Source organism: Corapipo altera, unplaced genomic scaffold (genome assembly GCF_003945725.1).
Source record: "Corapipo altera isolate COAL_440 unplaced genomic scaffold, ASM394572v1 23b, whole genome shotgun sequence".
Taxonomy (NCBI): domain Eukaryota; kingdom Metazoa; phylum Chordata; class Aves; order Passeriformes; family Pipridae; genus Corapipo; species Corapipo altera.
The window spans coordinates 15,559,479-15,626,266 of NW_020884885.1; the positions used below are offsets into that span (position 1 = coordinate 15,559,479).

Sequence of the window (66,788 nt, forward strand, 5' to 3'; positions counted from 1 at the left end):
TATTTCTGAACCCACTTACTGTAAGATTAGCATCGTGTTGCTTTTTGAAGAAATACAGCTGAGGACTTGTGACATGACAGCCTGATTTTCAGTTAACATAGTCATTATGGAGTCAGTACAGGCAGAGAACACATGCCTTATGTGGGAAGCTGATGTTCCTTGTGCTTATCCCAGGCCTGGCAGCTTTCGGATCAGTTTTCAGAGCTGGTGAGGCGCATGCAGATACCCAGATCCAGAGTGCAGTCTTGCCAAAGCATTTCTTTCTTTTCCTCAGGCCCATCATGGATGAGAGACCTTCTGGAGAGATCAACCACCGGCATCCAGCTGTCTGCTCATCCACAAAAGCCTCAGAGAGGTTTGGGCCAACACATGCTTCTTGGCCCCTGACTGCCAGAGCTGTGCTGGAGCCACTGCCAGACAGTACCACTGCCACAACATCTCAGAACAGAAGTCCTCAGTCCTAGAAAATACTCAGTTTTCAGCATGTGTTGGAGCCATATACACAGAACAGTCATGAAGGATCAATGCTATCTTTCAGCTTCTTCTGCAAGCTAAACACAGAGCTGTGCAAGTAGAGCAATTCAAACAAATGACATGATTTGCCTCAATTCAGGGTACAGATGGTCCAGAAATACTTTAAAGAACAACCGCTGATCAACCAAGGAGCTAATGAACCTCTTATTACAGAAAAACATGGTTATTTTTGCAACTTTTGTGCTCTAAAACAGAACAAATTCTATCGTTTTTCCTCTCCACCACACCATGCCCTGCTCTGGGAGTCAAGCAGGGACACTGAACAAAGCAGAGCATGGAGCCTGCTGTTTGGGAGTGGGCCGGAGGCAGTGATGAGGCAGCAGCCATGTCATCTGCCTTTTGCAGTCATAAATGTTTAACATGTGAGGGCCAAAACCAAGGTCTTGAGAAGAAGTGTTGACTGGAGCAGGTTCTAAGGGAGGGGTGCACTTCCTGAAGAAGAGCCCAGGAGGGCTGGATGGTTTCAGAGCTTATGCCCCCACAGGATCTCACCCCATTCACAGGCATCAGAGGTCCTTATTAGGTGCATTGCTATGGGAGCAAATGCTGAACAAGTGACTTATCCCAGTACTAACATGTTTGTTTGCTCCATAGCTACCTGGAAGGACTTCTCTTACTTTAGACATTGCATTCCAAAATTTCTTTAGCAGAATTGATCTCTGGCACTAGGTGTCAGAGCATCCCCTGCATGTGCCTTTAGCCTCCATCCCACCTCTAGCTTTTTTAGACCAAATAGACTTTCCAATTTAGCAAAACTGAATGATTTTAAGTGATGATGCAGCAAAGACAAGGCAGGGAAGTAAGGGAATAATCTCTTGTTTTTTCGATAGGGTATTTGCTTTATATTTGGGTGAGATTTAAAACATTTGTTTTAGTGGGACAGTGGACTGAGTTGCTGTTCCAAATGACTGTGCCTTACAACTTTATTGATGTTGCAGTCTGAAACCAAGCATCATCACATTTTTTTCCAGTTTAAATTACTATGGTTAGATTATATTTTTAAATCAGTTTATAAAACAGTAATTACATAATGAGTTGATGAATTGGTTTGTCTCCTTTCTGCTGGCCATCTTAACATAGAGAAACAGAGTAATAGACAAAGCCCTAAAACTTCCTTTTGTCATGGTGCTCCTTGTACCACTTTCTCCTACAGAATAGTCTGGAGTTTGAAGCTAGTTTGCCCAGTTTTGATGAGGCCTAGAGGAAATCATCCATCAAAAATCATTAAAAATTATGTGATGTGATTCTGTGCAATATTGTGGATGCAAGCAGGATTTCCTGTCAAATGTCACCCAGCAACAGTGCCTGTGTCCTTATATGGGCCTCCTAATTTTGACTTTTTGCCAGTGTCACGGACCATACCATCACAAAAAGAAAAATCTGACCTTGTAAACGAAAGAAGACAGTAACAGCGTAGTTTTCAGAAATTGTCTATGCCCTCCCTGCCTTTTTGAAGTCTGCGGGCCTCGCTGTCAGTTAGCACTGGTGACAGTCAGGCCCTTCTCTATATCCAGGGCTGTATTAGTGGGCAATGCGTAGGACTGTCTTCTCCAAGTATTCAGAGCCTCCTCAAAGGGGTGAAGTGGAAAAGAAAGGGTCACTGGGGTTTGTGCATGTAAACTGTGGCATATGGATAGGTCTGAACATGTGCATCTGCAAATGCAAAACTCTGGGTACAGATCTGGAGTCTCTCAAAAGCACCTATGAACTTCTCTCACCACAAACTCAGCTTGGCTCTTTGTGTGCATGGAGCAAGAAGCTTCTCTGAGGTGGCAGAGAGGACATGGAGAAATGGTCAGAAAAAACAGCTGAACCCTCAGGTATGGGAAATACAAGTTATTGAGGGCTTTATCCGGACCACTTAACTCAGGGTTGCCTGTTTTACCTTCCCTTCAGGTACTCCAGTGGTAACTCTCAGGGGTGCAGGCAGTGTGTGACTTTCAAAAGAGCCACCCCACCCTTTCCTAACCAACTCTGCCCCACTGGTGGCCTAACCGAGGCAATCACATGCTGCATCATGGTGTGGCTTGTGTTCACAGAGACGGGAGGAGATGTCTACTCCACTTGATAATCACTGCATCACCTCCTCAGGTGCATATTGCTAGGGATGGATATGTAAGACAGGCTTAATGCCACGTGCTCTTGTGTCCTGGTGGTGCCACTGTGGGGATTTAGTGTACAGACTTGAAGGCCTGAGGAGTGAAGTAGTTGAGATGAGCGCTGTGGCTTTGGTGGCACTGTGCTATAGCAGAAGTCAGTGATGCCAGGAGCTGGGGGCCCTGGGGCTCTTGCAGGGCAGCATCTTAGTGCCACTCTCCTCATTTGAACCTCTGGTTTAAGTGCAGGAAAGTAAAAGCTCAGATGGACCTTGTGGACACAACACCCTATGCTTATCTGGGAGATGTGGTTGGTCTCGAGCTGCACTGCTGACCACATACCCAGAGCACAGGGCAACAGGCCAGAGAAGGATGCTCTCAGGCTCAGTGAAGCAGCAGTGCTTAGCTTTTGGGCATTGCCTTCCCAAGGTGGATCTCCAGCTGTGTTACCCAGCAGGGCAGAGCCTGGTTTCGGGCATACAGAGAGGATGGTGAAGCATGTTGGCACCAGACTTGCCTCTGACTTGCACACATCTTGTTAATATGGTTTTGGCACAGGGAGTGGAGTAAGACTAGTTAGTTCCCAGCACATGAAAGCTTAGCAGATAGCAGAGCCAAGCAGTGGTGGACAGCTGTGCTGGAGGTGTCAGATTTTTGTGTGCCACCTTCATTGTGTCCCTTCTGGGCAATCTGACCTGATGAGTGGTTATGTGCAAGAGTATGTGCTCTGAAGCTAAATGGGTAATGGGACCCAACACCAGGCTGTCATGCATGGAGCAGCAGGGAGGCTCAAGAGGGCAAGTTTGTGATCACAGCCTGACCTGATGGGGAAGAAGGGCTGGTAGTCTTCTGTCTGCCATTAGTGGCTGTATCTCCAAGTTTCCCAGAGCTACCATGCTGTTGTCTTGCAGTTTCCAGGACAAGCAAAATAAACAGGGCCATTGTTGTCTGCACAGCCAGAACAGATCCACAGAGAAAATTATTACTCTGGTTTAGCCTGTGCTTGTCCATATTCCACCTTTTTCATCTAGAAAATGCAAAAGTCAGCCAGGGGTTTAATAGGCTTTAATACCTGACATTAGGAAATGTCAGGTATGATAGGCTACTCATGAATTCAATTCTCTTGGCCCAAAACGGAAATATATGGAGAGTTTCATTTTGTGGTTTTTTGTTGCTGTTTCCCCTGCATTGGTCCCTTGAATATGGAGAAAGTCCTTTAATGAACAAGCTTATTCCCATCCCTTGCCTTTGCAGACTCCTAATATTTGTCTCAGTAGGATCCTTGCTTCCAATTGGATGTGACAAGTTTCAGATATGCATTACCAGAGTCCATCTCCTTGTTCTTGTAATGGGCCAGGAGCTGCTGATGCCTTTAAGTATCTCGCTGCCTTAATGGCATTTGCTGCTGGCTGCCAAATTGATGTCTAGTGTGTAAGCTGGAGAGAGGGGTGAGAGCTGTTCCCCTCACCTATTAATAAATCAGCACTACAGGGAAGAGTTTTCTACTGGGAGCCAAGTCTCATCACTGCATGCTGCTAAGGGAAGGGAGGCAATGGTTAGCTGGGAACAGTTGCCCTGCAGGGAGCAGGGCTAGGAGCAAAAGGATTTGGCCCAAAGTGACAAAGTGGCATTAGCAGAAGCATGATCTATCCATGAAGCCTCTGAACATCACTGGTGTCCTGTGAGCAGCTCTACAGGAGTGGCTGGTGCTGTCCTGCATGCTGAAAGGCTCCACTCAGATGGAGCTTTAACAAAAAAAAAAAAAATTGGAGAAATAAGTAGGGAGCTGTGTGCCAGCCAGACTGTTATTTCAGTGTTTAAAAATTGTCCCTCTTCCTGAAGCGAAGCATGTCTGGGACAGTATCCCACTCAGACAAATGGGCCCTGACAAGCAAAGGTGGCTCCTGCTCAGACTTGGACTGTGTTCTACACCTCCTAGCTCTGCAGAGCCCCGCCCATGGCAGAGACCTTAGCATTCCATTTGGGGACAGGGTCCCCATGGCAGCTGTGTGCACAGCACACTGCCACAGGGCTCATGGCTGTCGTGCTTGTTACCAAGGCCATTATTCTCATTGAAGGCTTGGGATTGCTTTGCACTTGGAACAAATTCATCTTCATTAAAGGATGAAGAGGAGATAGTTTCTTTGGCTGTCAAGGAGAAGACCTTTGGCCCAGGAGATGTTCAGGAGGGAAAGTCTTGTACATGCCTCCTCTTCAAATACATGCAAATGACAGTTCAGCTCAGGATTATTTCCTACGTGGTTCCTTGGCTTGTTCAGAGCCTGATACGTTTAGGCTCATTGCCATGGGCAGGTCTGCACCCATGGTAGAACGCAGACGCTCCTGGAGTATGATTAGTCAGATGGCTTGTGCTCCAACAGTGCCAGTCTCTCCATTGATAAAACAGGGTTTGTGGTGGCTTAGATGGTACCATCCAAGCCAGGTGAGATGAATCCTGCCCTGCAATAGTTTCTCAGTATGCCAGAGTATCCTGGCCATGTTTTTATTGTGTCCTGCTCCTCTAAAGTTACCCTGGGGGATAGTGGAAATGTCCTGGCTGAGATAAAGGATTGGCCATGGAGAGTGGAGACAGCATGGGAGCCTGTGACTGCTGGGGCAGCGCACCTCAAGTCGGTGCACATGGCTCTTTGAGCAGGCCTGTGAAGCTTTTGGGCCTTCCAGGGAGGCACAGGCAGTGGGGCAGGTAGATCAGGATGGCTGCAGGACAGCAAGGAGGACTTGTCCAGGACTGAATTCAAGGTGTTCTGCAGACCGTGAGTGTAGGCAGAGAGCTGACCTGTTGCAGATGCATCTGGGAGTGCAGGTCTGCTGCCCAATCCCCAGAAGAGGGGGATGTCTGTCATCTCTGTCCTCAAAGAGGAGGAGGCTGGCTGGACTTAGAAAAACCAGTCCAGCTATCTGGGAGGGGACCCAGGTAAAGGAGATCCTCCCGGAGAGGTCTCTTGCTGTCACCAGAAATAAAACAACCTTTCAGTGACAGCCTTGATCCAGCCTTAGGGGCAGTGGAGTAATTTTTCAGCTCTGCACTGGTTTCCTACAGCCCGAGGACAAATCCTGATCTGAGAGATGTAGCACGGTCTTACAAAGGCAACAAGAGCAGGGGTTTGCTCTGACCCATCCCTCAAACAATACATTTACCACTGTCACGTCCTCTCCTCACTGCTATCAGAAACCTCATTGTGGCGGCACATCCCCAGCTGTAGCTCAGCACCATCATGCTAAAATTAAGGGAGTAATTGAGATCATTTTTCAACCGTGCCTGGGGATGACAGCCTTGCAGGATCCTCCTGCATGGCACAGCGTAAACCGAAAAATAAAACGTCGGATTCCTGGGTGGAGAGTTGCAGTATCATTTATAAATATTAAACCTGTGCCTCAGGAAGGGAGTGACTGCACATGCAACCAGGCAAGCTCCGCTTTAGCTAAAGAGCAAGAGGAACACCTTGGAATGGACGCTAGAGGGAAGAAGAGAGTCTCACAAGTGTAATAGAGTCGGAAACCAAACGCAAGCACCTCCAGAGCGCTTGGGAGGAGTTTGTCAGAGACTCAACGTTTTCTTCTTTACCTTATCCAGCACCCAATGTGCTTGCCTCGTGTGATGCCTCCAAATGCGCTATGCTGATAGTGGCTTGCTGTATCACACACCACTTTGGTTTATTTGGAAATTTAGGAAGCCTGCAATGCCCTCAAAGTGTAATGGAGAACATCCCAGACCTGCCTCAGCACTGGAAAGCTGTGGTGCTTTCAGGCATTAGTGGTGTTATAGGGCACGTGATTATGCTATGTGCAATCCCAACACGTTTTAAAGGTATGATCTTTGTTACAGACTACAGCTATGAGCTGCAAACAGGCTCAAAACAACGCATGGCTTGAGCTCCAGCTTCTCTTCCCATGCTGTCCAGGGCCCTCTCATCTCCAGAGCCCAGCAGAGCAGGCAGAACTTCCTTGGTGACTGTGTCCCCAGTGCCGCTGGGCAAGTCCCTGCTGCTAGGTCTTCCAGTCTGAAACCAGTCCTCTCCGAGCCCAGCTGTGTGAAAGCTCTCTGCCACTTCTCTCCACTTTATCCCCACCTTCACCTCTTCTATCCTTTCCCTGCCCTGCTCCTGGTTCTAACCCAACTCAGCCCCCCACCTGGCATCCTGGTACCTCCCTGGCAGGACCTCACTGGAAGAGTTGTGAAAACTAGGCATGGTTTGCATTTATTGTAGCTCTTCTCTCTTCCATGACTTTCCACCTGCAGGGATCTTGACCCTCCTTCTGATGTCAGGACAGCACTGGGAGACCCTGGCAGGTCCCAAGGGCTCCATATCTGCCACCACCCAGCCCACGTCATTTCTGTCCCAGCCCTTTCCCCATGGGGAACCTGGCAAAAATCAACACCCACGTTCTTACTGCTGCTTTGTGGGCAGGATCAGACCCTTCTTCCCCAACAGCTTGCAACAGTCCCTTCTTCATGTCTGGGCCACTGCTCCTGCAGGCTGCTGTCACTAGCATCATCCATACCCAGGGGACATCTAGAGCCATGACAGGGGCCTGAAGGTGAGTATCATAGTACCTGCTCTCTCCTCACCAGCCAAAACACATTGCCCTGGCCATGCTGCCTGTAGGGACACTGCTGAGCACATGCTGTCTCCTTGTGGTTGTGCCAGGGCTGTGCCAGGGCACACGCACTAACCAAGGGTACAGGCACTTGTGGCTGCACCATCTGCCATGGAAAGGAGATGTCATGTTCAAGGAGAGAAAGAAAAGGTGAAACTGCTGTGGGAGGAAGCATTGAAAACTTTTGGGAGATCTGCCCCAGGAGGAAGGCACTTGGCAAGCAGAAGAGGAAGGACAGGCTGCAGTGGTCAGCACAGGGAAGACGGACATGCCAGCAGCAGGAGTCAGGTTGGGAGCACTGTGCGATCCTGTCACAGGAGGAAAACCATGTTCTGGTAGATCAGATGTGGAACTAGTAACAAGGCAGGCGTGATGGACCCCCTCCAAAGCAGCACCCTCCTCAAGAGAGGAGAGGTTAGAGTAGATCGTGTTTCCCAGACCACCTGAATGCTGCACACCAGGAACAGCAGCCAGGATCAGGATGTGAATGTCTTGTCCAGGAGAAGGGGATTTCCTGGATTAGTCATCAAACCTCCCCCTGTTGAGAAGCTCAGTTCCAAAAGCTGCTAGGATCCTCCAAGGAATGTTTCCTGCTGCTTCCCTAGGTGGAGTTTCACAGCCATAGCAAGGAATTAAAAATATTCAGGGGTTTTGTAGGGTCAAAGCAACAAATAAGTTTTTTTAAATGAAGAAGAAAAAAAAGTTCAAAACTTCTACTTTCCCTGATTTCTCCTGTCCCTTTTATTTTATCTAGTGTCAATTTTGATAGAAAAAAGGAGATATTACTTTCCTCTTTCAATTGCTATTGCCCAATCCTGATTTTCTTTTATTACAAACAATCCAGGGGAAGCAGGAATCCAAACACAAACCTTCGGATTAGATTAATGGCATGTAAAAACAAATGAGAGGCCCTTGCTGCTGTGGAAAAAGTGATTACCTTAAGATCAAGTAACTTTGGGAGTGATTTACAGAAGAAGGGACAGAGATGAAAAGGGACTGCTATGTCATGCTGGCATTTGGGAAGGTGGCCAAAAATGCAAGAGGGGGACTCTGTGTATGCACCTGTGTGTGGCTGTGTGTGTGTGTGTGGCTGTTCCCTGCTAAGCTCTGGGGTGGTTCTGGCATCCCTGCCACCTTGCCTCTGAGTCAGGAATGGAGGGCATGGGAGGTCGAACGAGGGCTGCAGGGGGAGTTGGGATGCAGGATTGTCATGGGCAAAGGTGGAAGTTTCAGACAAGGCCTATCATGGAAACCCTCCTGTTGAGTCATGAGCGTCAGAAAGGACCCCTTGCTTTCTAAACTCCTTCTCGGAGAGGAGTCTTAAGTGCAGCTGGATCCAATCCTGGTCCCAGATTTGATCAACAGTTTATGTCTAAAGGACTATATAGATGTAATTGTGCCTTTATACAACTTTGTCCTACAGAATTAAGGATGACAAACCAAATATATTTATATGAATAGAATGATTATTTAAATGATGATGATAATGATGATTAGACTAAAAGACTTTAATCAGAATTGTTTACTATAGAATATAGAGAGTTGTTACTACTAGTATAGTACACTATTTCTTGAAACCATATTGAAGTAACAATATTTAAGCTAGCAAAATAATTATTAAGTAGAGATTGATGTTACTTACCCATACCAACAACCATGGGCATATCTCTTTCATTCAGCCTTGAGGAGTAACCTTGAGGGAAGTCCTCACTCAAGAGAGGAATCTCCATGGACTCCAAGATGGGGTGTGTTAGAAGGCCCTGGCATTAAAAAGTGGGACTGGGCTTTTATAGTATAAAGTGATTTCCTGTCAGTCATATGTTTCTAGGCCAGCTATGTCAGCTCAGTAGCCTCTAGCTCAGCACCATTAGATAAGTTATCAGTACTATAACTTGCTGGTTCTTTTATCAGGAACTTTGTCTGCCACCTCCTCGCTGGTGCCAGTTTCTGTCAGGAAACATTGTTTTTCACGTCCTCAGAATGTTTAACTTTGGGATTGGTGAGTCAGGCTGGTTTCAGCATTCTTTGACACCAAAAGCAGCGTGACCCCCCTTCCCCATCCATCACTGATAACTCCTTGCAAATAGGGCAAAGTCTGAGCAGTTTTACCTCCACCTAGGCAGAGCATCCTGCTCCAAGGAGGGCTTAGCCATCAAAACCCTGATGGCTCTAACTCAGACACTGCAAATCCAGGGCCAAAATGGAGATAAGAAAGAACTACAAATGCAGTTCTCCTCCGTTTGCTGCTCTTGGCAGGTTTTCTGTCTCCCCTTGGTTGCTTGACACAGCACAGTCCCCCAGGGAGGCTCTGGCAGAAATGCTGAGAATCCTTTCATTCTAGATCATAGAATGGTTTGTGTTGGAAGGACCTTAAAGATCACCCAATTCCAAACCCACTGCTATGGGCAGGGATGCCCCAAGTTGTGTCCTATGCCAGGGCACAGCCTCCATCTGCCCTGCTGCAGCCCTTCCCTACCCCTCAGTCACTGCAGATGGAGGAGGAAAGGACCAAGCAGCTCTGCAAATCTCAGCATTGCTGCTTCCCTCTGTTCTGAGGTGTCAGTGCAGTGGGGAACACCTTCAGGCTTAGCTGGGTTGTCGGGTCACCCCCACACATCAGCAGTCAAGCCTGGGTGCATGAGGTGGGGGTCAGCTCTTCTGGCAGGGCCAGCAGTTTAGAAAGCATCAGGCCAGATTCCCATCTGGTGCAAACTGTTGTTGCATCCCTGATCTTCATCCAGGCTGTGCTAGCAGCAGAGCTGGTCCTTCAATCTCCAAGCACAGTGCCTGTCTTGGCAAGGATCCTGGGATGCTGGCAGGGTTTGGTTGGTTTATTTAACGGGTGCTGGGGCTGTTGTCTGCCACATGTGATTTATTCCTGTTCTGGATCACAGAGTTTGAACCGTCTCCTATTTCCAATGCTTCTGTCACAGCTTTGTTTGCAGCGTCATCGCTGTTCAGCAGCTGCCTGTGCTGCATGTCCAAGTGGAGTACCAGAGCTGAAGGGCACTTCCCAGGCTCCCATGGGTCCAGCAGATGCTCAGCACTCATCTACATCAGTGTCCTGCTGGCAACGCCTGACCAAGGCATTGCTCCAAGCTCTTGGCTTCAGTCCAGGAGTGGTGTGCTTTGGTCCTGGCACATTAGCCCAGTGTGTCCAGGGTTCTCCATTTCCTGCTCCAGCAGATATTGGTGTTTTTCACCAGAGCCAGTGGCTTTTTGCAATGGAATCAGGTTGGCTTGGGATGAGAGACCCAGGGACACACTGGTGTTGATCTAGCTAAGCAGGCGGGTGCCGATTCACCTGCTCCGAGGATAATCATTACACTGTCAGGGAGAAGGCAGCAGTAGACAGGAAATAAATACAGCTGAAAAGCAGGAGACAGGTGAATATAAGAGAGTATAAAAGCATCTCTTCAGAATAGGTTTTAACCCCTTAACCCCTTGCCCCTGGTCCTGCATCATCTCCAATTGCAGCCAGTAGCAGCTGCCCAGGGAAAAGCCATCAGAGCATGGGAACAGGACAGTAACATCTCTTTCTTGTCTTGACTCATCTCTGTGGCTATGTACCTGTTGCGCAGGACAAGCAAATATCAAAATGGGCCCCAAAACTCTCCCACTCTCAGGAAAATCTGTAGCTCAGTGGCTGTGAATTTCATCAGTGAATTTAAATATCTGCATATAATACATAGCAGATATACTTAGATTTTTCTTCATTAAGTCTCTCAGGCTTTTTCCGGGTGGGGAGAAGGGTAGCATCTCCTGACACTCCTTGTCCCCACACTGCAGTCCAAAGGTGGGATGAAGCTGATGCAGCTGCCAATAGCTCCACATTTCCAAGGACTTATTGCCATTTTTGGTTTTTTTTCTGATATCGAAAGCCCAGAATAATAACTGCCATAAGAGGCCACTTATTCCAAGTGGCACAGGACTTAAGAGAGACTGATTGCTCCTCATTCACAGACTGATATCCTAATTTCTCTTCTCTTCCTAATGCTGCTGCTCTCCCCTGCTCCATGCCTTGCTGGAAGCAGACTGTCCTCTGCAGGGTCCATCCCTGAGACTTTCCCCTTTGGTTTACTGGGGCTAACTGATGCATCCTGAAGCCGAGGGCAGATGTTTGCTCTGGCTCTGCAGTTCCAGCCTTGTCTTGCAGTGGCCAGTGTGAGCAGCAGCGCTCCATGCCACCCATCCTGTCTCCTTGTATAGCACTGGACATGGGCTGGCAGCATCCATAGGTGAGAAATTTGAGTCTTCTCCCTCCAAACCATGGCACGCAGGCACTTGGTGCTCTAGTGGTGTCACCTGCTGTTCGTGGCCCTGCTGCCTCACTCACACGCGGTAGCGATGGCTCCTGCCAAACTGCAGAGCGAGCAGTCCTATCATGTGTTGGAGAAGGGACCAGAGGGAGCATGCCAGGCTCTATCCCTTTGCAACACCCCAGCCAGGGTCATCCTCTCCCCAGCATATCCATGGCCCTGAGCGGGCAGTGGGCACCCTCTGAGATGGGTGAGCACCTAGTCCTGTGGGTACAAATATTTGCACCCAAATTCCTACCAGAGTTGTGGACAGGAAGAGCTGTCCCCTGATGGCCTTGCCACCTGGTGGGGACCCGCCGCAGTGCTCAGTGTCACTCCTCCTGCAGCTCAGCCCTGCGGCAGCCCGACTTTTCCTTATTTGTTTTTCTCCCTTTGAGAGCTATTCTTTCCCTCCCATATGCTGTAATAATTACAAGTGATAACTTAACAGCTGCTCTGCTATTCCAGGCTCAGCAGAGCCACGCGCCTCCGCTTTCCCTCCCTCCCACGGCTCTGGGTCAGCGTCTTGGCTTCAGCAATCAGGGATTCCTGCAATTTCTGCCACTCAGGAGGATCTGGACTCTTTTCCCCTCCATCGCCATCTGTCTCCCACTCGCCCGTCCCAGCATCATGAAGGGGGATGGGACTCTGACATCCATCTGTTACCATGGAGAAAGCTGAGCCAGCAAAGGGATGCACCCTGCATCCCGGGTGAAGGCCAGTGGAGAGATGGTGGAAGGGGTTTTCTTGTGTATTTGTTTTATTATCATGTGTCACTCATGAGGTCTGCTGTGGGTGGCAACCACCACCCTTGATCACAACAGACCTTAGGTACCTCCTAAGTCCCCTTGCTGGAGGAAGTGGTGGCCTTAGGCCTGGTGTGGCAAATGCCACATCACAGCTGGTGGACCAAGTCCACATCCCTCAGACGAGCACTTTGCCATCCCTCCTCCCATACAACAATGGCAGCGCAAAAGTGGTTATATTAAAAAACACTTCTTGGGTTCAGCTGTTTTGGTGGCAGCCCAGCCCAGCACTGCAAACCCCAGCCAAGTGAGCTAAAAACACAGAGCAGCACCAAGAGGGCCAAACGTGGCTCCACAGCGGTGAGAAACGGTAGCTGTAAAACCAGACTCATGTAATTAAGGTTGTATCTGGTGTTGGCTTGGCCTGACCCCAGAGAGGCCTTTGCTAAAGAGATAAAGGAAGAACCAAGAGGTTGCCTGTGACTTGGAGGTCCTCATCACTGTTCTGTGTTGCATGCTGCTCCAGCTGTGTTGACAATGCACACACAGCCCACATGGCCCTGGCCATGCCATGCCACCTTTGGCGGTCTACCGCTCCACATGCCCTGACAGGCTCCCCGGGCAGTGATAGACCCTCAACAGCAGCCCTGGGGTCCCACTTTAGGTGTGAAAGGGTTTTTTCTCCTTTTACAAGATATTTTTGCATCCAGTTTATCTGACTGCTGAAAGCCCAGCATGAAAATACAGCCAGATGAGCTGTTTCTGCCTGCTCCCCCCAGGAGAAACACTGCATCTCTGAACACTCCAGTCTCTCCCCAGCCATCAAGACTGCAGAGGCAAGAAGTGCTTCTCCAGCACAGATGAAGATTCCTGGAAATGTGTCAAGACAGCCCAATCCTTGGCAATGGCAGCGAGACATGCGAGTCTCTGTGTCAAGCCAGCTCACCCAGCCCACAAAAGGCTGCATTCTGCTTCCCAAACACTGGAAATCTGACACCTGCCTGCTTGCTCCCATGCAGACCCATGCTGGTCACTTCCCATATTCCAAAGGCAGCATTCCCAGCACCTATGGTTGCAGCAGGCTTGAAACTGTGACGAAGCTCTGTGGCAACCTGAAGCAAGTGTCCGCAGTGTGGCCAACACCTGAATTCATTTTTGGCAAGCTGCAGTGCAGGCAGGGTGCCTGTTTTTCCTCCCTTATGTGTGCTGGGCTTTACTGAGATAGTAAAATGCTGGGAATTAAAAAGAGGATTTTACCTGAGGATTTACCAGAGCCACCAGGCTGCAGTGGTCTTGGCTTTTCTCACCCTGCACAAACACCTCATCTCCACATGGAGATGTGTGTCACAGTAGGTGACATCTTCCCCTTCCACCCACCAGCCTGTCCTTATAGGCAGCACATCCTGCAGGATGAGAGAGGCAGGTCTCTCTAAGGGACAGTGGTCGATACTCTTTCCCATGGTCCTCCCAAAGTTGTAAGTGGGAATAAAAATTGGGAGTGTGCAAGGAGGAGGGTCTTCCCAGGAATTTCACTTCCCAGGCTGGGAATCCTTCTGCTGGCACCGTCTCAATGTGATGGTGGACAAGGTCACAGGCCATGGACAGGACTTTTGTGCACACAGATACTGCTCACACAGCCAGGTGACCATGAAAATCACATCCCTTTTGGGATACGGCTTTTGGGTCAGCAGCCGTAATACTCTGTCTTGAATTGCACTCCACCCAGAGGGCCTTTGGAAGAGGTGACACAGTGCTTATCTGAGCCAGTTTGATGCTTGGTAGCTCTGCAGGACAACCAAGCACAGGCTTCAGTGGCAGTGGCACGGGACACACTGGAGGATCACTCATCAGGGGAAGCAACACGTGCCTCGCTTACACCTCCCACAGGGAGTAGGCAGCTCCAGGAAGAGGCGTCTTGAAAAGCCTGTGCCATCTTGTACAGGAGAGCTGGCAGCTCCATCTGGCTCCACTTCAGTGGAACTCTCTGAGGAGCTGCCAAGGGTGGCCAGCGGGGTCTGTGGGTGGTGTGCCAGAAGCAGGATAGGAGGAGGAGAATGAGGAGGAGGAGTGGGTGGGATACAGGTGCCCCACACCACCAAGTTTCTCTTGGAGGGTGCTAACCCTTCATTAAAGCAACTGCTCTGTACTAGGAGAGGGATGGTGGGTTTAGGGGCCAGTTTATGGTGTGTTGCTGGTCCTCAGCTGCAGGGGAGGGGCTGCTGGGACTGCAGCTGGTCCATAACCATGACCTGGGAACATTTTGGGCTTCATGTGCAGGAGCTTCAGCCCACAAGTGCTCCAAGCCATCATGTGCATTTTCTGCATGGCAAAGTCTCTTTGCAGCTCTGCTGATTTTCACAGGTCTCACACTTTGCTTTTACTCTCCCAAAAGGCAGTGAATTTTTTTTCTTGAAGCTAGAAGTGTGATAACAGAGTTCTCATTGAATCAGGGCTGCTGGGGTAATTGTTAGGATAAAAACACATGGGGTTAGCACCGTATCCCTCACCTCTCTTAGCCCAGGCTATTTCACAGCAAAATTACAGTCCTTATCTGCACCTAAATTTTTCAGCAGAGTAGCAGCAGCTATTTGGTTCTTGGTTCCTTCATTTCAATCTCTTTGATCATGTGCCACGATTAATCTGATCTTCATGAGGCGGGATGAGTAGGAGTCAGAAGAAAAATTGTAATCGTCTGTGCCTTTGGCATACAGGAATGGAATAATTTTGTAGTCTCATCTGTGCTGGTAGCTTTAGGAAAAGCCTCTATCCCTTTATCAGCTAGAGACGCTGTGCAAGGCTAAGGGACACTGATATAAATGGCAATATTTGTAACTGGGTACCATCACTGTTGCTTATTCCCCCATTTTTGCAGGCTGCAGCATCTCCACTACTCCAGACATCGTCAATGACAGCAATCCAGCTGGCATCAATGAACTCCAAACACGAAAAAAGTTCATTATAAGCTCCTGCAACCTTGTTGGTGTTTGCTCTCACCTGCCATGTTGCAGCAGATACCAGGCAGGTAATCCCCAGCATTGTTTCACTGCCTGAGTCAAATGAAACATGAGTTTTTGTTGGACTAGGAAGAAGGGAGCAAGGGGAAGGGGCAAGGGGAGGTGACATCATACTGCCTAGCCCTGTCCTAGCTCTCCTGAAACCTTCTTTGCCAGTTCCCACCAGTGCAGCACTGGCTATCCTGACAGCTGGGATGAAGATGTTTTGCCCCGTTTAGCCCACACTGCCCTTGGCCCCACTGCAAAGCATTGCTTTCATTCTGCTTGCACAAACTCTAATCTCCATCACAGCCCTTTTTGTGTATTTGAAACATCTCCTTAGCCCAAATACCCCAAACTGATCTTGACTTTGGAATAAGCTTTATTGCTTAATGAGTGATGATGGGCAACCAGCTGGCTCTCGGCAAGGTACAATTTTGCGGGCCATATCTGCCGTGTGCAGGGTGAACTACTGCACTGGGCACATGCAAAACCTTAATGTGCACCTATGCTTTTCTGAACAAGTGATTTCCTTAGGTCTGGGTCCCTGAGGGGCTGCAGGGTGAGCTCCCTCCCCACACACCCTTAGTAAGTAAGTGATTCCTTTCCTAAGCCACATCAGAGAGCAACAGGCATCAGGGAGGTGGGAATGCTGAAACTGGAGGATCAAGAGCCCAAAAAGGCCATTTTTCTGCTCAAGTGGTGATGCTTCTGTTCACAGCACCATGCCTGAAGAAAAGGCTTGAATGTCTTATCACTGTCCCCAAGTTCCCCTCACAGACCCTGAGGGCTTCTTGGCTGCCCAAGGAAACTCTCAGGTACTTCTGTTCTGGTGTAATTATGACAGACAATAGAAAATCAGCTGAGAGCTCTGTTGACAGTCTAATTTGGAACATAATAGACTAATGGTCCCTTCAACTGAATTAAGGATTTTTTCAATTAGTTACAAATTAACCTAAATTAAGAGTGTTTATTTCAAATGAGAGTGAATACAGAAAGACTTAATGTGGTTCCACTAATCTAAATCTACAGTCTTAATCATTTTGGATTCGTTTTCCAAGAGGGCACATGACATTTTTATTGGTATGAAGACCAATCAGAAATGTGGCAGGTGTTTTGAAAGTCAGATATTTTTGTTTTATAAGGTGTGCAACATTTGATAACACATCTCCTAAAAATCTGTACCGATACCTCCTTCCCAGGCAAAAGTAAGCTATGGCAATGTAAAGGATGGTGCTTCAGTTTTACAGGTGTGTGTATATATATATATATATATACACACACACATATACATCCACATTCGTGTGTGTGTGTGTGTGTGTAAAAAAAATTCCTGGGAAATTTGTTCCACTTTAATTACTCTAACAGCTTTAAATCGACGCAACTTGTGAATGCTAACAAGGCTTGAAGCAGCGGCCAGAAGGTGATGGCAGAAGTATCTGTGATGGTTTATGATTTGGTTTTCCTCCTGTTCCCTCCTCTGTTCCTTGTCTCCAAGTTTCTCAGTACTCTGACTGCTTAGGATTGATGCACCCATAGCAGAGGCAGTGGGAAGAGTTGGGGAACCTCTTCTCATCCCTGTGGCACGCTTGGCTGGGTTTTTTATATAGCTTGGACAGCCGTGGTCCCCTCTGAAGTTCCCCCACTGCCCAGCTGGATCCCTTTAGGAAACAGCTCCCACGAGCCACTTTTCTGTGCAGGGGAAGCTGCCCTGGAGCTCCCTATCCAGTGTGTTGGATCACTACTTCTAAAGGTGTGTAGTAATTGAGTCACCAAACTCTGCATTGGAAAAAAGATCCTTAAAGTACCGTGTTTTGCTCTACTGTCCTTAACACTGTTGGTGTTAAGACTGCGTGGTTTTGGGTGCAGGCCAGGGCAGCCCACAGCCCTCTGCACAGCAGCATGGGGGGGAACAAGCCACTTGTTGTGTTTGAGTTGTAGTACTACCCAGACGATCAAACAGAAACCACTGCTCCATCGGGGCCGTCACCGTCTCAGCACACACCACAAGGGCGATGAGGAGAGAGGTGATGACCTTTGCTTTGGGGAAGAGACGTCAGAGCCTGGACCTTGGTTATCCTTCTGCAATACAAGGAAACCCAAGCGTGGCTGAGTCAGTCTGTGAAAAACCTGCCTGGCATCACCCAAGAAATCAGCTGCAGAGTCAGGAGCTGAAGCCTGCTTTCCTTTGCACAGCTCAGGTGCTTGCAGACACTTGCAGGTGTGTAGGAGTGAGCTCGTCCTGGGAAAAAGAAACCAGTGGACTTCAGATGGGAGAAGAGCCATGGTTTGCCTTTGCTCCCACATCCTGATGTTCACAGATAAGCAGTGTTCAAGCTGGCTTTCAAAACCAGGGCATCTCCTCTGCAAGCAAGGGAAAGAGACAGGGAAGAAAGGAGAACTGCCTTTTTAAAAATGTTTGCTTTAGGTAACCCTCTCACCTCAGGGTCTTGGGACTGAAAGGCATGGAAAAGGGCTTGTTAACCTGATGTTAACCTTCATCTGTCAGCCATTCAGCTCCATGATCCTCACATGCCGCTGCTTAATCCAGGAGGAAAAAAAGTACAAAGCCTGCCCAGAGCCTCTGCCATCTCATTAACATTTGGCTTAGGCAAGATTTCCATCCTGCACTCTGAGTGCAGCAGCTCCAGTTCAAACAGCTCTCCTCTGCTGCAGCCTTCCCAGGATGTCCTGGCAGCACAGGGGTTTACCACAGCTTCTGCAGTGCTGTGCTTTGGGGCTGGGGTCTCTGAGCTGATCATGGGCTGACGAAATGTAAGCCAGGCAGAGGCACAGGCATTTTTTGTCTTCTTGAGAGCTTGAAAAGACCTCTCTGTTAGATTGCAAGGTTCTTCTTTTGGCCAAGATGAGGCAGTTCTCAATAGGCACAAGACAGAGACCCAGCACAGGTTTGGCTGGTGCCTGGCACCTCTTGTGGGGGTTGGTGATCCCACAAGGCCATAAAAGCCAGGCCACAGTTTCTGGCTTGACATCACATCGCACATCCACACCATGTGCATCCAGATGAAAGGAAGGTCAGAGGGAGAGTTGAGGAAGACATAATATGGGAGGGACAAGGAGCACATGAGCATCTTGACCTTCAGCCAGCCATCTGCTACCTCCACACCTGTGCAGCCTTCACTTTATTAAACATGAAAGCTCCGTAGTTCCCTGAGATAGCAAATATGGTTCAGCACACAGGAAGTTGGCAGGGGCACCTGCTGCCCTGGGGTTGGCGTGGGGCTGGCAAAGGTTTCCTCTTGCCATCTGGGAGCTGGCGCTGGCAAGAGTGTATTGCCATCTGACAAGTGAGTCAGAGGCTTTATGCTGTCTAATGTGAGTGGTGTGCTTTTGCTGGTGAAGAAACACAGCATGGCCATGGGCTCAGTGGGGTTGCGTGAGCTTGGAGATGGAGCTTCAACCCTGTGAGAGGTGGATGATCCTCTGTTGGCATGGTGGGATTCTTCAGTGGGAGGACCTCTGTTTTTAAGCATAACAAGTCACACTTTAGAAATAAGTTGGATGAAGCTGTGGCTGGATTTCTTTGATGTAGGCTAGCAGTTGAGGACACATACTACAGGAAGAAATCACTCCCTATAGTGCTTTCCTGTTGATAAGCTGTGATCCTGGGACAAGACTGGGATCCATGTGGCTGTTTAGCCATGAGGAAGTAGAAAATCCTATACTAAGATCAAGGATCTGAGTTGCTGAGCATCCTAGGGTGGCTTCAGGGAGCAGTAGGTGCTCTCAAGGGCTTGTTGATTAGCATTCCCTCAACTCTCACCCCTTGCCGTCGCCTCCAGGAGGGAAGTCTAAATGGGTAGAGTGTGGCCCATATGTCCCCTCACCATTTTCTACTAACACAGGTCAAGAGCACAATCCCCCAGGCTTCCTAAATAGCATGTGTTTATATTTATTAATCCAAATGCCTTTTTTCCCCCACCAACTTGTCCAGTCTTGTGTTGAACCTGCGCAAATGTTCACAACCAACAGCATCCTTGGGCAAGGAGATCCCCAGGTCTGACCCCCATCACATGAGAACCTTCATGCTTTGAAATCAGTGCCAGTTTTTGCACTGGGAGAAGGCAGCAAGACTAATCCCTATCAGCCTTCTCTGGGCTGTGCATGACTTCATGGCCCGCTACCATAACCTCTTCAGCCATGTCTTTTCCAGACTGAGAAGGCCTGGCACGCACGAGTCCTTGCTTGCAGGGAGGCTCCCCCAGACCTTTGATCCTCCTTCATCCCATTCTCCATATTGCCCTATTACATTTTGGGTTTGAGGCTTCAAAGAGGTGCCTTTTGGGGCACAGGTCAGCACAGTGGCTTGGCAAGCATGCCTGCCCCACAGCTCTTGCTCCCTCCAGATGCTGATGTTTCTTGACCACAGGCTGTGCCAGCTCCTGTGATCCTGCTTGCTTAAGTAATTGGCACAGCATACCATGCATAACCAGCTTGGGATTTTGGTTTTGGTTTGGTTTTTTTTTTTGATCCAGGACTCTTTCTCTTCTGGAAGGGTAGAAGTCTCATTTGAGTGTTTCATTGAGCATTGGGCTGTTTCCTGTCTCCTGACTGCAAAGCCATGCTCCCAGTGTTTAATCTCCTTGTTTTTCCTGCAGAGACTCCATGCTGTGTAAGGGACTGTAGGTGAGAGCCCCCTTGAGACCTGAAGGGGACACATTTGAAGCTGTACCAGCTCCTCCTCCTTGCTTTTATCCCAGGTAAAATGTATTTACAAAACAACATGTAAGAGCAAAGAAAGCAAACAAACCTCAGTGTGGTCAATTCTCTTCTGGCTTCTTTCACACGAACAAGAAAGTGAGGGACTCAAACTGGAACTTCAAACTTCTTTGAAGGCATTCAGCCGATTATAAAGGTGAGAACCAGCTGCACAGTGTGGGTCCCAAGATGAACTTTGCTGTAGGTGAGACTATAATGAGAATCTGTCTTGACGAATAATAACTCTTTATATTTTTTATGGTTTTTTTGCTACAATTTCTCCTTCCTGTTGGCCCCACCACAAATCTGCTCTCACTCTAATCTTTTCTTTGGCAGCTAAAACTATTATCTTTATTGTTTCAGGGCTTGGCTTCTTCCTGTTAGATCTCCTAATTGGATTTTCACTCTCCGATCCATTTAGTCTCTTCTGTGCTTTCACTAAAACCCTTTAACCCTTCAGCACCTCTCTCCCTCACTAACCAGTTACCCTTGTGGGTGCTCCTCTCCCCATCCCACTCCAATTTTCCTCCTCTCTCTGATTTGCATGGGTACAGCTTTCCTAAGTCATGGGTGTCACCTCCAGTCTCACTGTCTGTGGAGAATGGAATTCATAAAACATGCTTTCTTCCACCTCCCATCAATCTTACTCCTTTGCCCTGCAAGCTCAGTGGGACAGGGCCTTGCCCATGCAGCGCCTCATGTAATAGTGCCAGGGTCTTCACTGGAGGCTTCAAGCATGCCAGGAGTGACCTGATTGCATTACAGGTACTTTCTGAACAGCTAAAATCTCTCTTTCTTCCATACCAACAATGATCTCTGTCCTCTCCACGAGTAAATCAGTGCTTTGATTTCTCCAGCCAGCAAGTACCCTTGAAGCTGTCCTATGAGCCCAGCAAGATGATGCCGGTGTCTAACATGAAAGGGGCTTGGGTACCCCATAATGAAAGAAGGGGCTGTTGGCTTTTATAGCCTGAACCATGTGGCTAGCTCATCACACAGGAGGAGGATGGAGCTGAGATGATGGCATCTCACCACTGCTCTGTTTTTTCCATCAGGCCACACAGTGATGGATCTCTGTAATTTTCAAGCAGCCAGGATCTTCAATTGTAATGTGCCTTTATTACAACTTGGGGCAGAAGGAAATAAGCTCTATGCCAGGTCAGTCAAGCCTAGTGGTGGCAGAGGTGATGGAATAAGACCTCCGCTTAGCAAGATGCTGAGATGTGAGTACAAAGGGAGAAAAAAGGGGAGAAGAGGTACCAACCCTAATACCTGGCTGCTCCAGGCCTTGATGGACCTGGTCCCTCTCCTTCTTTCATTCTTTTTTCCATCCTTTTTACAACCACAGCCTTTATGTTTCTGTTGCTGGAGTGCGTTGCTATGGTTAAAGCTGTTATTCACAGCAGGGTTTGCATCTTACCTGTGAGACAGATATAATATGGAGACAGAGACGTGAATGAATACTCTTGTTTGCCCTCATTTCAGTTCCTGCTGGGCATGTGACAAAATAAATCTGATGGGAAAGGAAAACCCTTCAGGGAGAATGGGGAGAGAAGATTGCCACCTTGGAGGAGTTTGTCCAAGGAATATATAGGCTGAACCAAAAGTATGGATTAGAAGAGATGATCTCTTGAGAGCAGGTGATGTGGGGAGAGCAGAGATGGACATAGGTTTTTTAGAGGTATTATTGAATTGAGAAAATATGTAACTTCAAGTTAAGTCTACTGTAAGGGTGAAGTGTACATGTGGAAAAGTGGGGGTCACAGTTCCCTCCCTGTTGTCTGTTCCCACCCTGGCAGTGCCCATACAATCTTCCTCTTCAGCCCTGCTGTTTTCCTTGGCTCTGTTTGCTCTGAGTGCTAAAAGGGGTTTGCACATTTTCTCTTTTTTTTTTAATTTGTTTTTTTTTAAGATGTTCTTATCAAGAATATATTTTCTAAATTTTACTTTATTCTTATACTTCTTTTACAATATTATTTATTCAAGGTAAGGGGGAGATGGGGAACATTCCCGTAGGGTATTCTTGTCCAGGAAAAGGTGATGGCAAAAACTTTGTCTCTTAGACTTTTAGGGGTTTGGGCTTTGATGTATCAGGCCAAGATCATTTTATTGTCGTTACTCAGGGAGTGATTCACAATAATGGATCTGCTAGGAAAGATGGACCAAGTTCCTGAGTTTTGTGGCTAATGTTATTATGCGAGTTTGAATTGATGGAACAGTTCTGAATTGCTTCACTCAAACATGGACTGAATGAAGAATTGAATCAATACTTGCTGGGCCCTCTTCCAGCCCCTCCAGAAACAACGGGTTTATTTCTCTCCTTCCACCAGCCCACCAGCTCTGGTGTTGGCTAGCTGGGGATTTTGGGGAGCTCGCAAACAAATAACTGCTTGAAGGGAAATCACACTGTTCTGCTGCATCCCACTAGGGTCTTATCCCATGTGCCACTGCATCAGTGCCTGTGATGTTGGATGGCTCTGGATGGGACACCTGCACCAATGACAGGCAGAGCAGATCTTGCTTGGAGAAGCATTAAGGGGCAAAACTGAGCCATTGGTCCTTGGAAAAGACTACCCCCTTTCTGTCCCCAATGGTTGACTGGTTGAGTCCACTCTGCCCCGCCACTGAGTTAGTTTGGCATGTTTCATTGCTATCTTGTAGCCTCGTTGCATCATGACAGTCATAGTGACATGGTAGAGGAGGTTTCTGCTGAGACCCTCTTCCACTATAATACTTTCAAAGGTTCCATGGTCAGACGTCCAAGCTGTCTGGATGGATGTCCATTGTCCAGCGACACAACAGCTTTCCTGACAGCTCGGCTGCAAGAGAGCTGTGCAAAAGGGGATCTTGCGCTCCCTCCCCATGCTGGCAGTGGCAATATCTCCAGTTCTTGAAGGAGCTGGCGAGTCCTGGAGGAGGGAGCTGAGCTCACTTATCCAATACACCAATGCTGCCCATGCCTGGACAAAATGCATGGGGCTGGTTGGGGGATGACTCCTAGTTAAGGAGTGAGGCCCACGCCCTCTGGATTATTTTGGTATCTCACATCCTTTGATTTTGTCTGGAGGCAGGACTCCTCTCCCATCTAACATGAGACTATGCCTGGTTATACCTGGCTCCTGCCTGTGTGGAGGAGGGAGATGGCACTTCCAGGGGCTGAGTCAGTCTCTTAAGAGAGAAATCACTCTCAAGTGTGTTTTTTCCCCTGATTGAAAATCTCCCCAGGTGACTGGGACCCAAGATTAGCTGCCTGCATTAAACCCTGAGATAAAAGATGGTGAGTCGGGGGGGGGGGCTAGAAGTTCACTCCTGGCCCAGGTGAGGACAGAATGGGTTGAGGATAAAGGGGAATGCTTCTAAATCATATGCAAGAAGTGCAGAAAATGGCTCTTTCTCCAACACAGAAAAGCTGGTACCACCTCAGCTCAGTATTTCTGACAGCCTCATCCCCAAGCCCCACTGCTGGCCAGGGCTGCTGTTTGCCTTTCTCCTGGGTGCAGCACTGCAGCTCACTGCTGTGTGTTGCTGCACCATAGCAATGCCCAGACAGCCAGGTCTTGCTGCCTTGTTCAGCCCTCCTAACTTGCTGTTAAAAGCACTAACAGCACTGGTAGGGATATGCTTTCATATCCCCCAGCTCCATGCTGAAATGCACCTGATCTCTTGAGATGTTGTCTGTTCTCTTCAGGAAAGCTGCCAGAAATGTCAATGTTTTCACCCTCCTGCTTTGTGTGTGGTGGTGGGGCTGTATCCCTGCTTGACAGCTGACATCCTCCCCAGGCTCTGTAATTGGGGTGATGGAACTAATGAGGGGGTGAAATCCATCCCATCACTTTCTGTGATAGTCATTTGCCTTCTCCTCATTCATCGAGTCAATGGAGAAATCTGATATCTGAGCCAAACAAGGGACGTCTGTAACCATGGTCTAATCAGCACTACTGGAGGCTTGGTGCTAAGGATGAGCAGAGCAACCTCAGAGCCACATGGACACCTCCCTGTGTGCTTGTCTACTGCATAAAGTCACTACAAATTAACTGTAGGTATGTCCAGAAAATTAATGAGTTAAAGTCCTTTACAGCCTCTCATGGGCCATCTTCTGCAGAGACAGTGTCCTTAATTAAATCATACCTCATTCAAGAGGTGCTGAATTGAGCCCAAAGGCGAGGAAGGCAGTCTGGGTGCCTGGTGCTGTACTGGAAAGACACTTATCCACAGGGAAAGGGCTGCTACAGCTCATTCACATCCACCTGCAGAGCAGAGTGGGCTGAGGAGCCAGCCTGGTTTCATTAATTGTTGCTGGCACAGGGTGACAAGGAAAGCAGCCCAAGTGCAGGCCACGGGAGTGAATTGCACCTCAGCAGCATAGCTAATTAATGGAGTGAAATGAGTGGTTGGGAGGTGGCATAATGGAGAGTGAGTCAGGCACAGCACCACATGGAGTTGATCCTATGGTTCCACCCTCCAGCATGCTCAGACCACACTTCAGGTCATCTTCTCTTGGGAGCAGGCAAAACCTCAGTTGTCTTCTGGTGAGGAGAATAAATTACAGGCAACAGGGTTAGAGAAACCCAGTACACTTATCCCAGAGGCTCAACATCTGCTCTGGACATGAAGGATGTTATGCTATGACTTTGAACCGTGAGCAGGAAGGAGATCCACATAGATGCCTGGGTTGGAGAGTCTAAAGGGCTCAAAGGAAGAAGCTCTGCCAAGATATCTGGGTCCCTGTTGTCCATCCCACTATCACCACCACCAACGTGATGTGGAAGTCTCTCTTCAGTTTGTACCTGGCCACCTGGACCTACCCACCTTGAGAAAGAGCCTGGTGGGTCTAACCCTCTCCAGCCGTGGGCAGGCAAAATGCACTGGTTCTCATCACTGGCACCATAGGAAACAAGGCTGCATCTTTCACTCAGGTATGCACCTTGGCAGCAGCTGCACCTGTTTGAGCCAAGAAGCCAGCACCAAGGTGTTAAGGAAACTTTCCTGTCTGATCATTCGGGAGGCACTCAAATTTGGGACTGTGACAGCCAAAGTGCCTCCCAATGGTCAGACAGGAAAGTTTCCTTAACAAAAGATGGACTGTTTGCATTGTGTATTGACGTGCCCTGTGCTCACGGAGTGCTTAGGGCTGCAGTTTTGGCCTCCGTAAAAAACTTCTTGCAGGGGCTGGCTGGGAGAAAAAATGCCCCTGCAACTGCAGCCAAGCCAGAAAGCATCCCTGGAGCTCTGAGTCTGTGGGTCTGCACCCATGCTGCACAGTCTGGGGCAGAGCCAGTCAGGTGGAAGCAGCCACACTGGGGGACAAGGAGCACACTGCCAGTTCTGGGGAAGCTCCATCGCTCCCTGAATGAAGCGATCCAGGCGCTGCCTCTCTCTGATGAGGTGACCACCGGGGTCTAGGCTGGAGCCGGGAGGTGAAGAACGAGGACATCCAGAAGAGCCCAGGCTTTCGAAATCAATTTTGGCAGTCGGAAAGAAATTCTCTTTTCCCTTCCCTTCTTCGCGGCTCTTTTGTTTTCCGCAGCCCGACAGAAGAGGCTTCCAGCAAGCGGCAGGGGTGGGGGCAGAGCCCACCCGCACAAAGGCAGCTCCCCACGGGCTGTGTGACCGCTGTCACGCTTTTTCGCTCAAATCAACGCCAGGGGAGGATGACGTGAGGCTGGTGCTCCCCGGCCCCGGGGCTGATTGGTCCCAGCTCAGGTTTGAACGCCAAGGTGTCCTGGCAACGAGAAGCAGAGGAGCCAGACTTTCCCGTCCCCACTCGGCTCCGGGAGCGCGGCGGGTGCTGGAGAAAGGCAGGCATCGACGGCGAGGAGCAGCGCGGAGGGCCCCTGGCCCTCCTCCAGGTACCCTCTGCGCGGTCCCGGGCCATGCCCCGGCCCCAGCTTTGGAGGTGGGATGAGTTTCACCCAGTGTGGGTGTCAGGTGGCCGGCGACGGCACTGACTCTACACGTCGCTCAGCCGGCACCTGTGCTTCTGTCTGCAGACACGGCAGTGGAGGAGCTTGTTTTAAGTGGGAGTAGGGAAAGGGAAATCACTGGGATTTTGGGGGTCTTGAAAGTGATTTTGTGGGAGGGATGCTTGGGGACAAGCTGTGCAGGGAGGAGGGAGTCAAGCGGCCTTCAGACAGTTTGTGGTCAGCTCTCTTGCCCTAGGAGGACGGAGCAGGTGATTTTGGCTAAGTTTGGGTTCGCCTGATTAACCAAACTCACGAAAGCCCTGCAGGGCAGCCAAGGCTACGAGCTCTGCTAGAAGAAGGTGGCTTTAAATTGAAATGAAAGCTTTTCCTGCTGATAGCTGCTCTGGTTGTGTCTCAGCGCAACCCGCCTGCATGTCCATTCCTCTGGAGCCGGGGGGAGGGTGAGGAGGGAAGAGCCCCCCAGGGCTCAATTGTGTGCAGGGAAGCGAGGAGCATTGTGAGGGTGTGCTGTAAAGAAAAGGCTTTTTCCTCTACTTGGGAGATGGGAGCAGAGATGTAAGAAGCTTGCTGGGGGAGGGCGCTTGCCGGCACGGGGAGGCAGCACTCACCACAGCCCGTTTTGCACCTGTCAAAACTAGCAGAGACAAACATGTAAAAAGATGTGAAAGATGTGCCAGCCATTAATGACAGAGCAGGTCCAAGCTGTCCTAGGCGAGGAACCACCTCCACAGGGTAACATCCATCCCAGAGGAGCTTCCTGGCTCCGTGGTGGGTGGTGAGCTTGTGGAAGGGCTGGTGTCCTGTGTGGATTCAGTGGCACACGCTGAAAAGCAGCACCCCAACTCAGAAAGGTCTTGGTGCCAAGAGTGGGGCAACAATGCCAAGACCTTTGAGATCACAGCTTGTGTTATTTATCAGGGCACAGGGCTGAGGGCTGCCTGAACAATTCTTACCCACAGCACCAAAGACACGAGAAGACTTGGTGATCCCTCTTAGTGTCATGCTTGTAGCAGAAGAGCAGTTCCTCAAGATCCTTGTGTCAGGGAAAGACAGAGGGACATCACAAAATGAGCAGAGAGGGTTTTGCTGGCAGTGTTTTGTTGCTGACCTGGATTCTCACTGATGACCTGGAGGTGTAAGATTAGCACAGTCAGCCTATCCCAGGACTGCGGGGGAATTAGAGAAAGGGAAAGGGTCATGCCTGTTACATAGATCATTTTTCACTGTTTAAGTGGGAATATGCAACACAAATTGTCAGTTTAAAAAAAAATCATGCATAATGCTGTGTTGCCAAGGTTTATAATTCTGGGGTGGCGGATTTACAGCAGTAAGTCCTTTGCCTGGAAAACAGAGGTACCAGGTCTATGAGATTCAGTGATGCTTTTTATATCTAAATAAAAGTTAAGAAAAAACATCTGTCCCATGTAGTAAGAGGAGGTTTGACCTAAACGAACCTGAAAATTCAGAAGCCTAAAGGTGAATTAAACTAATTGGGTATTTTCATTCTTTTTTTCAGCAATATGTTTTAGAGCCAGTTTTTAAAATTTAGCAGTTTGAGACTGGGTGATACTCCTACTTGGACCAGCAGCTCTCCCTGCTCCAATTAGTTCAAATAAGCCTTGTTTTTCTGAAGGGTTAAGGCAAGTACATTCTTCAAGCCTTATTAAACCCATGAACAGTAATGTCATTCTGAAACCCAAGAGAGGGGAAAGCATACTCACACCTTGCAGGCCATAAAAAGGAACAAATTCAGCTCACTCTGTATGTCCCCAAGAGTTCTGCCTAGGGAGTTTATGACTGGGAGTGTTAGCCCCACTGAAGCAGGACTTTCCCAGATAGTCATTAAATAACTTGTCTTTCCTGGTATTTTATGGAATCAGCAGTGCATGTTGATTGCTAATAGCATCTGCTTTTATTTGAGTGGGATCATATTTTATAACAATCCTTCTGTTCAGTTTGCATGTTTGCAGTGACCCCAGCGAGTAACCACTCCATGGCTGGTAGTAAATTCACTCCCAGATGTTTAATGATGGTATTTACTGTAGGAGCCACCAGTCTTAAGGCTGTAGTGATGATGTGGTGATTAGGGTGTGTTGATGGGACACAGGGCAGTTGGGTAATTGCTAGTGGTGAGCTAGTGAACTCCCAGGTAATTGCACCTTACCTGGAGAGGTGTGCTGTCATGAGCGGTGTTTTAAAGACAAAGCTGTGAGGAGTATAAAGGACAGTCATTGTCTCCGTATGACAGCACTGAATCATGAACAGGAAATTATCCCTTCTCCATACCAAGAAAAATAAAGCTTGGTCTGTTTTCTTTCCTGTCGGTTGCTTAAAAAAAGGCACTCATGGTAGGACTTGTGTGCCTGTCAGTCTGTGCTCCTTCCTTCTCTTCATACCCTTTAAACACTTAAGAAGTGGAGATGCTCTGCTTCAGGACACCTAAAAGCATCCTGAAAATGGGTCTTGAAGGGAGAAAAGAGAAAGACATACTCACTGTCCCTAGAAATGCGTGGCATAGACCAAATCTCTGTTAGATGCCAGAGAGTCCTTATAGCAGAGGGACCCCAGCAAAGCTCACTCACCAGAAGGCTTCAACATAAACTCAGATTTCATCCATAGACATGAGGTTCAAGCAATCCTGGTTCCTAGGAGAGCAGACATCATTAATGAGGTTATTAAGGGGAGACATTAATTTTACTTTTAATGAATGTGGGATCTACAGAAGTTTGTGTGGTCACTTGCTAGAGCCTCATGGCCCTTGGGCAAGATTTCTCAAGTCCCAGCCATTTCCATGTGTGTTTGGGCTCCTCAGGATATTAGCCTGCACGTACATGGAGCTGGTAGTCCTCACTTAGTCCTAGTGTTGGAGGCTATCTCAGGTGCTGCATCACCCCCAGTGCCTGCGGTCTCCAGCCTTGGCACTTTGTGTTTGTTTGCCCTGCATACCCATCAGTGGAAAAGCCAAAATTGCTTTGCCCTCCCCTCTCATGCGGGAGAAGGCTGAAGACATGATCCCTATAGTTGCCACCCTCTCCTACCCCAGAAAGGAGTAATCCCCAAAGCAGTGGTGATGCTAGAGTCCTCTAATGCTTCTGGAGTCTTCATCATCAGGTCCTGGAGGGCTTTGGGAAAGATGTCTTACGTCTATTTTACAGCTGAGAGGGTGAAAGCAAAGCAAGGGGCAGAACCTTGACACACATTGCCAGGAGGAGAGCAAATGGCAGGCTCTCTCAGCAGGGCCAAGGGGCTGATAGTGGTGCTCTCACCTTACCCAAGGTTCAAGCTCACCAGGTTGATCTGGTACCAGGAATGCTCTGGTTGAGTGGCTCTTTATCTGCTCAAACCTTTTCATTTTGTCTCATGATTAAGAGATAAAGATGGGGAGTATGTCTTTTCTCTCCAAATTATTGAGCTTTCCTTTCCCTCTGTAGCAAGAGAAAAATTGCAGCAAAACCAGCAAAACAAATTCCAGTACAAGATTGTTCCAGTGATGGGGAAAAAGTAAGTAATATGTGGGCCCAGGACCACCCAGGAGAGAGTCCTCTCTTGCCCCAGCAATGATTTAAGGGGTTTAGCAAGTCAGTAACAACAGTAAAGCTTTGGCAGGGTTATCAGTATATTAAGAACTTTGGGCAAGTGGGCCAGATGTTTCCAGGTACTGGCTGATAGAAATGATAGTGCTGGTCCAGGTTGCTGTAGTTCCAATGACACGCCTGGAGCTGCTCTACTGCTATGGTTAGTGATGGGAAAAGTGGTTTAAACTGTTCTTCCCCAGCCTGATCCAAGCACTCACTGCTCCACCTTGTTTGTTGGCATGAGCATTTACCCAGCTGCCTGATGCAGAGGCACTGGTCTGGCATAGAAAAAAACCAAACAAAACCAACATTTTCTCCCTTGGGGATATTCTACGGCCAGACAAGTCCTTGATCTAGTTCTCTGCACCAAAAGCAGTGCAGGCATGGTGGAGGGGGAAGTGCAGGCTGTCAGCCCACCACTGCCTGCTTTAACCAGTCCAAAATATCAGCTTGAATGCGAGGTCATGGATGAATCCTTTCCTCTGTTGTTCCTCTGGTGCTGATAAGGGAAACATGTTGATTGTGGTTTTACTGACCACTGCCAGATGTTTGAAATACTTTAGTTTAATCACTGGTCCAGGACCACTAGGTCCAGTGGCTCTGACCACAGGAGTGCTGGGCTGAAGGAAATCCCTTGAAACCCGCTCTCTTGTACCAAGATGATCACCAGGCTACACAATACCAGTTTTGAACCTGAAGATAGTGAGGTACAGGCAGAGATCAGAGCACAAGATTCAGAGGCTGGAGCTATTGGGTGTTGATCCTAGCTTTACTGCCAACTCTCTTTGTCCTGGGGCAAATTATTTGTCTTTCCTTTTCCCTGCTCCCCTTCCATCCCCTTTCCAAATCCTTTGTCACATGAGGGTTGGGGAGGAGCTTGCAAAACTCCTTCTGAAGTGCTTTGAAGACAGAAAGCAGTATGAACAAATGATAAGTTGTATGGGCAATATAAACAAACCTGGCTACATATTTCCCAGGCTCAATGAGGAAAGAGGAGGGATTAACTGGTGGGTGGCACCCACCTCCTAATTACAAGGCTTGTCTCTGGATCCCTTCAGTGTGAAGCATCCTCTTGGCTAAAAAGCAGATGATATAGTCACACCTGAGCAGAGGTAGGGGAAGAAAAACTTGTCACACAAGTGAACCAGAGTGGCTGGAAATTTCCTTTGGGAGGGAGTGAGTGGTGGGTGCCAGCAGTGGGTTGGAAATGGTCTTCTGGACCACCTCCAGACCTACTGGTTCAGCTATGCCTCTTCTTTCTTCTTGTCTGGTGAGTTGTTCCAGGTGATTGCTAGATGACTTTAAGGGTCCCATAAGATCTAGGGAAGTCCTTCCTGTAGCTGCCATTAGACTTCATTTATCCTTTCTGACACCTGATTTGGGGGATAACCCCTGGCATTTTAGTACTCTATTTGAACCACACCAATTTGTCAACTCAAAAAGCAGCACAGCCCCAAAGTTTAAGATTGAATAAATAAATGTGAGTATGCTTTACTTTCTGAACCTTTGCAGCATTTCAGGGTCACATTTCTAACGTGTCTTTGCAACAGTGGGAGTTAAAACCTGATGCTGCATGTGTATGTGCTAGGAAAAGTGAGATATCCCCACAAACAGCTGCTGTTGCGGAGACAAGAAACACAGCAGATACCATGAAGGCTGATGAACCTTCTGAGAACAACCCCAGACAGGTGTCTTGGGCCCCTTCCACAACACCCATGGTTCTTGTCTTACTGCTACTTTTTGCATTTCACACGTGCTCATGACCTTGCCTAAAATCTGGGTTATTCTTGCAGGTATAGCAACTCTGAAGAGCACCTGGAATAGGTTTGCAGGTCTGGCCCCTTGTTTTGGCCAAGTATGGCAGCAGATTTCTGCATGGGCAGGGAAGTGCAGATTTAGAAGCCTGGGACCAGGGAAAGCAGCTGCAATTTGCGCTTCTGCCTTTGATGCTTTATAGCTTGGGCAAAAATCAATCGGGATCTGTTGAAAGAAGACATGTAAGTGCCTAAAAGTGCAGACTGATATCTGCGTGCTGTTTATTTTGGTTTTAAGCTGGATCTCATAATTTCATTTTATGTTTGGGAAACAGGAAGAAATATTATTTCTCTCTCCTTTTAATAGTCTTCTCCAGCGTGAAAGCTGCTGGGGTAGGAGATGTCCCCATATGCGTGCAAGTGCACTTTGCATGCCCTGATCTCAGTTGAAGGCTTATATTGAATTACAGAACACTAGCTCTGGAGCTGAGCAGCTAAGACGCTCTTTAAGCCCTGCAGAGCTGCATGTAGTGGAGGGCATTTTTCCCCGGTGAGCATTTGATTCCTGCAGCTCTGTGAGGAAAGGGAGATATCTGCACCACCTGGGGGTGTTCCTCCGTTGCTCGCCAGGGCTGAGCAGCACCTGCTCACAACCAGTGCTTTGCCTTGGAAACCCCTGATGGGTGGCCAATATATCTGCTGCCTAGTTTCCCTCCCAGTTAGTCTGCATGGAACAGCCTCAGAGATTATTGCCCCCATCCATCCAGCTTGCCAGACAGATGTTAGAGATGGTGATGGATATATCTGCTCTCAGATTAAGAAACAGTTTAAAATGCATCCCCTGCCAGCTGTGGCCCTCTGCCCTATTAGCTTTTAAGTGGTCTCTGGAAGAAATCTTCTTTTTTTTTTTTTTTTAACTGAGCCCTACCCTTTCCTTCAGTCTTATTCTGCTGATTTCTGCCTGGCAAAGCCCCAGCAGCAGCCCTCGGGCAATGTGGCACGTGCAGTGGAAACAACTTTAGCTGACTGGCATGCTTTTGCAGGGAGCCCTTGTGCTGTACAAAGTATAGTGGGGAGGAGAAAATACCTCCAGATGGAAGTCAGAAATCTCTTCCTTCTCCCTTTTTCCCCCTAACCCAACAATTCAGTAGTTGTGTCAGCATGACTAGACAGCATGGGGATAGAGAGAAGCTGGAGCCTCCATAGCATCAAGCAAAAGCCTCAGTTGCCTGTTGCAGGAGCCTCTTTATGTCTCCTGCTGATAGAAGGAGAAAAGGAGCTACATGGGGAGGGCACCACAGAACAACTCCTTTGGGGGAGAGTGGACGCTCCTCTGCATTGGACATTTATATACCAGCTTGTCCTGCCCTGGTGTCTCTGCACAGGCAAATTCATCCTTGGCATGAATTTTCCTGCCTTTTCCCAGAGACCCTGAGAGTAGTCATCCCCGGGCTGCCTTTCCAGGGCTTTTCATCCTGCCAGAGACCGTAACAGCTGTGGTGCAGGTCTCATTTCTTGCCTGGGTTTGCCCTGCAACAGTGGCGGCAAGGATGTGCTTGAGCCTGCAGTCAGATTAACGGCTGGAAAGCTGCTCTTTTGCCTAGGTAGATTTAAAAGTCCAAGAGCAACAATGCTCAAAAAATAAGTCCTCTCCTGAAAGGAGATCTGGGGGAGAAAGTCTGGCTCGGTGCTGATGTTGTGTTGGGACAGGGATGCTGGGGTAGCAGCCTTAGTGGGAGATGGCTCTGCCTGCATTACTCATGGTGGTGGAGGGGAAACCTGTAACATGAAAATATAAATTATATGTGTTCAATAGATAGATAAACAGTACTTCTACCAGCACTGTAAATCAAGCCTTTTCTTCCCAGCTCTTCATAGATTTTACCAGCCTAAACTGGATTTTTTTGTACAATATTTATTTTTCACTACTAAGGCTTGAAGGAACTGTATTTTCAAGCAGCCTATAACTTCTTTTTTTGTAAAAAACTCAATTTTCCCCCTAAAGTCAGCTCAGAGCACCTGTCTCTTTGAAAACCAGGACCCTTTAAGATATCTCAGACTGCTTTGAATCACTAATTGCTTTTGAATAGGCAGGCCAAATGTTTTATCACTTCAAACTCCCGTAGCAATGCAAATCTATACAGCTGAGAAGCCTCTTTCCATGCATGGGGGTGATGGGTATAGATAAGGATTAAAAATGGAAACAAGTTCAGCCCGGGGGTCCTCTTTGTTCCTCCCTGTCCTTGGTGGGGTTGCCAGGGCTACATTTGTTCCCCTGCATCTTTTTTGGATGAGATCCAGTGCCCCTTGAATGCAAAGGCAAGAGGTACAGAGTCGGGAGAGGGCTGGATGAGGTCCTAGGTACATACATATTTCATTGCCCATGCCACACTCTGTATTGTCTTCTCTCTCTGGTTTCACAAAGGTGGTATTTTCTAAAACTCCCACTTGTTGAGGGCAGTACAGTCCAGGCTTCATCCTGTCTAAAGTTTCTGGCTTTTCAGTTGTATTCCACTCTCTCTGAATGGTAGCCAGGCATATTTCCCATGCCTGGCGAGAAGAGGGGGGATGCTTGGTATAAAAAACCAGGACCTGCCAGAGAGCCATTGGGAGGGGAGTACATGTGCTGTGCCATGTCCTTCCCAGGGTTGTTGTGTGTGTTTTGAGACTATGCTGGTTCACTCAAAGTGCAGGAGATGAACGTCACTTGCAAAGCCTTGCTGGTCCTGGGCTGCCCTGACTTCTTTAACTAACCCACAGCCTGAAGGCAAATATTGACTATTAAGAGGTGGAAAATGTTGGTGAGCAAGGAGGGCAGTCTAAATCCTCCTTTTTGCTTAGGTCGCCTGTTATTAGAGCTGCCTGCTGTGTGCTGAGTACGGGTGTGCTCAGAAATTGCCAAGAGCTCAGCATTATGGAAGCAAAAGCCAATTTACTGACTTCCCAAAAGAAAGGAAGATACATGCTGAATGTGCATCTGTTGGATGATATTTCTGTTTCAGTCATGCTGCTAACATACAAATGGAAAAGCAACTTTGTTTGCATGATTCGTGTAGTTACTAGAAAAACTTAGGTTAAGAATACAGTGATACTATGTAGGCATCAGGTACTATTTATTCTTAGTAGAGCAGGTAATAAAATCTGTTTTCTATTTGGCTCCCCAAGTGAATTCCAGTTGACATGGCCTAATCTACTTCTGTACTCTGGACATGGAGAGCAAATATCTTCATATAAAATCAATAGCTAACAAGAAGCCAGTCCCTTGAAGATAATAACAATTTATCTTTAAAATTAAAAGACAGACTGTGAAATTTTGTCAAAGAGGAAAAAAAATCTCTGCTCCTCTTTGTTTAGGTATTGTTATTTGTGTGTTTCAGGTGCATATAGGAACCACTTAGGACTTAATCAACTAAGGATAACAATTGTTATCATCGTTGTACTTTTAAAAGAGGCAGCTGTTTGGCTGCTTTCCCACCAGACTGGAATTTCCAGGGAGGCACAGAGGAACTGGAGTGATTTTAGGCCTTCATCCCTGTTCATCAAAGAGCTTTGGCTCAACAGGACTGAAACCCAGGCTGAAATCCTGCAGGGGTTTACGTCTTTAGTATTGGGTTCCAGCCCAGATTTAACTATCTTACTGAACTGGGGTCTTAATACATAACCTTAGTGTTAGCCACGGAAAAATAAAAAAAAAAATTATAAAAAAGATTTTGAGTATAAAAATTATATAGGACAATTAGAAACCATAGAACTTGCCTGTCCTTTGCAAGCTTGTATCGAGAGGTGGTCTTGGATGTCCAAGTCAGTATCCAAAGCAATCCAGACTTGGGACCCTCCTTGTTTCTGCACGAGGTCCCCACTTGGTACTACCAAGACACAGAGCTGGTGTAAGACTGTGCTGTGCTCTGACACCTGGCACCAGCAACCACAGCAGAGCAAGGCATGGGAGAGAACCTCCAGTTTTGGTGGTATGAGAGGGCTTTGAGGCTGGAGATGAGGGACTGGCTGTGTGTAATGTGGGGGATTCTGAGAGCACAGACTGGCAGATGGCTTCTGAGGCATGATGTTGGAAAAGCAATTAGGGATCAATGGGAACAGCACGGGTAGAGAGCAGGAAAAGGTGTCCCAAAGGATGGAAACTGTGCCAGGCTCAGGTGCCCTTCCAGCATGAAACTGGGAGCCCAGGCAGGGAAGGAGGGGGAAAAGCTGCAGCAAGAACCAGAAAAACCTGCTTATACCAGGCTGGGATTCACATTACTCACACTGGTTTAAAGCAGGTCAGGTTCACTTTGGTTTCCAGGCAAAGATGGCCAAACTGCCTAAAGACTGTTTTCAGCTCAGCTCAGAGCAGTTCTGAGCTCCCCTGTGCCTGTTCACTGTGTCACTGCCCCTGTGCACTCCTACCCTTCACTAGTGCAAGATCTTTCCTGGGATTTAAGCCTTTCTAAGCAAAGGCTGGGCTAGGGGCATGCAAAAAGGCATGTTCCCCAACCCACCTGAGAGGTTGGATTGCATCTGGGCACTCACACATCCTGAAACCACAGGGTTTGAAGAAGCAAGCTTGCTGGTTGAAGCTGGATGGGAAACTGCTTCTGGAGTTGCTCCCTATTGCCAGGGAAGAGTGATCTGCCTCCCCCAGATGCCTTCCCCGGTGAGAAGCTCCTGAGAGTGGTGCAAGCTGCCCTGCTGCAGGTCTCATCCACACTGGCACCAGGGCTGGCTGCACCATGCTTCTCCTTCCCACCAGAAGATGGGCCAGGTGGGTCAGCCCACATGACTTACTGGGTTCTTACAGTCAACTGGGTGTAAGAAGCAGAGATGAAACCAAAATCTTGCTGAGAAGAAGGAGGAGGAAAGGAGCTAACAGCGTTAGAAATCAGATTGTCGGAGGCTAATGGCTTATTAGGCAGCAATAACAGTAATTTACCTTTGAATTCCAATAATTCATCATAATGCTCTGCACCTACCTCATGAATCCTCACTGCTTATCTCACCCCTCTTGTTTAGGGATCTGAAAGCATTTCATAAACATTAATTAATTGTTCCTCCACACCCCTAGAAGCAAACTAAACATTATCCCAACTTTGCAGCTAGGGAAGCTGAGCTCACCTAAAGAGATAACAACTGAGCAGGGATGCAGGAGCCTATGGTGCAGACCCTTACCCCAGCTTCTACCACAGGTATCTTTCTGCAGATGGCTCTGCAGTGTGGACATTGGGAGCACAATCTAGGGTAATTCAGCCCCTCACCCATGCATGTTTCTGTGCTTACCACTATTTTCAGGTGGCAGGAGAGCTGTAAAAGGGTAAGGGCTGCTCCCGCCTTGGAGATGTCTACAACACTCATGTCTATCTCATCACCTTCAAGACTCCACCACAGGGACCAGGCACCTGCCAGTGTGAAGCACCTGTCATTATTCACAGTAGGACTCTCCCTTTTTTTAATGACTACGTTAATGACCCTAATCTGTTGGTGTGCATGTGGTTAATCCCACAGCTCTACAGACTAGCAGTTCAGAGAGGTTTCCTCTCCCGCCTTCTCACACCTCACTTTGCATCCTAACCTAATGCTTCAGCGCTGAGATGAGCCGGTGGGACCTGTCCAAAGCAGAAGGCACTGCCCTGTCAGCCTGAAAATCAGGCTGCTATGAGTAAATATCCAGGATACAACAGTAACAAATCAGGCCATCCCTCTACAAGGTCTCAGCTAGGGGATGTGACTTGCGAGCGACATCCTGAAACAAGATGCTTGACCTTAAATCTGTTCTCATTTGCATTGGTGGATCTTGGACCTTAAGAAAGAGGGAGCCTGGCAAAGATAGGGTGTGTGACAAAGAAGTAAATTAAGTGGAGGATGTCCTCTCCAAATAATGAGCCTTGGCAGTGGAGGGGAGGACAAGACACTGGAGGTCCATGTGAGGCCAGTAGTGGCCTGCTAGGCAAGGGGGTATTTTTTTTTTTTTCAGACACCAACTGTTGACTTTTGGAAGCCAAATGGATGCCAGCATCAGAGCAGGAGGGTTGTGTTTCATAGAGAAGTCACGGTGGATTAAATGTAAATGAATCTGCAGCATGATGGACAAATGGGATCAGTGCCGGGAATCCCAGCTCCTGGTGGGGGATGGATTAGTAACGGGTACTGGTGCATTTGCACACAGGGAGGAGTGAATGGCAAGGCAGGGAGGTTTCCAGCACTGCCCTGCCTGTAGCACTGAATGAAAGAGACATCTCCGGGCTCAAAGAAGAGAGGTCAAGCCTAGATAAACACCGGCTTGGTCCCCCATCAGAGAATCACTGAGGCATGAAGAAAAACTTTAACAGCTGCAATGCTGCTTTTGAACCTCCTAGTAAAAGGGAGGGTCAGGAGGTCAAAGCGTTCAATGCCTCTGGGAAGAAGAGGACTTTTCCCTGCAAGTTCAGTTGAAAAACCGAACTAAATTAGCATGACCACACTGCTAAATGCTTGGGAAACCTGAACGGCTCGGGTCACAGGCTCCCTGAGCAGCAGAATGGTGAAGAGCTGTTGCATTCCCATACTCAACAGCCATAATTAATGAGGCTATTTCCTAGGCTAAAGGCAGGTCTTCAGAATTCTGTCCAGCAGCTGGATAGGAAATAAAATCTTGTGGGATGTGCCCTGGGCATCCTTTCTCCTCCTGCCAGTGTTGCCCTTTCCCCTTTCTGTTTCTCCTGTCCATTTTCTCTCTCTCACTCCTATCCACCTTTGTTTCAGCTGCTTCTTCCTCCCCTGTTCCTGGTGTCACACAGCTCAACTCACTGTTGAAGTGGGGAATGGCAATGAAGTTGTAATGACTCCACCATACTCTCCCCTAAGGATGCTGGATGGGAATGCAGGAGCTCCAACCTAATTAAATCCCTTTTTTTCTACTTTTTATTGCAAAAGGGGTGAGAGCTCTGACCCACATTTTGAGTTATTCACTTCCACTTTGGAGCTGGATTTTGCTGGTTTGGACCTTTTGCAAGAGCCATTCTAGACAAGGCAGTGCAGGTTGCTGGAGGATGTAGGGACCTGAGATTTCTGGCTCTGACTGTCATGGGTTTTTACAATGCCTTTCCACTTGGCTCATATTCATCTTGTTCTGTGAATGTGCTGGACACCACTTTTCATGAGACCGTTCGCAGGTCATCTCCCTTCACAGCTCCCACCACCCCAGGTGTGGAAAGCAGAGAGACACAAGCAGACCTTGCAGTGGCAGTCAGTGCTTTTGGGAAGGGGATGTTTGCCTACACACGGCAATTCAAATACATAAGACCAATGTAGCCAAAAAGTTTACTGCCTCAGACCGCAATCCTACAGGCTGCTGTTGAGCATCTCCATTCGTATTGCAGTCACAGGAGACAAGTGCTCAGCAAATTTTCCAGGCCTGCTGCAGAAGCAGAATGAATGCTCCTTTGAATAAAGCAGGAGGACAAGAAATATATCGAGTTTCAGAGGCCAAGGGGCCTGCCTTTGAAGGAGAACAGCTAGTCTACCAACCAGACCAAAGTCTCTCTTTCCTGCAAGCTCTAACCCAAGCAGGGCTGCAGGTGAAAATGATGGGGTACAGTCTGTAGTACGCTGGCAATCAGCTGCAGTGGCTCTGCGATGCTGAGCCCCGATTCGGCATTCCTCTGATGCTGCAGCATCTTTTCTTTCTCATGTCTCTTGTTGTCCTAGAAACAGAGGAAAAAATTCTTCCAGAGAAGCGTTTTTGTTAAATTTGAGGCAGCATCCTCTGTTTCTTACCAAAACAGTGTATGGTTGCATAATAAAACCCTTGCCAGAAAATCAACTGCAGGTTGACCTTCCAAAGAAACCTGGAAAAACTTAATACCCTCCGAATTTCCCAAAGTCCTAAGAGTACTGAAAGAGTCAATGGGCACTTCCTAACACTGCTAAAAATATATGTTGAGTAACAGGAGGCAGTATTCCTGTGTATATATAAATATTTTTATCTATTTTCATATAGATGTAATTATATGTATTATTTACACATATTATTTATATGTACATATATATAGGTCCTCTCTTCTAGCTTTGAATTACGGCTCTTGAGGTAGAGGGTGTCTGCTGAAAGTCAATATGCCATATGGTACCGGCCACTTTTCTCTCCTGGTGCCAGGACTTTGCTGGAAAGGCTGGCATTTTGGGGGCGGTTGTCTTTATTTGAGAGGGAAACTCATCTGGGATAAACATGCCCTGCTCAGGCAGGCAAGGGATGCACTGAGTAATTTCCCTGAGGCACATGAAATGTTGTGGCTGTGTCAGGAAAGGATAGTGACAGGAAAGGATAGTGACTGAAAAATCTCCTGAGGCTCACAGGATCTGGAGCCACATTCCCAAGGCCTTAAGGAGTCCATGGGAAGGAGAGAAGGAGAGGAAAGCACCATGGGGGCCATGTAGCCCTTGTGCCCCAGAAGGAGGGGGACTGCAGCTCTTGCCTCTGGTGCCTGCTGGGAGATGGCAAAACAACAGACGACCCTCAAGCTGGCAGGAAGGTTTGACAGCCATGATGCTGACTGCATCCAGCTCCTGTGGAGACGCCTCTGAAAATCTGGCTTCTCACTCTTTCCTTTTAGAGATGGGCCTAAAAAAGAAGCTTTCCTCTACTCTCCCCTCCCAAGAACAGCTCAGAGGGTTTTGGTTTTGTGCCTAAAGCTGAAACCCAACAGCTCTGCAGATCCCAGTGCCTCAAATACCCCTTTTCCCCTTATTGCCCGTGCTGACTATGCACTGTAGCACAGGTTAACAGTGCTGTTTGAGCTGGCTTGGATGGCTGTCTCAAGGGAGATAAGCTCTGCTAAGAGAGGCTATAGCTGGTCACTGAAAGGTGACCTTTTCCTCGCACACACTGCATTTGTACTCATGAGGAGGTTTTTGTGCAAACGTATTCTGTATCTTAGGAAGCATCAGAACAAGGACACTTTTTGTGCTCCTAAGGAGAGCAGCAAGACAGTATCATTTTCTTTGGGGAAACTCAGATAGGGTTGCTATCTCATCTGCTGCTGGAGAGACCAAAGGACCTGCTTGGTTATGATTCACCTGCTCAAGATGCTGAGACAGCATTGCTCTCCTCCCAGAAGCAGCCTCGCTACTCAGTGTACAAGAACCATGTGACTTTTCAAAACTCTAAGACAAACCTTTGGAAAACCCAGCAAGGAACCAGTGAGACCAAACCTAGAAATTCCTTGGTCAGTCCCTGAAGATGGCCTCAACGTCACAGGACCTTTAAGAATAAATCCAGACAGTGGATGCACTGAGACAGTGCAATGGATGGAAAAGGTGGGTCCATGAGCCAGGCTGGAGGAGCTCACTATATCCTGGACGCTTTCATCCATCTCGGTTAATGGAAGGTGTGGAAAACTCTCAGTAGGGTGGGGGATCAAGGGATCATGAAGGCATGGGTGCAGAGGTAGAAGATTATTTTTCACAGTATTAGCTTTACCTTTACAAGTGAAAAGGAATTTCCAATATTTTTACAACCTGCAAAAACCAGAAAGATTTAAACCACAAAATCTTTTTATTAAAGGAAAGACAACCATCCTCACTAGTGGCAAATGAACCTCTCCTCAGTATGTGTCTAATTAGGATCTCAGAAGAGTATCCAAGCTAATAAATAAGATATGTATCTCCTGAGAACAGCTTTTGTTGTTTTCTTTTATGGATCTTTGTTCCTCCTGCACTGTACGGTCTCCAGGGCATGGCCTGTGTTATGGAGTGCCAGATGTATTATCTGATTTTAGGAGATTATAATTATGAGGAATATGTCAGAACAACAGAAAACTTCATTTAAAAACCCAGTTAAAGCTGCCGAGTGACAGCTACATACCTGTGTGTTGCATCACCTCCTAATCCCAGCAGCTTGGATGTGGAGAAGAGAGTAGTTAAGGGTATCCAAAACCTTAGATACGGATATCATAAGGTCCACATGAGATGAGGACTTTCTGACTATCAGTTAAAATTAACACAGATTTTGTGATGGAGCAGCAACCCTGAGATCTGTTTTGGAGTGGTCATCTCAGGATCCATGGTCTGATGGCTGGGTCATCCTTCCTCATGAGTGGTAGGACATTTCACAAAAGATTCTGGATAAAGAAATATAAACATAACTCTGTGTTTGCTTCACTGTGGGTGATGCTTGGCACTGGGGTTGCACCAGCACAGGCATTGCTGGAGCACCTTCGCCAGTAGAGACCACCAGGATGGGATCCTGAGGCTGATGCCATCACAGCCTCCCCATTGCTTAGTGGGCTGTGGAGGAAGAGCATTGGTGTGCCAGGCAGGGGAAGCTTTCAGGTGGGTTTTTTGGGAGCTAGAAAAGCAGATAGAGGAAGGAGCTGAGAAGTTTCCAAAGCCTCCAGCACAGCAGCAGGCACCTTCTTCTTTCAAAACCGGCTGAACCTGTCTCCCTCCCATCGTCTTGCTGTGGTTTTAGGGTGTTCTAAGCCCCTGGCCGGCTGAAGGGCATAGGGCACAAGGACTGCACCCACCTCCTGGGCCAGGCCAAGCTCTTCCTCTCTGAAAAGGGATTGTTTCCTCTGTTCTGCTTGGGGACCTGCCAGGACAGGTGGAGCTCTGGGCCCTGCTGTCAAACAGGCTGAGCACTTCCAGCCAGGAATGAGCCCGCCCATATGGCCCCATGGGAGGGGGGCCAGGAGTCAGGGATAGAGAAGTACAGTGAGATTTTCCTTGGTTTGTTTTTAAGAAAGAAGATTTTAAGACTTCTTTTAAAAACCATGATAATGTTTTCAGACTTTTTAAGAAAAGATAATTTAATAACTTTTTTAAATAAAAAGAGAATTTAATATTTTTAAAAGCTTTTTTTAAGAGGGTTTTTTTAATAGAGGATTTAAGACTTTAAGGGGACAAAACCAGAATTTATGAGCTCTTTAAAAAAAAACAAGCAGGAGAATTTAAGACTTTATTTTAAAAGGAGAATTTTAATTTGTTTTGTTTTGTTTTTAGAGAGGATTTAAGACTTTTTTTAAGAAGAATTAAAGGTTGTTGATTCAGTGCTTTTTAAAGAAGAATTTAAGACTTTTTTTTTTTTTAAGAGAATTTCAGATTTGTTTTTTTTTAAAACAGCCGAGGCCGCGGTGTGAGTTTGGGACGCAGGGGGCGGGGCGGGGCTCACCTGGCGGGGGCGGGGCTCACCTGGCGGGGGCGGGGCTCACCTGGCGGGGCGGGGCTGTCGAGGTGGGGCGCGGCAGGGGCGGGCCGCAGGTTTCCGCGGCTCCGCGCTGCGGAGCGGAGCGGCGGGACCGGAGCAGGGCGGCCGCTGCCGCCCGGGAGAGGAGCCGGAGCTGTAGCTGCTGAGCCGTGGCCGGGCCGGCGGCAGGTGAGTGCGCACCGGCGCGGTGGGGCTGGGCCGGGCCTCCCGGCCAGTGGCCGCCGCTGCTTTGCAGCACCGGGGCGCGGCCCTGCCCTGCCGCAGCCGGGCCGGCACCTCCGGGAGCGGCCCCGGGGAGGGGGCTGCGGCTGCGGCGGGGCCGCTGGACACGGGGCTCCGCGGGGAGAGCTGTCTCCGGGGCAGCCGGCGCCTTGCCGCCTGGCCGGGCCCACGGGAGCGGGGGACAACACCCCGGGGGCTGCAAACTGGAGCGGGGGCGGCGAGGGGCTGGCTTGGGGCAGGGCGCCGCAGGAACCCCGGATCCCGTAACGAGAGCCGGGGCTGGGCTGACTGGGAGCGGCTTTCGGCGCTGGAGAGCCCCCGAGCCCCAGCGCCACCTGCCTGGTGCCGCGCCGGTCGTGTCCCGGTCGGTCAAGCGCCGGGTGGTTTTGCTTCCCACCTGCTCGGGGAGCCGGGCGCTGGCACGGGCATCCCCAGCAGCTCTGGCCACCGGCATGGGCCACCCGGGCCGCGCTCGGAGGAGCAGCATCGCGGCCCCACTTAGCGCGGAAAACGCTGGCCAGAGCCCCCAGCGGAGGAGCGGCCGAGGCGGCGTGGGGTCTCAGCAGTCCATGCCAGGAGCCTCCTCCCCTCGCCGTCTGCATCCCTGGGACAAAGCTGTCCGTCCTTCCTCCGTCCAGAGACGTCTCCGTCTCCCCGAGGAGAAGGGTTAAATTCCTCGATAAGAGCCAGACTTCAGCTGCATACTTCTGATGCCTTCTGTGAACTCTGCCGGCAGGTTGGCAGGTTGTTTCGTAACTCCACTTGTGGCCTGCTGCGGGGAGGAGGAGGGAGGGGGGACGGGATACCAAACTCCTCTCCCTGTTTTTTCCCTGCCCTGCAACAGCACTTTGTAACTGCAGGTTAGAAACCCAAATATGTGTTAAGAGTGTGGTATTTGCACAGAAGAAGAGGTCAGAGCCGTGCACCCCTCACTCAGAGGGGTTGCCTCCAGCACAACCCCTGGCACTCCCCTCAGGGTGGCTGATTTCAGGAGAAATTAGGGAGAAACAGGTGGAAATGAGTGAGAAGTGCTCCGGGAAGCAGGACGGAAGCTTTGTCTGCTCCTCGCAGTGAGCGAGGGCCAGCTCTCAGGGATGCTGGTGTTAAGGGCATGCTGGCAGGCCCTGGCCCGGTGCTCTGCCAAGACTTGCCAGGCAGGCACTGGGCCCCGGGAACGTGTGGGAGCACGAATGCCAGAGCTCTGCCGTCAAATGGCAGGGCACTGGATCCCGCCGGGATGGGACAGTGATGCTACACACACCTGTCAGCTCACCTCAAGAGGCAGCTGTGTGGGGTTACACTCACTCCTCATGTGGCAGGAATTGCAGCTCTTCGTAGGGAGAAGAGAACAAATGCGTGTGCATGTGCTATATGTGCAGTGGGTAGGAGTGGGAGCGTTTCCAAATGCTGCTTGCCTGCCTTATCGGTCGGTGCTGGTGATGTCTGCTCAGGAAGGGGTTATGGGGAAGGATGGACATTCTTACCTTCTGCTGGTGCCGCTGGAATGCCAGGAATCCTCCTGTATCCCAGTTATCTGCTGGGAGAGCCTGAGCGTGGTGCCTGGCCTCCCTCTCCACATAGCTCCGCTGGCTTCCCCACACCCTCTTGAAGGAAATGGCATAGAAATCAAAAAGCTCACACAAATGCTTACATCTTCCTAAAGCCTTTCTTCCACCATTTCATGGAAAGCTGGGAGGCCAGGGAGCACAGCTTGCAGCGCTGTGGGTGCCCAGCACCCACCAGCAATTGAGCACTGCAGGTCTGGGGGTCCTGCACTCTGAAATTTCCTGGCAAGGGGGTCGCAGCTGCTCTAAAATACAAAACTCTTTGCAAATGAGTGCAAGAGAGACATAGGAATTAGTTCTACCCAGGGCTTGAAGAGGGGAACCTGAGCAACTGTCTCACCCTGAGATAATCAAACAAAAACTAAGTTTAATTTATTCTAAATATTTTTTTTCCCTTATGCTTAAAAAAAGTGAGTTATGGCTATGCTCAGCTACTCTGTAGCTTTGGATACCCGCAGGCCCCAGTGAGGGTGCTGGGGAGCTTGCCAGGCTTGACCAAACCTTTGGGTGGCGGCTGGCCAGAGCGGTGCAGCAGCAGCCAGCCTGAATCATCCTGGCTTCCCTGCTCTTGGAAATACGACTTGACCAAAAAAGGTAGAGTGGTGTAATTGCTGAAGATACAGGGATTTACTGCCCCGAACAAATAGAGGAGCTTCTGTGCTGAAGAATTTTGGATGTTAAATGGGGTTGGTGGGAGCTGGTGTGCTCTGACAACGTGTGCGTTGTCCACCTCCGTAGTGGAGATTTGTATTGTGCTTGCCTTCGCCATCACCATGTGCTGCAGGGAAATATTGCTTGAGTGCCTCTGCTACCATCTGAACTGCACTGGTTCATCTCATCCATGTTTTTCAGCATCTCTCTGTCCTGCCTTGTGTCTTCTGCTATATGAAAAACCTCCAGTGGTGGCTTGGAATGGACCCAAGCCCGTGTTCTGTTGCTTCTCCATGTGTTGTAGGGGTGATTTTTTGGGACCAAATCCAGACAAGAGGTTAATCCTCCCTGGCTGAGAGGCCGTGATGTGTGTGCCAAGACTTCAGAGCAGAGTATTTTCTGGAGTCTTGTGAGGTCATGTGCTGTGGTGAGCTAGGAAGAAGTCCAGGTGCTACTTGACAGTGGGTTGCTCTGTGCCTAAGATTAAATAAATGTGAGGGAACACTAAGTGTTAGCTCTGTGTGTATGCATTGTTTTTGAAAGCATCTTTTTAAAGGATGTTCTTCCATCTGTCCCAACTTGTCTGTGCCCTTGTAAACCCGTGTAGTCAAATTAAGGCATAAGCATGTCTCCACTGAAGGATTTTAACAAAATCCTATTGTTGCAAATGATTGCTACCATTTTTATGTCCTTCCATTTTTCAGATGCCAAGTTCATGAGCTTCTAAAAGCAGCTGATTATCTGGCTTTTTGTGATTGGAGTCAGCACTTTCTTGAGGGCTGGGGTGCTTCCAGCTGCCTCAGGCTAGTCATCTAGAATAACTTGTTGCTTCAAAAAAAAAAAAAAGGGCTGAAAAAATAACCTGGAACACTTCTTACCCAAACACATGGATGGATCAGCCCTAAGCTGGAAACTTCTGGGCAGTTGAGGATTGTCTGAATTTTGGAAGGCTTTCTCTATTTCCTAACCCTGCTGTAGCGCAGAACCTGCTGAAGCTATTTGTCTTAAGAACTGTGTGCTCAACCCTTCCCAGGTGCCTCCTGTGTAACTGGAAGGACTGATGATAGGATATCACAGTGCTCTCAACAGAGTTTTGGGATCCAGAGTCCCCCATGGATATTCTCCATGATGTTAAGACCTAGCACTATGCTCCTGAGCACAACGGGGACTTTGGAGACACACAGAGCATCCTGTAGGAGAGTAACTGTTGTCAGAGAAGCCCAGCAAGTGGCAGCTTCCCCTTTGCTCCCTGCTTTTCCTACCAGCCCAGGGAAGCCATTGGCACCCAGATGGTGTTGTGAAGCTGTCTGACTGTATGATTGCAGGGAGAACACTTGAAGGGTTCTTGCTGGTTTAATGATTCCTGCTGGGAACATTGCTTTCCCCAGGAAGTGTGAGTGTGTGGCAGGGAGCTGGTCTCTGCCTCTGGATGCTTGCCTGAGGCAGCTGGTGGTGTGCAGTAGGTTGGATGAACACCGTAGGCATCTAAAGATAAGAATAAAGATGGGTTGATTTGGGTTTTTTGGAGGCTTTGTGTTTGCTGTTTTCACTTGCCAGTTTATATTTTCTTTTCTGAGTTCTGGCAACGTTTGGAGGTGTCAGTGCTCCTTTCTGCAAGGAGCCAAACGTACTTGTGGTAGGAATGCTGGGTACACCAGGCTTTTACCTCTTTGCATGTTGTGATTGGTGCTGACTGGTTCCTGCAACATGAACACACACCCCCCTGCTTCTCTGAGAGACAGCTCAATTGTCAGAAGGCAGCTTGCGGTCCCCCTGGCCTGTTGACCAGTATGCCCAGGTCCTTGCATAATGGTTTGATCCTGTAGAAAGTCTGTGTTTCCCAGACTTGCTCTGAGGTCATTTCTCCTTCCTCTTCTCCCTACCCTGATTCCTCTGGAATGGGGCTTTCTCAGGGCTGCTTGTCACGTTCTTGGGGTCCTATCCCAAAGGATTGGATCTGTGACGCTTTCCCAGGGCTAACCCAGCCTGGGCACAAGGTTGTAATACATCATACCTGGTCCAAGGTATTCCCTTCTGCCCACCATCAATGGGGAAAAAAAACTGTATCTGCATAGGCATTTGTACCTCAGAAAGGATTCCTGTAGTTGTTTGGGGGATTTAATTGGGATTTGTTTCTTTCTTTATTTATTTTTAAGACCTTTTCTATTGCTCTTTCTAGTCTTTTAAAAATCTTACAAACTCAGCATCATATGTAGCAAAAGGATATTTGTTCTTCCCACTCTGAAAGGGAAACATCCTTGGGACCCAGGAGTGGATGTACTAGAAACATTGCTTTGAATTTTTGAGATGCTGCATGCTGAGGACTAGTTGTCCCTCAAAACTACTACTCAAGTATTTTTTTGGAGCACTTTTATGCGGTTCAAGGATTGCCTAGACTGCGATGTTAGATTTGGTCCTGTCCTCTTTGAATTCACTTGGCTTTTTAATGACCTGCCAGGAGTATGAAGAAGTTGGAGTAGGAAGTTCAAAAGGACATATTTCCACAAAGTGACCCCAGGTGAGCATTAGTTGTGTGAGGATTAAGCTCCTAAATGCTTCGGAAAAAAACAATATATTTTTATTGAGTCCCCCTTTCTGCACAGGCAGGAGAGCCAGCACAGTCTCTGGCACCAGTTCCTGTCCTTCAAGTATCACTGAGTGCTGGCATACTTTGACTGCCAGTGTTTAGACCTACATGTGGAGAGGGAGGTGAAGCCCTTTGCTGGCATCAAAACCCCTTCAGCCAAAGGTCCTCTGCCTCCCAGCAGAGGCCATGTGGCCATGATTTGTATCACTTGTTGAAGGACAGTGATTTTTACCCCTGGATTGATGTCCCAGACTGAGTTGGCTCTCCAGACATATGGCATGATTTTAGTGCTTTAAGAGCTTATTATCTCTGGGTAGGTTTAGGTGGGATTGATAGCACCTCCACCTAATTAACCAAGTAGTGTGAAAGCAGAGACTTCTAAAATACCCAAGTGTCTTATCAAAGGTTTCAGCCTGGATTAATTCTGGTTCTCTTGTTTATTTGTCTTTGTGTCTGTGTGTGTGAGAGAAAGGAGCCTTTTCAGCTCTCTGCAAATGGTCATTAAAGACCTTTTCAATCCTATAAAGTTATAAATAAATATCCCTGACAGCATGCACCTGCATATTCATCAGTGCATCCTCTCCTGTGGAGACCCAGCAGCGTGTCCTTGACGTGTGGCTGCTTTATGAAGCAGGCTAGGAAACTGGAAGTTATTTTGGAAATGGCAAATAAAATCTGGGAGGTTTATCCCTGGTTGTGCATTTGCTAATTTGTTAATCACCTTCTCCTGTAGGATGAGAATTGGAGTGGAAAGACAGTTGCTGGTGGCTGACACCAGCTCTCCTGAAAGAGGCTGGAAGGCAGGTTGGCAGGAGAATATTTGTAGGTCATTTTGCTTTTTTGTGTCTCTGGTCCTACTTGGAGGAGAGCTGCAGAGCCTAAATTTTCCTGTAATCCTGTGGAAATTAAATTCTTGGTTAATTTGAGAGGCAACAGGGAGAGTGCCTGTCTCCACTTGCCTTGTTGCTGGCCAAGGTGCATGTTGTCCTCTGGGCTGGACTGGGTGAGCATCTCCAGGAAGCTGTGTTTTGAGGCTTGTTTCTGGCTCTTCTAGAGGCATTGGGACAAATAGCTCATTGGTTGGGTTTTCCTTATATGGGTCTTGCCCTCAAGTAGCGGGAATGGAAATTATCTTTCTCTCTCCTCTTTGGCTGGGGAGGAGAAAGAGGGTACTTTGGAGTATTTCCAAGGCTTGAGCAGGCTCTTGCATCTCTAGATTTGCGATATTTGTCCAATCTGGGGAATGGGTTGTGTGTAATAACAGGGAAATGTTCACAAATTACTTCATACCTTCACTGATGACTGCTGTGGCAGATGAATGCAGCAGAGACACAGGACCTGCTGGCATATGCATGCCAGTGTTGTATTTCTGTGCAGATGGTCTGGCAAATACCCTTCAGAGCTGGATTGAGAGTCATCCCCTAAAGATGACGAACCTAATCTAGATCAGCCTAGATCAGTTCTAGATCAGCCTAGGGCCCAGAAATACCGATACCTAGCCCTGCGTCTGCTGGGAGCTGGAAACCTAAATACTTCCCCAGCCCATCCTGGGCACGGCATTAGGGTGAGCTCAATAGAAAGGAAAAAAGAGCATGGCAGTACAAAAACCCTTCCTCTTTCCCCTCTAATCTACATGTTGCTAATTTTGCTTCTCCCCCTTGAGAAGAAACTATGGATTTACTTTCAGCTGCTTTCATGAAGTCACTCTTCACATGCGGGTCTGAGGGGGATGGTAATGGTTACAGGAATAGCAGGTGCTGCTAATGGTTCCCTTGAAAACCTTCATGTTTATGGCAGACTTTACTAGCCAGCCCTGCCAGCTCTTCTTCCCCCATGGACAGTAACCATTACTGCTGCAAAGGAGAAATGTGATGCGTGAAGGTGGGAAAGATGATCCTTCCGCTTCCAAGGCTGAAACATTGTAATGTGAGTGTGTGCAGTAGATGGAGGGGGGGGGAGTTGATGCTTTTAATGTATAATGAGCTTTTGGTTGGTGGTTCATCTCTGGGTTGGACTGACTGGTAGTCATCCCTGAAATGTCATTACTGCCTGTGATCCTTGAATTGGCTCTCAATGCTGGCCTGCCATGCCAATAAATCTTAGCTTGCTTAAGGGCGGGGGGGGGAAGTTTCCCAGCTTCTTCCCAGTGTTATTTCTGAAGCCTTCATGTGGGTCTGATCCTGTAGCAGATCCAAAAGCTTGGGTTAAAGAAATGGTGAGAGAAATTCCCACAGGTGGAGCTGGGATGGAGTGAGTATCTGACATCAGCCGTAGTATGAGCCTCCCTCCCCTAAATCCCTGCCGGAGGCCATCACCCCGAGGACTGTCCCCATCCTGTGTCACAGCCCTGGGCAGGATTTCTCCCTGACTCTTCCTGCCCTGCTCAACATTACTAGCCTCCACAAGTGTGTTAGTGTGGGTCTGTAATTTTGGGGAGGAAGTGGAGCAGAAAATCACCAAGCCTCTATTTTTCTCCTAATGGATGGTTGCTGGCATAGTGCTTATGGCTCTCCAGAAATCTGTCTCTTTGGGCAGCTCCTGCAAGATCCTCATGTATGGGGCTCATCCTCCTTGGGCTTCCAGGGGACTTTGGTGGTGGTCTGTGACTTCAGACTAAAGTCATGCTTCAGCTCTTGAGCATGCAGGTGCCACAGGATATAGTTTTTCTTTGACATCTTTTGTGTGCAGAAAGCCCTTGAAACATTGATGAAACTTCTGCAGATGCCAAATGTGCATTATGCATTGTAGGATGCCCACAGAAGACACTGCTTGCTGTCGAAGTGCAACGGTGCTTGGGAGTGTGTTTAGACTGGGGTCCATCTGCACATCTCTGGTAAAACTGCACCTTCAGGTTAAATTACTGATTTCAGTAATTTGCTGATTTTTAGGGCTTGCTGTCAGGCACATCATATCAGACTGGGGAGCTGGATGGGGGATGGTGGGTGAGCCAAGGATGTGGGGGCTATTATGGCCACCCCTAAATAAGCTGCTCAGGTGTAAATTAGAGCTCCATGCCTGCTACTTCCTTGCTCCTGGGTGCTTGTGGTTGCCTTGCGTAAGAGCTGGTGGCTTCCATGGGCCTGAGGGGTGAGTAACGCTTGCACACCTTCCCTGTGACAGGGAAGTATAAAAAGCTGCCTCTCTGGGCTGTGACCACTCTGGTAGGACTCGTTTGTCATCTCTTGAGCACATTTAACCACTGTCAATGCTTTGTGTTGGGTTGAAGTAACCTATTTGCTGCTCTGGTTTGGAGCCCTGTGCAGGTATCCTGCCCAGAATCTGATGGCCCCAATGCTGAAGGACAAGACGATGACCTCTTTGGTAGGTGGCCCTCTTGACAACTTTGCACCAGGCCAGGGGATGTGTTCCTTCAGGATTCTGGGGCCACCATCCTCAGGACAAGCTGGCATGATGGAAAGGGCATGTACCCAAGTCGCTGTATGCAGGGGTTTTGTCTGTTGCTCCTGGATGCAGTGCAAGTGACCATCAGTGATCCTCAGAGCCTGCTGCACAGACAGCTCATTCAGAGATGTCGATGGTCATCTCTGCCCAGTATGGGAACTGCCAGCCCTGGGAGCGCCACACTGTCAACCCTTGCCATGGCTGACCTCTGCCCAGTGCTGGACATGCTAGCAGTGTCAGCGTTGACTGTGGCATCACCTTCTGGCCTGAGAGGGACATGGCATGGAAAGCCCAGCAGAGCTGCTTGATCCCTGCAACAGCCCAGCTGAGGGCAGGTGATGCCACTCCGAAAGAGGGACTCAAGGCAAGAGGACACTGTTGATGGTCTGGAGGGAAACCTGGACCACAGCCCATCCCCTCCTACCTGCTGCAGGATGAGTGTTGTCAGGAGACTTTGGTTCTTTATGGATCTTCTCTGTGTTGGGTCACCTCTCCACATCTGAGTAGAAGGGAGGCTTCTCCCCCACCAGCGGTTTCAGCAGGCAGACAAGTACTATCTCTTCCCTTTGGTGTCCAGGAGCTGGGCCCAGTGCTTTGGGCAGTGAGAGACTTCAGGAAGTATTAAATAGCTGCTGGATGTGTCACCACAGCACTTGATCCAGGGCAGTGAGTCACAGTGAGCCTGCCAGCATGAAAGGTGGTGGCACGGGGCCACCCCTCCCCTCCCTGCTTGATGTTTTCTTATGTATTGGTTTATTTTTTATTTCTGTGCCTGGGATGAGCATCCCCCTGGCATTGGGTGGGAGAGGAGCAAGAAGGTCAAGTTCAAAGTAGGAATAAAATGACTGACAGTATCCCAGCATTTTCCTGGAGTGTATCCAAAGGAATGCAGAGCTGCTGTTCCCCGTGGACACCTTGGTGCTTCATAGATAGGCTCATCACAGCCTGCAACAAGTACAAATACATCTTTATTAACTATGAGTCTCTATGACTCTACCCCCAGCCCAAACCCTGACCCGAAAGGCTGGTCTTCTCAATTCTTTTCAGTTTTAATTACACTTTCTGTGAAGCTCTCCCTGTGGCCCTGCTCTCCTGCCGGGGGGTGGACATAGCTGGGGAGGTGAACCCACAGAAATGTGTGAAACCCTGGTGCTGGCGGGATGCTCATCTCAAAACCTTTATGCTGGTCCCAGATGGTCCTTATTAGGAGCTCTGGTAGAGGTCTTTGGGACACTCTGGGGTTTGGGTTGCAGGATAGCCTTGCTGTTGAGTGCAATATGGGTGGTTTTTTTCTGAACCAGATTTTTTTTATTCCTGTGTGTGGCAAAATGTGGTAGAAAGGCTCTTGCAAAGTGCTTGCAGTCCTTGGCTGGAAGGTGCTGTCTCAGCTTCTGAGGGACCCTGTGGGGGACACGGCAGGGGTCCCTGCAAATCAGTGGTGGGAGGGTGAGTGCACGTGTATTATTTCAGGTCCAGGGAGATCACCAAGCCCTGACAAGTCCCAGCAGCCAATCAGGGTGGCAGTTTGCAGGAGCAGAAGGTTCATCCTCCTGCACATGCAGAAATGCTGCTTCATCTCCTCTTCCTTTAGCCTGACAGTTTCAGAGAGGCTGGAGACAGCAATGCCAGTAAACAAAATAAAGCTGCAAGATCTAAGATTTTTAATTTTAAATTTTTTTTTTTTTTTTAGTGTCAGCATTTGAAATTCCGACTCTCAGGAAATCTGTTGAAGTCATGGTATGAATCATCCCTACTCTCAATTTTAGGACATATCGTATGGGGACGGGAGCAGAAAATTAGTCATTTTTTTAATCTGCTTCTGATAAAAATTGTTTACAATTCCACAGTGGTGGAATGGTGGGGAAAAGAATAAAATGAGTGGCTGTCATGTGGCCCGGCACCTGCAGCCACCTGCTTGCTTCCCTGGTGCTGTTTTGGGGCAGCAGCAGGGCCTGGCAGCTGCCTGCACTTCTGGCTTGTAATCAAAGTGACCTCCTAGGGCAAATACAAACAGGCAGCTGGAAATCTGCCTCCTGTCCAGAAGCTTCTCTCCCCCAAGAAAAGCAGTTCTTGCTCAAGGAAAAGCCCATTTTTCTGCTACCTGGTGGTGTAACAGAGGTATCCACTGTTAATGCAGGTGGTTGGCAGCAAAGCTCAAGAAGAAGGGGGTCGTATTTTCAAGTGGAGCAATGAGACTGTCCTCCAGCTGTTGGGTTTTTTTGACTGATGGTTAAGAGCTGGGTGGGCTACAGCAGAGGTGATGTTGGGAGTGAGGTGAAGGCTTTTAGGTTTATTGCCTGGTGGGTTTTTCTGAACTAGGGTGATACTGGCATAGTAGGATATTGGGAATGAGATGCTGTGTTAAGGTTGTGATGTCCCTTCCAAGCAGGAACTGGAGGGTGCAAGGAGCACTGGAAGTTTACCTCAGATGAGGATGAACCTTCATCTTGTCAGCTCCCCTATGAGCCCAGAGCTTTGGAGGAAGGGGGCAGCCAGGCTGGTTTTGGGTGGGAGCTGATCCTCCCTTGGAAGGCAGGAGGGAGCAGCCCCCAGCTCTATTTAGCACCCTCTTCAAGGGGACAGATAACATCCTGTATCTGGCAGAGAGCTGGGCACAATGACTCCCAAAAACCCCAGTTGTTACAGTGAGTGATCAGTTAGTTAACAGGGACCTCCTGTGCTTGCAAAGATCTAAGGAAACAATAAAATCGACTGGGTTTTGGGGTGCTGGGGAATGTGAGAGGGAGAGATGCAGCGAGGACGATGCCCTGGCTGCTTTTTTGTAGGCGTTTCTCTCACATGAGGAGAAAAGCTGGCTGCCACCGCTCCCAGCTTTTTGGCAGTGGTGTGCCACGTGTTGGCTGCTGGTAAATGATTGCCCGGGAGCGCCAGCCAAGGCGGGGCCAGAGGTTGGTGCGGGGTTTGAACCCAGACGGGTGCCTGGGACCCGTGTGCCGGCAGCCATCCTGCTTCCACAGCCCGCAGTGTTCGGCAGCCACTGGATTTCTCGGGCAAGGTGAGACTGTGTGGCGTGACTCAACAAGCTGGGTTATTTTTCTTATTTATTTTTACGCTCCTGGCCTCCTTACCGGGTCATGGCACAGGAGGTGGGATTTTATACTAGCTGGGTCCCTGGCAGGGGGATAACGCTCCCCGGGATGTGTTGCCGCTCCGATTTTGGCATTAGGGTACTGCTGAGAGGGAGGCTGGGGTGTGTCTGTTAGTGTACAACAGTGGTTTCAGGGTGAGCTGGGTGGTGCCGCAGTGGCACCTGGACTTTGCTCCATGCCAGGGGACAGTTGCAGCTGTGAATACACAGGATAGGGGGAGCAGTGCCAAAACCCAGCTTTAAAATTAAATTGGGTCAAATCTTGTAAATTTTGGTAGTTTAGGGCTCTCAAGGAGGTCAGTCGAACCCAATGTGCCCTTCATCCCCACCGGTTTTCCCCGGTCGCTCAGCCAAGGCAAACATGAGCTCAGCGCTGAGGTATTTGCGCTGCTCTGTGCCCATGTTTCGGAGGTGGGCAGGGAGGTGGCACCAGCAGGACCCGGCACCTGCACCGAACAGCCTCACCTAGACATGTCTTCCCTATTTCCTCCTCACCTTTCTCACACCGTGACTAAAATTCCTCGTCACTGGAGATAGGACCCTTCAAGCCCCCGCCTTTGATTACTCAAGTAGGCAACAAAAATAATGAAGGAATGTTTAACCTGAGTTCAAGCTTTCTCACAGCCTGGCTGCAGACTTGGGACAGCTGGAGCACAGGATGGAGGGGCTGCAACCACATGGGTGAGGTTGTGAAAGCAGTTTGTGACCCTCAGGACAGAGGGCCTGGGAGTTTCCTGTCTATGTTCCTCCATGCAGGGCCTTCAGACAAGACTGACACTACTAAAAACAGTATTATAACAAGGAAAATAGAGATATCTTTGTGCAGTGTTTGAAAACAGCATAAGCTCAAATATTTGAATTCTTTACAGCTTGTGGTTAATTTTTTCTTGTTTATGACAGTTGCAGTTGAGCTGCTGGAAGAGGCAGGAGTTGGGTGAGCCCAGGCTAACAGGTGTTGTTTTAAGCTAGAAGTAGCTGATGGGTTAGAGTTGAGTCCGACCCCAGTGTTCGTCAGAGCCTGGGCTTCATCATGGGTGTTTATGCCTGGATCCCTCTCCCAAACCTGACTTTTGGTCATGTTTTTATGCAGAAAGAGGTATTATTTTAATTTCTTAATCCCTCTCTGATAAATTGAGATGGCTATAAATAGATTAAAATATGCATTGTCTGCACCTTCCCTCAAAATCCCATTGCAAAAGCAGGCAGCCAGTGGTTTCTCTGCCTTTTCCAATGTTTTTTTGAAAATCCTCCTGTGCCATGCTGTCAGATTGTCAGAGAAATTGCAGTGAAAGTCTAGCAAACCCATTAAAAGTCTGTGCTCACAGCAGAAATTACCTGGGCATCCTCTGGACAAGGTGCAGTTGCCCAAACCCCATCTCTTCCCATCACAGACATGAGGGAAAAAAATTATTTTTCTTTGCAGATGAATATCAGTGTTTAATAACATCAACAAAAATGCAATCTGTGCAGGGCAGCAGCAAGTCTTGGTCTAGGATTCACCCACGGGATGATGATTTAATGACACTGCTTTTCGAGTGCCTTGTATTCCTTGTTAGTGGCTTGGGATGGAAACCTGGTTTCTTTTTTCCCCACAGGCAGCCTGTCCTGCAATGACTCAGTGCACCTGAAGCCCAGCAGTCGTGGGGATGGAGCTGAAGGTCTGGGTGGATGGGATCCAGAGGGTTGTGTGCGGTGTCTCAGAGCAAACTACCTGCCAAGAAGTGGTCATTGCCCTGGCACGGGCCATCGGTGAGCCATCTCCATCTGCTGGGGGGATGCCCCATTTGCAGGAGCTTCCTGGGAAGGGGAGACCTTGGGTGGGGGGGGGGCCTGCTCTGCAGCTGTGGGGATGCCACCAGCTGCTGCCGGTGGGGCAGCAGCCTCAGCACACAAGTGCTGGCCACTGCTTTCCCTAAATGATATGCTCACCTCCCGGCAGGTCAGACAGGCCGCTATGTGCTGGTGCAGAAGCTGCGGGAGAAGGAGCGGCAGCTGCTGCCGCTGGAGTGCCCCCTGGAGTCCCTGGCCAAGTGTGGACAGTATGCCAACGATGTGCAGTTCATCCTGCGGCGGACAGGCCCCAGCATGACCGAGCGGCCCTCCTCAGAGGGCGCTCCGCAAGCTCCCGAGAGGACGTTCATCCGGGCCAGTTTGCCCATCAAGCCCAGGCTCGCCAGCATGGATGCACCCCGTTCTCGGGAGCCAAAAAAATCCATGACCTTCAACTTGGGTCCTACAGGCTCCAGTGACCCGTTCACTGTGAGCCGATGGAGGCACCAAACACGGGAAGGGATCGACTTAGAGGGTGGTGGGATTGTCCAACCCTCCAAAGAGGAGCTGTTTAGGAGGGTGCTGCAGCAGCAGGAGCAACTGCATTCCTTGGAGGCCCATGGGGACACCCTGGAAATGGACCTACGGCTCTGGGAGCGCAGCCGGCTTGCCGGCCAGGAGAATGAGATCCTCTATCTGGAGCAACTGGTGCGAAGGAATGAGACAGAGCTGGGCGAGGAGGAATTTTGGCAGAGCGAGCTCCGGCTGGAAAAGGAGTGTGAGCGAGAGCGGCAGGAGCGGGTTAGAAGCCTGCGGGCCAGCCTGGAGGAGTACACCCAGAGGATCTTTGAGCTGAGTGCGCGGACTGAAGCCCTGCAGGAGGAGATCCAGTGGGAGATGGCTGAGAGGGCCAAGAGGGGGAAGGAGATCTCTCTACCCAGCCCCATAGAGCTGGAGGACATGGCCACCAAAATGAAAAGGGACCTGGAGGCCAAGGTCAAGCAAGGCACCCAGCTGGAGAGCAACCTGGCCAGTGTGGAGAAGGCCCTGGAGGAAGCTGAAAAGAACCTTCAGGTAGATAGGAGTGGGTTGAGCCACCCCATGGGGTAGTGGGACTTTTGGGGAGGGGATGGGACCAGCTTTCCAGCCCCATGGACCAGTGGGTTGAGTGGGGTTAGTTACCTTACCTGGGCAGTGAATGTGGCACTGAGTGCCACTCTGACCCAGCTGGCACAGGGTCCCACACCCATCGCTCTGCGTGCAAGCTGCATCTGGGCTAAGGCTCCTGCTGACTAGTGCCCTGGGAGCACAGCATCACCCTGCTCCAGCACAGACAAAGGTGCTGGAGAGCAAGTGGTCCACATGTGGGATTGGTGGCACTGGCACAAGGGTCGATGTTATCTTGGATGAAGGAGTCACAGAGGGCATAGCACAGGTCCTCATAGTGCCTGTGCACAAAGCCTTTTGACCATGTAAGCTGTGCAGGGGCTCAGGCTCATGGCCGGGGGCTGCAAAGTGTGGAGATGGCAGCTCAGGCTGAGCTGTGATGCCCCCCCCAGCTCACCTGTTGCAGCCCCCCAACATCAGGGGGTCAAGGGGCTACATGACTCCTGCCTTCTGCCCACTGGGTCCCCTTCGGTGGAGCAAAAGCAAAAAGCTTTCACCCAGCCAGGTAGCTCTCCTTCCCCAGCTGGCCATGCTTCCAGCATCTTGCCTTAAGCATCTCATTTGTGCTCGGCATCTCCCAGCACAGCAGCAGCTGCCATTTGCCGGCTGCTCGCACCCTCTTGTGGAGATGCAGCAAACCAGGGCTGTTCCCAAAACAATGCCTTCTCATCGCCACTGCCTGAGCACCCTCCTTCCTGCAGACCCTCGGAGAGAGGCAGCTGAGCCACAGTACTCCTGAGGTCCCCTCCACTGACTTTGGCAGAGTGAGCCTCAGCTGGGGGAGCAGCCCCAGGGGTTGTATCCTCAGGTTGTGGCCTGGGGACATAAGGGGAACATGCAGCTCATCCTGTTCCCTCCCTCGGTGTGTGTTTTGCAGGCCCAGACCCAAGAGCTGGAGGAGTTAAATAAGGAGCTGAGGCAGTGTAATTTGCAGCAGTTTATTCAGCAGACGGGGGCCACGGTGACTGTCCTGCAGGCCAGGTCTGAGGAGGATGCCCAGCCGGAGCCGAGCCCGTGCGAGCTGCCAGCCTACCGGAGAAACGGAGGTCAGCATGCTGCCGCTGGCTCGGCCACAGGGGCTGCTCCGCGGGACCCCTGCCCGCTCCCTGCCTCCTTCTCCAAGGCGTCAGTCCCAAAACTGGCTGGTTCTGCCCTGGGCACTGAGGTTAGGCAGCAGGGATGGGGTTTGGTGCTGACACGACAGTCGTTCACCACTCCAGTGGGTCTGTGAGCTTTGCCACCCCTGGGGTTCCTTCCTCGCCCCCATTGAAGCCTGGGAGCTGCTCGTAGACATGCTCAGAATTCAGATCCTGCAGTGCTGCTTTAGGGGCTGAGGTGGCTGCAGGGAGCTTTCCTTCCCAGGCTTGCTGCATGTCACCGCAGCAGCTGTAGCAAAAAGCAGGTGGCCAAGGGCCAGCATCAGTCCCCAGGGACTGTGGGCTGGTGGGGACAGGCTCTGGTCACCAATGACCTCTGTGTTTGGCAAGGGAAGGGTGAGTGTGGTGCCCAGGGCCATGTCTGCATCCTTGAGGGACAAGAGGAGGTGGGGGGGGCTCTCACAGAAGGGGACCTGGTCATTTCTCCTCCAGAGCACCTGGAGTGGGTGACATGACTGCCCTCCCGCACTGCAGCAGCTGTGCCCAGAAAGCAAAGCACAGGATGTGCAAGCCCTGCCTAAGCCAGGTGTATTTCCCTGTCCTGTAGGTTTTCCTCCCACCGCTGGTACCGACTCGCCTCCCCGAGTCAGCACCAAGCAGCTCCTCAGCCATCCCAGGACCCTGCCGGAGCCCCTGGTGTCCAGCCTGAATCCCGAGGGTACGTATGTCCCGTTGGGGCCCTGGGAGTATGAGCAAGTCTGCAGAGATGGGTGGGAAGAGGGGAGAGGCTTTTGGTGCCCAAAATGGGCTGCAGAGAGCAAGCGTGTGCTGGTAGTGGGAGGCTGGAGCTATTTATAGATGCCATTAGGAAGCACAAAGCTCACACTCCAGCAGTCTCTGCTCTGCTGCCAGGGGCTCATATGCTGCTAGTCCTGCTCTCTGCCCTGCTGGGAGCTGCAGAGGATGGTCCTCACCCCCTCTCCTGCCACTCTGGGCTAAGACCTTGCTGTGATTAGGGTCGGGAGAATTTGTATCCCGTCTTTTACAGGAGCTACTGTTGCTCCATCTTAGCAACCAGTTCACCTCAGACCCCTTTCTACCTCCTGTTACTCTTTTTTCACCTTGCACCTGTTTTTGAGTGCTGGAAAAGTGAGCTGTGGTGTCCTTGCCCGCCGTGGCAATGCTGCCTCCATCCTGGCATCCCCTTCCCACCCACGCCACCATTGCCTCAGCAAAACCCTGCTGCCGTCCTCCTCACTGCCCAATACATCCACCCCCATCTTGCCAGATGCTGCAGCATCTGCATGTCCATCTCCCAGGTTTTGCGCTCACGTACATCCTCTTTTCTGCTCCCCTTTTTGTGAGCGCTTGCCCACCATGGTGGGATTGCTCAAGTGGTTTTTTTTTCTTGTCTTGCAGTTGTATCAACCAGGCAGAGCATCTGGAGGTAGAAGGGCCCGGGCAGTGGAGGATCAATTGCCTTGCAAGTGTAACTGTATAAATAAACCATATTATATATATATATTTTATATTTTTTTTTTTTACTGCTTTATATCGTGAATGGATGTGGACGGCCAGACAGAGTATTTTTACAGACTATAAAATAAAACCAGAGACTGATGACACAAAGCAACCATCTTCCCCTGCGGATGAAAGTGACCCCCTTCTACTTTTTTTAAAGCAGTTTCTATATTCAACAGAAAACAGCGGTGGTCCCATTCTGCATAGCCTCCTCAAAAGACCCATCATGCATTTGGAAAAGTCCTTGTTCCTTTTACTAAGGGAGCAGAACTGCAGTGGAGACCTGCCTCGAGACTCACCTGGATGGAGCAAGTTAACAGATTTTACAGCATCTGGTTGCAGCAAGCAGGGCCATGACAAATAGCCTCTTCACTGGCTGCAGGGGAGGCACAAGAGCGGCTTTAAGACAAATTTCTGGCCCCTCTTTTCTTATATATATTATAAGAAACCTATAGTAGAAGCCCATTTTCCATGGTGCCATGGACCACACTTGAAGAGAGCAATGGGGCACAGAGCAGGAGCTTAGTTTTTCAACTTGTTTTTAAAATAAAAAATTGCAGAATGAACCCTTCCCCGATGGTGATGTGAGTGGGGAGCAGGACCAAAATGCTCTTGGTGACATTTCCCCTGGGGGGTTTTTTGATTCTTTTTTCTGTTTGTTTTTTTTTAACTCTTGATGGCCAGTAGCTACTGTTTTATTCATCTGTCCTCTGTCCCAGTGGGTTGCCTTGTATTTTAATTGCAAAACCAAAGTGGTTTGGGGAGGGGATGAGTTTGTCCAGATCCTCAAGCCTGTTTTCAACGCGTCATATGCAAAAAACATGACTTGGGCACAGCATTCACCGTAAAATCCTGCTTTCCCTGTGCGAATGTAATCCTGTGTGCTGCAGATCCAGTTTTCAATAAATCTTTGGGAAAGGATTTGAGCCAAGTGAGCGTGCTGTTGTGGGCAGGGTGAGCCATCGCTGACAGCTCCTGGTCCGGTGCCTGACAGACGCATCTGAGCTGTTTGTGCACCCTGCAGCTGCCTCTTTCGTTTCCAAGCCATCTCTTTCTATTTGCTGAATTAAAGTTGTAAGTATTTTATAACCGACTGAATCTTATGCACACAGTGCTCTTTTTTTTTTTTTTTTCTTTTTTTTTTTTAAATCACAAAGTGCTTTACAGCCGGCGGATGCAGCTTGTCTCCGGTGAGATGTGGCCATCTCTGGGATGAAACATGACAACCTTTTAATAATGCACAGCAGCAGCTCGGAGCATTTTAGGACAGGAGGCAAAGGGGATGGCGGTTGTCTGCAGATAGGAGCAGGTAAGGGGAAACCTCCCATTTGCCTTCAAGCCCCTTTGTCTGCACCTGGATAACAGGTGCCAAGAATGTCAGCTCTTGCTGTCCATCAGCATCTCCCCTGAGACTCTGCTGGGCTCTGTCCCCAGGGATGTGCCCCTCTCAAAGCCAATTTTCAAGGTGCTACCACAGCCACCAGGTTGGTCAAGTGATACTGAAGGATTAAAGTTTGTTTTGTTGGGAGATCACTGGTCTCAGGTTACCACTGGAGAGCTGCTGCAGTGAGGAAATGCAATTTTGAAGTTGTCTTTTTTGAATCGGGGCTTTTGGGGTTTTTTTGTGGGGGTTCTTTTTCAAGTTCCTCCTCACCCCCTTCCTTAAACCATGTATCTCAGGGAAATTAGTTAAAAATGCATTTGCTCCATGCAGCTGCATCTAGTTTCTCCCATTTGCCTGTTTTTTGGACTTTGTGCTCTTATTTTTTTGGACTCTCTTGCTTTTTAAAAAGATTCCACCTCACTAAGAGAAGTGGAGGGTGATGGAGGTTGTAAAGAGCATTTCAGTGCTGCTCGAGAAAAACACCCAAGAAGTGGGTTCAGAAAACTCACTTGTCTTTGATATGGCTAGATTTTGGAAAGTCCTCTGCATGCCCTGAAAAACTGACCTCTGCAGGTTAAAAACTGGATCTTTCATTTTTGGGGCTACATTTGTAGCTTTGCCTTCAGCAGAATAAATGGTAATCAAGAGAAAAGGGTCATCACTTATGGCACTTCCTATTGGAAAAAACGGGGGCAGAAAATTAATTTGAATCTGATTTTGTGGGGGATTTTGCCCTCTGTTAATGATTATATATTATTTATTGTTGTTGCGGGTTACTTCTGTTCAGTCATGATCTCACAGGTCAAACCAGCACCTGTCTTTCCTGGAGGAAGGTGTGGTATAGTGTGGAAAATAAAGGCTTAAAATATATATCTCACAGCAGATTTTGGCCCCTCAGCTGATGCCCCTTGGCTGGGATGCAGGATTTGGACCTGTTGCGTGGGATGGGAGACAGTGTAACTCGAGCATGTCCCTCACTGAGGTCTGATAATCAGGCAGGGGCCTAGGAAGAGTACTGTAGCCAGAGGCTAACTCTTGTTTTTTTAGCTCAAGACTGTGGCACTTTGCAGATTTTCTTCGTTTTGTGTCCTACAAACCATCGCCCAGCTGCTGCTTAGGCAGCAGTGTTTTGTAAGGCAATAAATTACTTTGATTAACACCTCTGTCCCTGCTGTGGTGCACGTGGCGGTGGGGGGGAGAGGCGTTAATCAAACCCACACAGTTACCTCAGGAGCTCCCCAGCCGTGGGTGACCTATATTCCTCCCGGCACAGGGGGCCTGCGATGGCAGGGCGAACGTGCGGGTCCCCGCGTGTTATTTAACTGAGTGAGGCTCAATACCCACTCTGGCTCCCCCGCCCTCCCGCTTTTATCTGCTCTAAAGCCTGTGTCAATAATACATTTCTGCCATTGAATATTTTATTGATGGTTTGACTTTTTTTGCTGCTCGCAATTCCCATTTCAAGGCTGCGTGATTGTTCCTAATTAAAATTTTATGCCCTGGGACAAGCCTTCTTGCTACAGTGGAGATGATGCTGTCCTTTTCTAGGCCACTACAGAGCAGTAGGAAGGAATTACCCATTGTTATGAGATTAAAACAAAGCAAATAAATTATTGTTTTTCCCTTGAAAAACAAACCAAAAGCCCAGCGTACGATGCGTACTGGAGAGGGAACAACTGGCTTGCGGGCAAGGCAGGGATCTAAGCGTACGGGGTGGCTCGAGGATGCTGTGCCTGGCTGAGCAAGGACTTGTGTCCCCATGTCCCTCAGGCATTGTGGGCAGCTTCTTCCTTCCCTGTAGTGGGTGGGAATGGGCTTCAGAGCTTCTCTCTCTGCTCAGATGTTTCTCACTACTGGCTCCAGTGCCACCCAAAAATCACAAAGCACAGTGACCTGTTTGTCACTGGTCATCAGCCCTGGCTTTTTGCTGCCCTTTTTTTTTTTTTTTTAAATAAATCTGCAGGCTCTGTCAGCACAAGGCACCATTCAGGAGAGTAATTCAGCCACCTCCAGCCTCCCTGGAGCTCTTTTCCTCACTGCACTACATGATTTTTAATTTTTTTTTTTAATATGGCAATAGAGGAAATTACCCCCATCTCCTCACCCATCTACTCTGGACTGTCAGCATCCTGTGCAGATGGTCTGGGTGCCAGCACTGCCCTAGGCCAGTACAGTTTCTCAAGACACTTACACCACCCCCAGTTCGCAGTCACAGATTTGTACGAGTTCCTCAGTGTTTGGGTTTGGATTTTTTCCCCCTAAATTTCATCTAGAGTGGTAGAAGCACTTGTGCTGCCTCCCAGCCCCTGAATTTGGCAAGCAGCTTTTAAAGCACACACTTCAGCTCCAGTTACATAAGGAAAGGTGTGAATATCTGGAGGAGAAAATGCCTGTTGGCTTTGCTCCCCAAGTGGTGTCCAGATGCTCTGCTGCTCCTGGGTGCACAGCTTCTACCAGGGTAGTTCACTGCAGATGGAGAAGAGCTGCTTGAACTGGCGTGCGTGTCCATGCAGGGAGCATTGTCTGCTCTCCTATGATGATTTTTCTTTCTGTCTCAGAGTACAGACTGAGTGCATTCTACCTTGCCCTGGAAAAAAAAAAATAAAAATCATAAAGCACTAGAGGATGCTGGGAAATTTTCTTGTTTATGGATGAGCAAGTTTCTCTCCCAATGGAACCTCCTGCCAGCAGAAATTTTTTTTTTTTTTTTTTTTAGGATGTATTATATAAGTCTCTGCTTGCATTTAACTAACTGACTTCCTCTTAAACAATTTATGTACTCCTTCTATTCCTCAGAGGCCAGCCTGCTCCTTTGGTGAGGCTCACCATGTAGGGCCTGCCAGTGGGCCACGTTACAGACAGAACACAATAGGCACTTCTCGGTGTGATGCTTGGAAGCTAGGCCTGCTTGATTCCCTCCATGAGCTGCTGAAATGAGAGCAAAAATCTTTGAGGAGAACAGAGAGTCCCTTCAGCTCAGTGGGCCTGATATTCAGCATCTTCCCTCCTGTAAGGCACAGCCCTGCCCCTCACCAAAAAGCTAACAGCATCAGTTTTGAGGGAGAGCACCCAACTACTCTTGTTACCAAGCTAAGTATCACCTGTTTATTAGCTACTGAAAAACATGAAATTAAGGGACATCACAGTCCTTGTGTATTTTCTCATCACTCAGGAGCACTCAGCAGCACTTGGGCTGGGGCAGGAGGGAAGGCACCAATGCCAGGCTTTCTGCTTGAGGGACGACCATGTCGCAACCTTCTGCTCTCCTTTTCAAGCCACCTTCCCCGGCTACAGAGGCAAAATAAGAGATGGGAGGCACAGGGCATGCAGCGCACATCAGACACATCACTGAGAAGGCACAGCTTTCCTCTTCAGCTGGTCTGGCACCCTGGATTACAGTAATCAGCACCCAAACACTGGTTTTGCACTATTTATTGAAGGCTTCAGGTGACAGCACAGCAGGTTAGTTTTGAATCACTCCCCAAGAATGTTAAAAACAGGAATTGAGCTGTATGCTCCCCCCGCTTACTGGAGACACACAAAAAACCAGCAAAAACAAACAAGCAAACTTCTTTTCAACCCCTTCCCTTTGCTTACTGGAGCCGAACAGGATGGTTCCGTAGGTAGCAGGAAGTTGGAAGCATTCATACCACAGTGCTGCTCATGGGAACTGGGACAAGTCTTGCCAGGTGACCTGCAGAGCTGCTTCTGCTAGTGGCATCTCCAGGGGTTAGTCATCAGACAGCACAGTCCCAAACACAGGGTTATTTCTTCAGAGAGAAACAGAGCACCTTCATTTTCAGATGCAGGTTTGTTACATGCGCGGTCACCTATAAAATGGGGTGGTAGGGGACTGTGGGCTTCTGTTTCAGCTCTCAGACACAATTGTACACATGTGGACTTTGCACCAGGTTTCCCTCTCTCCCTAGTCTCTGTGTGGCTACACTGTGCTCCTGCCTGCTCAGGACTGGCAGTGGGAAGATGCTGTAGGTGCAGCTGGGGAGGAAAAAAGCATTCCAGGGCTGAGACAGCTGCGAACTTGCCTGCCCTCCCCACCCCCTCCTCTGCCCCCATCAAAAAAAAAGGCCCACTTGCCTTCTGAACAAGGATGAAAGCAGCTTTAGTAAATTCAGTTGATTTTCCTGACTCTCCAGCATCTTTTAGCACCCCAGACTCACTCAGTCTGCACAGGGAACAGAGGGAGCTGATTTTTCTTGCGGAAGAGCAGGCGCTCCTCTGGGATTCAGAGGGAGAAATGACAAATAAGAACAGGCAGGAGAGATAGGGACAGGCAAAATTTCTCAGTGAGAGACTTTACCCATGCAACCGACATTGCTCTGCCTTCTGTGCAATTAACTACTTACTGACCAGAGCACTGCCAATTCCTTTAGACCAAGCTTTTACAGAGGTGCAGGGCTACATGGGAGCAGCCCAAGGAAGAGGGAGAATACCCGAGTCCTTTCAGGGAACCTTGGCAGGCTGCGGTGAATCCTAGCTTATTATTAGGAACTTGAGCTGACAATAAAGCTATGCTGCTCTTCGCAAAAGACACTTTGCAACTACTCAGCTTCTTCACCAGCCCAGAAATCACAAGAGAGAACTTTGTAGGAGAAGCCATCTGCTTCGTCACTTCCTCCATTTTTAATGACAGCCACCCTGGGTGGCTGGAAGAGTCCCTGCCTGGCTCGCCTTCCTGTTCCTCAGGGCCGTGAAGTCAGAGGGCCCTGCGTGACATCACAGCACAATCATGCAAGACAGCTCTGAAAATGCCCAGCCAGGGCTGGGGTGCCAATACAACCCTGGCACAAGAAGCAGAAAGCAGCAAGGAAAGGTGAAGGGTGGGATGGGAACAGCAACAAAAAAGGAAAGTGAGGCTCATCTCTGCTTTTCGTTTAACAGATTAGAGAGTCTCTCTTTAAATGTGACTCATCCAGGGCAATACTAGGAAGAGTTTCTTCTGTTAACACACCCTTGGCAATAGCAGTTCAGTTAGTCACTGACCGGGTATCAAGACGTCACCGGCCGGGATGATGCGTCTCTTTAACTTGGTACGGAGTCCACTAGCACTTATTTGCTTTGGAGAAGAGCGGAGGAGGAAAGAGGGGCGCATGCCATCCCTCCTGAGCAACTTTACCATCAACTATTTGCACCCACATGCCGACACGGCCCATTCCCTTCATCTCTGTTCCTGCCGGACACACTGAGCCCTGCTGCGAGAAGTGTTCCATCTTTCCACGCTCCCCTGTGCAGTGCGGCCGATCGCAGGGCGCTACCCACGGCGCATCCGGGGTCCACGGCGCTGAGCATGGGGAGCTGCTGGAGACGGGACAGTGGCGCCGGGTGGGGGACGCCGACTCCTTGCCACGCCGGAGCCCCTCATCGGGGCGGCCGGGAGGGGAGGCGGGCGTCGAGGCGTCGAGGCGCGGGTCCGTGGAGGCGAGGCGGCCGCACAGCGATGTCCGAGGAGCAGGTTAGCCGCTGTCACACGCACAGTGGAGTCGCCGAGAGCACAATGTGCGTTAGTCAGTGGCTCACCTGCTCCTGGAGGGTGACGGGGGGCGGCGGGGCCCGCCTGCAGCACAGGACACACCGGGCAGCGCGAAGGATGGGGGCGCAGGAGGGGGGAGCAGCGCCGGGCTCCGCGGCGCGCCGGGCTGTAGCTCCGTGCTCCCACCCCCGGGACGGGCTCGCCCGTGCGGCCCCGCGGCTGGCGGCGCCCCGCGGCTCCAGAGCGGGCGTCCCTTCCCCTGCGCGGCCGCCGCTCACCTGCGCTCCCGCCGCCCCGCTCCCGCCGCCGCCGCCGCCGCCAACTTCTCGCTCTGCCCCGGCCCGGCCCACGCCGCGCGCCGCGGCCCCTCGCCCCGCCCACCACGGCGCTCCAGCC

At 49.3% G+C, this 66,788-nt stretch overlaps 2 protein-coding genes and 1 long non-coding RNA gene across 19 annotated transcripts in view; 2 read left to right on the plus strand and 1 right to left on the minus strand.

The window, feature by feature from the left end:
• The window catches only part of LRRC56 (leucine rich repeat containing 56), a 78,860-nt gene extending 78,135 nt beyond the window's left edge, over positions 1-725 (plus strand). For all 12 annotated transcript variants that reach the window (XM_027642317.1, XM_027642315.1, XM_027642314.1 and 9 more), the window contains one exon: positions 275-725. In XM_027642317.1, the coding sequence (XP_027498118.1) occupies positions 275-464 (190 nt within the window). In that variant the 3' untranslated portion in view covers positions 465-725. The remainder of the gene's footprint in view (positions 1-274) is intronic.
• Positions 726-25,209: 24,484 nt separating this feature from the next.
• On the plus strand, positions 25,210-59,521 carry RASSF7 (Ras association domain family member 7). 6 transcript variants are annotated; one of them, XM_027642274.1, is made up of 7 exons: positions 42,566-42,597; positions 52,547-52,593; positions 55,561-55,714; positions 55,905-56,803; positions 57,774-57,948; positions 58,607-58,717; positions 59,419-59,521. In XM_027642274.1, the coding sequence occupies exons 3-7, from the start codon at positions 55,612-55,614 to the stop codon at positions 59,448-59,450; spliced, it is 1,320 nt and encodes a 439-aa protein (XP_027498075.1). In that variant the 5' UTR covers positions 42,566-42,597; positions 52,547-52,593; positions 55,561-55,611; the 3' UTR covers positions 59,451-59,521. The 6 variants fall into 6 exon arrangements, with proteins under 6 accessions (XP_027498074.1, XP_027498076.1, XP_027498075.1 ...); XM_027642273.1 differs by lacking the exons at positions 42,566-42,597; positions 52,547-52,593 and adding an exon at positions 25,210-25,855; XM_027642275.1 differs by lacking the exon at positions 52,547-52,593 and having other exon boundaries at positions 42,516-42,597.
• A 3,333-nt stretch (positions 59,522-62,854) lies between these two features.
• Positions 62,855-66,707, minus strand: LOC113946661. The gene is made up of 3 exons (XR_003527500.1): positions 66,671-66,707; positions 64,502-66,476; positions 62,855-63,491 (listed from the first exon to the last, which is right to left on the minus strand). It is a non-coding gene; the product is annotated as an uncharacterized LOC113946661 (long non-coding RNA).
• Positions 66,708-66,788: the final 81 nt, after the last annotated feature.

What these genes read in the sequence shown, in the direction of transcription:
- RASSF7 (XM_027642273.1), top strand. Translation starts at nt 55,612, where the DNA reads ATGGAGCTGAAGGTCTGGGTGGATGGGATCCAGAGGGTTGTGTGCGGT. An exon ending in TGCCCTGGCACGGGCCATCG is followed by an intron (nt 55,715 to 55,904) that starts GTGAGCCATCTC and finishes ACCTCCCGGCAG; the next exon opens with GTCAGACAGGCCGCTATGTG. An exon ending in AGCCTACCGGAGAAACGGAG is followed by an intron (nt 57,949 to 58,606) that starts GTCAGCATGCTG and finishes CCTGTCCTGTAG; the next exon opens with GTTTTCCTCCCACCGCTGGT.